We start from the raw sequence: 71,248 nt of genomic DNA, 5'->3' as shown, positions 1-71,248 counted from the left end.
CAGCAGTACTACTCATCCCCCCCCCCCGCCGTGGGTGGAGTCAGATGCCAGGCTGTGTTCCCCACACACTACCTGCTCCAGCACAAGGGCTCTCCCAGAGAGTGCAGGCACACACCGAGCCTGAAATATGGGACAACCTGTATCACTTACCCTTGTTTCCAGGCTTCCTTCATTCATTCAATGAATCCATACCTGTATCATTCAGCCAACATCCTTAGCATCATGGATATGCTTCCAGTGTACTCTTCTCTAGGTGAGACTGTGTGGGGTAGCGAGAGTGCATGCCTGCTAATATACCATCCTAATGTGCCAGTTTGCTGCTGGCACACGTAAAGAGGCAGAGCTGCTGGGCTCCAAGCCCCCCACCTCCCCCAAAGTACAAAAGTCTATGAAAAACGGAGAGAAGTCAGCTCCAATGTAGATTCATGGTCTTGGAGTTGAAGGGACCTTCGGTTTGCTCCATCTAACTCCCTTTCGGGAGCAGAAACTCTTTCCACACTAGCCTACTTTCTGGAGCACCTACTGTGTGCCTGGCCGCGGCCTGAGAGGTGGTCATACACCTGGTGTTCGGCTTCTTCTGGTGGCAGGGAGCACACTGGCCCCCATCAGAGCAGTTCTAGAGTGTCAGTCCTTTCTGGGCTGAGTCTGGTCTGTGCCCCTCAGCCTCGTCATTCTGTGGCTTTCTCTCTGGAGGGCGAATGGCTCACTAGCCCCGCCCCGCCTCCTCTCCTTGCAAAACACTCTGACCCCCAATCTGGTGTCTCTTCAGCTGGAACCATCTCCAGCCCCAGTGTCCCGATGTAGGCTGAGGTTCAGGGTGACCGTGTGGCCTCAAAAGGAATGGGGGGATTGGGGGGCTCCCAGAAAGGGAGCTGCTGCCACCTGTCCCCAGTGAAACAGGCTCCAATTTCCAGGCTGGTACCTCTGTTCTCTGTCACGTGTAGGCATCAAGGGACTCCTTACTGGAGGGGGCACGGCACACCTGCAGGGTGAGAGTGGCTGCCCTCAGGTCAGGCAGATGACCCTGAGGGGAAGTGACCCTAAGGGGAACAGCTGGAGGTCAAGGACACCCCACATCTGCTCTGGGTCCCTCTGCTTCCTCCTGACCTGCCTGTTTGCCACTGCAGCCCGCCACTTACCTCGCGTCAGCATTCTTCCTTCTCCATCTCTCTGCTTTCCCTCTCTCAGCCTTCTCCGCCCCTCTTCTTTTTTTTTTCTTTTTTTTGCTTTTTAGAGCCGCACCTGTGGCATATGGAAGTCCCACGCTAGGGGTCGAAGCAGAGCCGCAGTTGCCTGCCTACACCAACACCAGATTCTTAACCCACTGAGCAGGGCCAGGGGATCAAACCCATAACCACAGCCCCAGCAACGCCAGATTCTTAACCCCCCCGAGCGGGGCCAGGGGATCGAACCCACATCCTCATGGATACTAGTCAGGTTTGCCTCCCCTGAGCCACAATGGGAATGCCATGCCCTCTTCTTTAAGAGCAAAAATGCCCAGCCAGCTTCTGCCGGCCTCAGTTTTCTCATCTACCAGATGGGAATACTAATAATAATGTTTGCCTTACCCGAATGACTGTAATTAACAGGGGCCAGGCACGTGCATGACACGTGGTTTTTACTCGATAAAGTACTAGTTCCTTTCGCCTTTTCCCCAATGTCACTTCTCTCACATGTCCATCTTCTAGCACCTCCTTTCCGCTTTCACCATTTCTCCCAGTGTCTCTGTTCTGTCTTCCAGTTCCGTCTCCTCCCCGCCTCTGTTCTGTCTCCAGCCGCCTCTTACTCCCTCTTATTTCCACCCTCCTCCTTCCCCCAATTCCTGCCACAGGCTGGTGGCTGGGCCCAGGCTGGGCGGACAATAAGAGCAGAGCTGGGAGGGCGGGTGGCTGTCTTGGCTTCTCATTAGAGGCCCAAGAATGTGTGGAGTCATGAGGGACAATGAGAGGCAGCGGCAGGAAGAATGGGGCCTCTGTCAGGGCAGGAGTGGTTTTTCCCAAATCCTCAGCTCAGCTGAATGCAAGTACCTGGGGGCCAGGGGGGGACGGCCACCTCGAGGTGACAGTGGAGGAGCAGCCACAGGTGGCAGGCAAGGAGGGACTGGCGGGGCCAGTGGCATCGTTTGCATGAGAATTCTTAGCATCTGCTGGCATTTCTGAGGGGGCACTCAGACCTCAGACCTCAAAGGTGACCTCTTTTTTCTTGGAGTGGCCTGTCTTGGGGAGCGGGGCCAGGGAAGCCAGAGAGAGAGGACATCCCAGTGACTGGGGGATGGCTTGTGACTACTGCTCCTTAAGCTGCCTGGGCTGCACCCAGTCCTCACCCCCAGCAGAGCTGCAGAAGGTTTGGGGGCATCCACGGAGGACACAGGACTAGAGGGGGTTGCCCTAGCTTGAGGAGGGTGGACCTTTGGTGTTCTCAGCAAGTGGTGGCCTTTCACTAGAAAGCAGATTCTCAGGACTGGAGGAAGCAGAAAAGGAGGTGAGGCTTGGTGACCTCTTTCCCTTCCACATTCTGAGGAGGTGTGGGCAGGCCACTACCCTGAAACTTTTTTTTTTTTTCCTTTTTAGGGCTGTACCCTCGGCCTATGGAGGTTCCCAGGCTAGGGGTCTCATCGGAGCTATAGCTGCTGGCCTACACCACATCCACAGCAATGCGGGATCCGAGCCTCGTCTGTGACCTACACCACGGCTCACGGCAATGCCAGATCCTTAACCCACTGAGTGAAGCCGGGGATCAAACCTGCATCCTCATGGATCCAAGTCCAGTTCATTACCACTGAGCCACAAAGGGAACGCCATACCCTGAGACTCGATAGCTGTTCTTGCCGGTCACCCTCCAGTCCTTCTGGCCCCAGAAACACGGTGGAGAGAGACGGCCCCCTTTGGGAGCTTACTTGGGGCTTGTCCAGTGGGCTGGGGCTGGCCGGCAGTCCTGTGCTTAGGGCCAGGAAGCCAGGGTTGCATCCCACATGTGTCGGGGAATCTGAGCGAAGGACCAGGTGACGGTGGGCGGGCGAGAGGCCAGCCCTGAGGTGGTCTGAGGCTCTTCGAAGGACAGAGGATGAGGAGGGCCGCCAAATGGGGGGTGTGTGGGATGAGTCTAGAGAGGCGCTGGGGCTGCAGAGATGGGGAGGGGTGAGCAGGCAGGAGCGGGAGCCTCCAGGGAGCCGCCTCAGGTCTCCTGCCAAAAATTAAACCATAAAAAAGCTGGAGGGAGCAGCAGGGGAAGGAAGGAGAGAAAGGAGCTGGGGAGGGAGGGAGGAGACAAAACAGCCCCTCCGCACCAATAGCCCGGCAGGGGGATGTGAGTAATACATGGCTGGTTCAGAGGCAGGGAGATCAAAAGCGAGTAGATACAAGAGGTTTGTGCTTCACCGACCAGACAGCCGGAGGCTCAATGAGACCTTTGTTACCCAGACCCACGTCAGGGTTGAAGGAGTACCTGAAACCCCCCCATCCTCCCCGCCACATCCTCCCGAGGTGGGGGGAGGGGCGGTCCGGTCTCACTCGTGAGTCAAGTGGAGTTGGGCGCAGCTCAGACCCGGCCGGCGGTGGGCGGGAAGAGGGAGGGGCTGGGCCTGGAGCTTCTGGGGGTAAGTGGAGGAGTGAGTGGCTTGCCTGGAAGGCAGGAAGTGGCTCTGCAGGACCGTGAGGGAGGCAGCGAGGGAGAGGGGGGTCCTCGCTGGGCCCAGCAGGTGAGCAGCCCCTGGGACCCCAGCCCGCAACCCAGGGGCCCTGGGGAGGGGATTGGGGTCGTTCTGCTTGGAGCCCTCCGTGTTTGGGCAGGTCCTGAGTCTGGGACTGGGAGGCCCCTGGGAGAGGAAGGGAAGGAAAAGCAGAGGCTTCTGGGGTTGGGGCCCAGGACCCGAAGTTCAGGTGGGAAGTTTGGCCCTGAGGCTGGGCGTGACTGGGGTGCGCTGTGGGGTGTTATCAAGGGAGTATGAGGGGGTGCCCGTCGGAGGAGGCCGTTCTGGCCAAGGTCCTGCAGAGAGCCAGGGAGCCTGCCCCTGAGGTGGGGGTTGCAGCTGCTCCCTGGCAGAGACAGGGCCTGATCTCTTGAGGGTCCCTGAGAGAAGTCAAGGCCAGGCTCAGGGACCTGAAACCCGTGGGGCTTCTGTGAACCTGGAATTCTCTGAACTCCTCTCTTCCAAGGCTGAGGCATGCCCACCACTGACCCATCACGGGAGAGGGAGTAGAGAGAGCATACTGGTGTTGAGAGCACATCTTCAGGGTCCTGAGACCTGAATTCACCTCCACACAGCTTCTTCACCTAGTCCTAGAGATGCCCATGCCAACTGCTGTATCCTGCTAATGAGAGAGGCAGAGCACCACGGACCCCAGCCCCTAGGGGTCGCCCGGGAGGCTGGCTGCCCTCCCGCTGGTGGGGATTTCAAGGTCAGGGCCCTTTTCCTGCCTCCACTCAGGTCCGAAGACAGAGATTCCACTCCTCCCTTTCTTGTACCAAGGGATGCAGGTTGGACTGGTCCAGGAAGTGTGAGCCAGCCCCCAGCCTTGGGGGCGCTCAGGGAACGTGTTCAGCCCTCTCAAGAAAAGACAGGCCCTCCTCTGCCCTCTCTGCTTCCTGTGGCTGGACTGGAAAGGGTTAAGCTTTGCAAGGAGCAAGGGCTGGGGCTGGTCCTGGGCACTGGGCAACAGTAGCATTGAAAAGATCCGGCCTTATTCTCTAGAGGAGGAGGTGGTTAAGGACCCTGGGCAGGGGGCTGGAGGCTAATTAAAGGAATCCGAGGAGGTCCTTTATGGCCAGGAAGCCACCCCTCCTCATAGCCCTGAGTGCAGCCCATTGTGTGGGGCCTTTGTAGAGCAAGAACTGGAAACTCATTACTGGGATGGCTTTACTGCTTCTGGGGCCCCTGGGCAGGTGGTGGGGGATGGTGAGGGAATGTAACCTGGGGGGCCCAGGACTTCCAGGGAGGCAGAGTGATGTGCCGGTGGGGTTGGTGGGAAGGTGTGTGAGGGCTCCCCGGGTACCCCCAGCTCCCTGCCTTCTCTGAGATTCCTGCCGCTGGACCCCCTCAGCTCTGCTGTGGCCTATGGCTTTTCATTCCTATGTGATTACTGTTCCAAACTCATGTAGGGCTAAAAGCCATGGGCTACAGTGAGGGGCGTGCTCCTTCTCCTGCAGCAGCTGCATCTCTCCCCCGCCCCAGGACCAGGCTAGGAGGCAGCCACAAAGAGGGCACCAGAAGGGAGGGCTGGGCTCGGGGACTGGCAGGTGGGTGAATCTGGAAACCTAGGGTCTGAGGGCCAGGCCGTGGGACCTTGGCCAGGTCACTTCCCCTCTCTGGACCTGGTCTCTCACCCTGAAATGAAGAGGCTGGCTGAGTGAATCCAGAGGGAGAGTCCCTCTGAGGATGGAGGGGAACACCCCAGGAGGCTGGGGTCTCTGAGTCAGTTCCTTTCTCCTGGCCAAGTTACTGAGGCTTGACTTGTGCTCAGAGATGCGGGGGCTCTGGGCCACACAGTGCTCAGCCTTGGCACAGTGCCTCCAGGACAGCCTCTGCTTCTTGGCCTCGCTTCTCTGTGGTCAGCTCAGAATCCTCAGCCTTTTTCTGTGTTTGAGAGACCTGGGGACTGAAATGAGAGAGCTCAGGCAGGCCACTTGGGGAGAGGAGTTTCAACAGAGTGACACTAGGAAGCCAGCCGCTCCTCGTGGGCTGTAAGGTAGAGCCCAGCATCCCGCTGCAGGTTGGCTGCCTGATCCAGGCCTTTGCCTCCCTCCTTCTGGGTCTGTGAATGATACCTGCTCTCCCTCTTCCCTCCTGCCTGTCATTCATCTTGTCTAGCTCCCCACGCCTATTTCTACTCTCACATTTAAATCTGCTTAGGAGTTCCCATCGTGGCGCAGCAGAAACGAATCTGACTAGGAACCATGAGGTTGTGGGTTCGATCCCTGGCCTCACACAGTGGGTTAAGGATCTGGCCTTGCCGTGAGCTGTAGTGTAGGTTGCAGACGAGGCTCAGATCCTGCGTTGTTGTGGCTGTGGCTGTGGTGTAGGCCAGCAGCTGTAGCTCTGATTAGACCCCTCTCCTGGGAACCTCCACATGCCACGGGTACAGCCCTAGAAAAGACAAAAAAAAAAAAGAAGAAGAAGAGGGCGATTTACTTATAATGTCTCCAAGCCCTTCTTTTTCCCCACCAACATGGACTTGGTCCCTGCTGGGTACCAGGCATCATCCTATCCATTTTACCTATATAACGCATTTAACCCTACAAACGACCCTATGAAAAAGATATCATTATTATCCCATTTTGTGGATGAGACATCGGAGGCACACAGGTGCTCAGAAACTGGCCCCAAATTCATATGATTAGAAAGGGGCAGGGCTGGGATTCAAACCTGTGTTCTTACCACATCATGCTGGGTGTTGGGGGAGCCAACAAGCAAGTGCTTGGGAAAGTGTCGTCCTCACACCAGGGCTGCTTCTCACCCGGTGTCTATTGGATGTACGTCCACAAGGGGCCCCGTGGTCCAACTTTAATCGTCCTTTGTCCGTCACAGGTTTTCCTTTTCCAGCAGGAACAGAAGGGGGAAAATCAACACAATAGGAGGAGAAAAGAGAAAGCCTGAGCCCGCTGGGTTTTTGCTGGGGCTCATCCAAGCCACTTCCCCTCTCGGCCCGGCTTAGATGGTGCAAGAATAGGGATGAGAATTTGCCAGGGTTTCCCACTTTCCCTCTGGGCTCTGTTGCCCAGAGATCAGAGGTGGCTAGCGCCTTCCCCCAACCTCCCTCCTTATCCAGCTGCCTCCTGCTCAGAATGAGCCTCTCTAGTCCCTAGGTCTGAGGCTCATCCAGGCACCTGTCTTTCTTCCCGTAGCTCCCCCTCTCCTAACTGAAAAGTCAGGTTGGAGCAGCGCATCCTTTTCTGCCTCCAGCCGAGTCCCTCCCAAGAATCCTCTTACACCCTTTGCCAAGGAAAGCCCTGACCCTGGGCTGGGCCTGGGAAGAAGGGGACCGATGCCCTCTTCAATGATTATTGTGCCTCTGTATAAAGCTCCAGCAAGGCCAGGCTCTCCATAGGGGTTGCTGGGTAAATGTTTGTTGAATAAATGGTGAACTGGGAGAGCAGGGGGATGGGGTGACAAAGCAGTCAGTTGCCGCAGGCAGGTACCAAGAAGCCCACAACTCAGCAGCGACTCATTGAGATGGTCCCACCTTGCCTGGACCTGGGCCTGGGGTGCTTCAAGGGTTGCAAAGTTGCAGCTCCTTTCTCCTCTTTGTCTCTTGGCCGCTGCCAGCAGGGCAGGCCTGGAGGAGCTACGCAATCATATATTGCACACAATTGTTGAACGGAATTGAATAGGCAAGCTGGCCTCATGCCCTCTCCCCGAGGATTTACAGATCAGAGAGCCGTGTCTATCCTGTCCCCTGCCTGCAGACAGCTGAAACCTAAAATATTCTGAGCAATCGAAGTCTTTTTCACAGTCTTCAGAGATACCCAGCATCAGGCCTCCCTTGGGAGAGTGGCCCGTGTTTAACAACGCTGAGATCCAAGTGAGTCTCTCTGGCTCTGTTTGTCCCATTTTTAGTGGAAATGGAGTTGGGCTGCTAAAATGCTGCTTTTTAAAAAAAAAAATTTTAAAGGATTTTTAATTTTTCCATCACAGCTGGTTTACAGTGTTCTGTCAGTTTTCTACGGTACAGCAAGGTGACCCAGTCGCACATACATACATACAGTCTTTTTTCTCACATTATCATGCTCCATCACAAATGACTAGATAGAGTCCCCAGTGCTCTACAGCAGGATGTCATTGCTTATCCATTCCAAAGGCAATAGTTTGCATCTATTAACCCCGACTTCCCAGTCCATCCCACTGCCTCCCCCACCCCCTTGGCAACCACAAGTCGGTAAAATCTGCTTTTTAAATGCAAAGACGATCAGAAAAAAAAAAAAAAAAATCTCTGTCCCATCTTTAGAAGGGGATGGTGCTAAAGTCTGACTCTGAGGGGCCCTTCTGACACTGACAGTTGGGACCATCACATCACCATGTCAAGCTGATGACCCTTGGGGTGGGCCAGCCTCAGCCAAACAGGCCTGGAAGACACTGGAAGGCAGGGCATAAAGACATTTCAAGACTATTAGTGCTTTGGAGTTCCCGTTGTGGCACGGCGGAAACAAATCCGACTAGGAACCATGAGGTTGTGGGTTCGATCCCTGGCCTCATTCAGTGGGCTAATGATCCGATGTTGCCATGAGCTGTGGTGTAGGTCGCAGACGCGGCTCGGATCTAGCATGGCTGTGGCTGTAGCTCCGATGAGACTCCTAGCCTGGGAACCTCCACAGGACAGGTGCAGCCCTAAAAAGCAAAAAAAAAAAAAAAAAAAGACTATTAGTACTTCGACCCCTTGAGTGCCCATGACCCTTAAGTGCCTCAGAACCATTGGTAAATGCGAGGTGGCCCCTGTAGTTTTGAAAGGTGGGGGAGCCTCCCCTCTTTCTCCATTGATGGGCAAGCAGGATACCAGGGGGGCTGACTGTGCAAGCCCTCGAAGGCAGAGAGGACCTTGGCTCCAGATTCCAGGCACTTAGTAAGCCAGAGGGTGGAACTCAATCTCCTGCAGGCCAAGAAGGAGTTAATCTCCAAGGAGAACTGGGCTTCTTCCAGACTAGAGGCCTGTGCCCAGCTTTGCAGCTGCCAACTCCGGGAAGAAGGCCTGGGATCTGTAGTTTGTGTCACCACCCACCCTTGGCCCGCCTGTTTATCAACACAGTGCTGGAGACTACAGTTCCCAGAAACCTGCCGAGGCCAGGCTTGGGGAGAAGGGGTGGGGTGTGAGGCTCTAAGGCGGCTGCAGGGAGAGGGAGAGGGGAGGAGGTGGGGAGAGAAAACCCAATTCACTCCCTTTTTAATTCTTTCTCCTGGTGTGTCTGCTCCACCGCCCGAGCTAATCCCCCAAATCCGGTCTCCTAAGCCGCAGCTGCTTCCCTTCACCGTGATGAATGGCTCGGGGAGGGAAGGTGAATTCATATTTTAATTACTGAGGCGCGGTGCTAAGGGGAGCTGGGGAGGGGGTAGGGGGGCTAGCATTGTTCTCCAGGCTGAGGGCACCCCTCCTCTCTGGGTCATTTCTCTTTTGGCCCTTTACCTGAGGTGGGGGTGGGGCGGGGTGCAGATGGGAGTGCCTTGCTGGAAGCTACTCGGCTTTGGGAGGTGAGGGGACGGGATGGGTGGGGGGGGGCGGGGGGAGAAAGAACAGGGGAGGGGATATATCCTTTTTGTTTGTCAGAGAATTCCAGGCTTGTCTCAACACTTGCAAATATCTCCCTACCCTTCCCACCCCCACTGCCGCCCCACTTCGATGAAGGACACAGCCAGAATTTGAGACACCTAGGAGTTTGGGATCTGCAAGCCTGGAGCCCTGTCCCCATCTTTGCTTCTAGCCAGCTCTGCGTCCCTTCTTCCTCTTGGTTCTTCCACCATTCACACCGTCGCTGACCCGCTGCCCCATTTTTGCTGAAGATGCTAGATTGGAGGACCCTGGAGGGTGTCGGTGGGGTCCTCCAAGAGAGAAGTAGGTCAGCAGAGAGTTTGGGGCAGCTCCCTGTGACTGCGGATGCTGCTCTAAGGGTTGGTAGCGCTTCTGCACGGCCCTCACAAAGCTGAGGATCCTCTGCGGCCCCATTCCCCAGACCGTCTTGGACCTGAGCTGGGAAGAGGCCAGAGAGGAGGATGGGAGAGAAATCAGGGCCAACAGCTTGCAATTAGATGCAGCCAACCGTGGGAGAGCAGGCTTGGTCCCACGTCCCCCTCCTTTTCCTTCCTCTTCTGGGTTATGGGGGCCCTTTTTCAAATCCTTAGCGCCTCCTGGGCTACAGGCATGGCAACTGGGTTGAAGGGGAAAGCCACAGAGTGGGAGGTGAAGTCTCCATAGTGAGCACAGATGAGTGGGGAGCCCCCAGGTGCTGGTCTACTGGCTTCACTGAGTCCTCTGGACTCTGTCCATTTCAGCCATTCAGACCCCTTTCCCCTCGGGTAGAAACAGCCAGAGAAGGTTCATCAGATCAAGAACCTGGCTTCTCCAGGGAGCTCCCCAGCTCAGTGAGAAGAGATGGGAGATGAAGGCAGGTGTATGTGTGTGTATGCGTGCTCAGAGTAGAGACCACAGCCTGGGCAAAAGGGGTCCCCAAGTTCCTGCTGTCTGAACAGAGGGAATCTGCAGGGGAGGAGGGTGACCCACAGCGGGAGGGACAATGACACAGGACGGGACTCTCTGCCCCAGGTCTCTCCACTGGCCCAGGGACCTGTGTGCCATGGACAGAGCCCAGGCTGCCTCCAGGGCTTGGAGTCAGTCACCTTGCAGTAAAGACCCTGCTGGGCCCTGGCCGAGACAGGGAGGACACCCAGGCACTTTGCATCTTTAAAGACCCGAGCAGAATAGCCAGGCTCCGCTTGCTATACTCTCTGCCCTGAAAAACAAGGACCTGGCACTGCCTGCCAGTGAGGCAGTTGGCTTTCAGACACCTCTTGGGAGCCAGGCTGCAGCCCGTAACCCAGCTCTGAGTGCCTTAATTCAACCTTCCTTTCCTCCCCCAACCCCCTTACCGGGAGCACAAAAAGTCAGCATGTTCTCATCTTTCCCCGAAGACCCCAGGGAGACACAGTCACTTTAGGAGGTACTTTTTTGCTGGTTTTAACCGCAGGCAGGCATAGGAGAGGAAGGGAAGAGGATCTTTGCACCTTGGGACCTGAGACCTCAAGGGTGGGGGCAGGGGAGTGATGGTCAAAGCTACTTGCAGGGCTTGTTTTAGTCGTGAGTGCCTTCTCCAGATCAGATCGGTCGTGCCCGCCCGATTCCTCCCCGGATGCTTGATGCTTTGTCGGGAGACCCTTTGATAGAGCCCCACCTCCTGCAGCAAAGAAGTGTCTGCATTGCAATTACTGATTACAAGGAAACCCACCGGCTCTCCCTCCCTCCTTTCTTCCTAGTCAGGCCAGGCTTCAGAGTGCCCTTTCAGCCCTTTAGCTTTGAACTATAAGTGGTAAACTTTGATTTACTTCCTGGAACACTGAGATGAGGAAATGAAGGCCCAGAGAGGGACAGTCACTCGCCTAGGGCGACACAGCGGTGCCAGCGTCAGAGTCAGGAATAGAACCCAGGCCACCTAAGCCCCAGTTAAGATCCCTGTCTCTCTCTAGGTTCGTCACGGGAGGGATCCGGAGATAGCTGTGGTGGAGAGATCTAGAAATATAGTAGTTGTGTCTCAGCTCTGTCTATATATATATCCTGGAGATTGCTCTCTGCTCTCTATATATATTCCGGCAGAGCCGGTATGTGGATGGTGCTGGAAAGCGGGTGATTAAATAAGCAGTCTACCTACCCATGCTGACTCAAGCTGGGCTTCGTGCCCACCCAGCTGGCCATTGGAAATGCATTGCGCCTATTAATTACAGTCATTAGCCGTATTACCAGGACACTGAGAGGGAAGGGAGGGAAGAAATCCTGACAAGACCCACTCCACTGTAGGCACTGTGCTTGGTGAGGGCCTGCCCGCCAGCCGGGCTCTCTGCTCTGCCTGGGGGAACACGGAGGAAGTTTGTCCAAAGCTGGCCAGGAGTCACCACCTGGGCTCTGCCAGGTTCTCTCAACAACAATGGAAACCCTTTGCAGGGGTGCCTAACCCTGGGTGACCGGGCCATCCTGTGTGATCTCTTTTTCAAGAGGGGCTGGGGCATGGCTCGTGCTTGCCTCCCACAGACCCCTTCCTCTAGGTATCTGGGCTGCCCCCATGTCCTTCTCAGGGAGAGAAGTGCTTCCCGCCAGGCCCGGGATGCAAGCCTGACCTCCACACAAGGTGCTTGCTTTTGTCCCAGGCTGCTCTGCTGGAACTGATGGGAATGAACTGCCCCCTCCAGGGCAGGCCCAACCGCAGAGGAAGGGCAGAGGAGTGAGCTGGAGGCTGGGGAGACCTAACGGATGTTGGGAGAAAGGGAACCTGTCACAGACTGAGAGCTGATCATCTGACGCCCCCTCCCGTGCCCCAGCCTGACAGCCACAGATACCCCTCCTCCCTCCCCCACCCCCCCTTTTCCCTGGGCTGTGTCAGCTCAGCCACCAGCCTGGGGTAAATCCAGCCTCAGCCTCAACCTCAGACTGACTTGTGTGCCAGAGAAGAAAATATAGCCCTACCCATCCATGCTTACCTCCCAGCCCCTTTGCTCAGCATAGGTGCTCAATAAAATAGCTTATTGGCGAAAAGAACTCTCTGCTGTCTGTTCTCTCCTGAGGAGCATGGGGATTTGTGTTGCCCAGAGCGGTCCAAGGAAGTACTTTCTGTTCCCTATAGATCCCCCCCCCCCCGTCTTTTTGCCTGTTCTAGGGCTGCTCCTGCAGCATATAGAAGTTCCCAGGCTAGGGGTCGAATCAGAGCTGTAGCCGCCAGCCTCCACCAGAGCCACAGCAATGCCAGATCCGAGCTACATCTGCAACCTCCACCACAGCTCACGGTAACGCCAGATCCTTAAACCCACCGAGCGAGGCCAGGGCCTAGTCGGATTCATTAACCACTGCGCCATGACAGGAACTCCCTACAGATTTCTCTAAGGATTTCAGACAAATCGGGGCTGGGTAGGGAAGGGAGAGTCTGAGACTCAGTGCCAGGTATCTGGGGAGAGGCTCTGTTGGATGAGGGAGTTTCTCCAAGGTCCCCAAAGTCCTGCTCTTGGATCACCGGACTGTGTGAAGTCCAGAAGCCAGGGAAAACCTCCACCTCCAACCTGTGTAAGGTGGCACAAGCCAGAATTTATTTTGAGCTGACTTGCTGCCTGTTCCCCGCCACAGGTATGGTGACAGGTGAGGCCAAGGGGCGGGAGGGGAGCCACGGCGGCCATGGCTGGGGCCTTCTCTTCCCTAACCCTGGATTCACTCAGGCTCCCGCTTGAGGAATGATGTCAGCTCCACACAGACCAGGAAACAGTGAGGTTTCAAAGAGGCTGTTTGGCAGCGCACCCCCTGCCCCCAGCACAGGTCTGGCCCCGGGGGCAGCCTCGGGGAGTGGCAGGGACTCGCCAGACCTGGTGGGGGCTCCAGGATGTTAACCCAGCTTGCTTCTCTCTCCTGCCTTCCTCCTGCCCCCCTTCCTCCTCTGCCTCTCCCCGCAGATCTTCTCTGGTGAGCAGCCCCCCAGCCTGGCCTAGGGCATGCCCCAGTTCACTTTCGCTTGCTTCTGTGGCCTCCACGGTTTCTGCAAGATGAAGAGGAAGAAGGAGGAAGTTCACAGAGAGCGGGAAACGGCGGTGTGAGCAGAACCAGGGCCCCTCCTTCAGCACCCCCCAGCAGGTCCCAGGCCTGAGGCACCCACTTCCGGCTGAGGCTCCAGCAGGACGTCTCTGGCTGGCCCTGGCCAGGGCTCTTCTCAGGCCACCTGACCACCTGACTCCATCTAACCTGAGGGCATCAGCCCCCCCCCCCCCATGTGCCCCAGCCTCCCCCTGCCCCTGAGTTTCCAACCCCTACGACCTCCCTGGAGAGAGGCCCCCATCACACCAGGGGCAGCCCAGGACCTGCTGTGTGCCTTCCAGGGACGGAGGCGCCCTGGGGAGGCCCCGAAACAGCTTCTTCCTGCCCTGAGGGCCCCAGGGACTCTGCTCGGGGTAACCACTTCCTGGAGAGCTGTTGCTAAATAGGAAACTGACTGCTCTGCCAGACAAACTCCCAGCAGCCTGGACCCTGGGGAGCCCTCAGGCAGGTGGAGGTGTGAGCCACCTCCCTCCTTACCTCCCAGCACCCCCAGGATGGAGCCTCTCCAGGATCTGAGGCAGGAGGCTCCGCAGAGCTCAGGGCTTGAGCCAGGTCTACAGAGTGTGGCTGGGAGAGGCTTTACCCACCCACCCCCAGCCCCACCCATCCCCTCCCAGCATCCCCCTTGGGCCAGGCCTGAGGGAGGCCACCTGGTTGTGAGTAGTGTGGCCCTGAGTAGGGACCCTGAGAGGCCTCAACTCGCAGTAGGAAGCCAGCTCTGTGGCTCCTCCACACCCCAGAAGGCAGTCTTCCTTCCCTCCAGCCTGGCCTTTCTGCTCACTCACCTCCACCACGCCTCCTCTGACCCAGCAGCAGCACAGATGGGGTGGGGTGGGGTGGGGATGGGGGGCTCTTCGCCAGGCCTGACTCCCCTCCTCAGGGACTGTCTTGGGGAGCCAGGCTGAGGGACCCCTCTCCTGGACCAGCCCCAGCCCCCCTTTACTCTCCTGTTTCTTTGCTTCCCTCACCTGCCCCCCTTCTCAGAAGCCATAAGAGGGCATTGCTTGCATGTGGTGCCTTTGGGGGACACTGGGGGGAGGGGCCTTCTAAGACTCCCCTCGACTTTTCCCCTCATCTCACTCCCAGCCTATTTCCAGGAGGTAGGAAGCAAACGAAAAACCTTCTCCTTCCGCGCCTTCCTGCCTTCCTCCCCGCTTCCATTTAGGCATAACTCAGCCTTCTGTCACTGTGCCTGGACCTCTCAGGGGCTAGAGGGTCACACACACAGCAGTGCCAGCCGCAGAGACAAGAGGCAGCTTCTGGAGCTTTAGCATGTCTGCGCTCTACTTCATCCCGGGAACAAGTCAGGCCAGGAACAAAGTCAGATTCCCCTCTGGCCTCAGGGACAGGATAACCTTTTGGACCTGTAACAGCAAGTGATCTGGGTAGAGGAAGTCAGGGTCCCCGGAGAGGAGGGGCTGTGGACCCCTTTCCTTGGAACTCGGACCTCTCTTGACCTCCTCTGCTGGCTCATCCAGAAGCCAGGGTGTGTTCTTTATTTTTTATTTTATTTTTTTTGTCTTTTTAGGGCCACACCCGTAGCATGTGGAGGTTCCCAGGCTAGGGGTCGAATCAGAGCTGTAGCTGCCAGCCTACACCACAGCCATAGCAACACCAGATCCGAGCCGAGTGTGCGACCTACACCACAGCTCACGGTAACGCCAGACCCTTAACCCACTGAGCGAGGCCAGGTATTGAACCTGCAACCTCATGGTTCCTAGTCGGATTCGTTTCCGCTGTGCCACAACAGGAACTTCAGGTTGCGTTCTATATCCTAGCAGCCTCTGCCTGTCCCACTCATGGCCCACACTCAGGGGCATTTCCTGGGTTTCTGGCAGATTGGGTGGCATCCAGGGCCTCTTTGTGAAGCTAGAGCGCAGCGAAAGATTTTTCTCCTCCCATCCTGCTTTGCCTCCACGGCCCAGCCCCAGCCTTCCACAATCTGTTATTTCCCTTTATATCCAAAGAATTATAAACAGAAGTCCTTCCCCTAAGGAAGGAGCAATAAATAGGCCAACAGGGTCACAATGGACAGAGGAAAAACTCCCTGCTTCTTCAGCCTCTTGGACTGTAGAGGCCTGGGCAAAGAGATGGCGGAAAAGCTTTCAAGGGTCCCCACCTCTAGGGCAGGTGCATCCCTAGCAGTTGCCTGGGAGGCTGCAGCCCCAGCGAAGTTACTTCTGTGGTGGAATCGGAAATTGTACCCCTGGAGACAGAGGTGTTGCGTGTTCTGTCCTGACCACAGGGGCTCCCCACAGAGAAAAGGTCAGGAGGGTGGGAGACGTATGTAGGAGGGGATGGCAAACCAGATCTCCCCCACTGCGCTCTCCCGGGATCTCAGTTGCAGGGGGTTGGCCCTGAGCCGGTCCAGAGAGCTGCCCCACCTCGGGGGTGGGGGGGAGGACTCCATCAGCTTTGGAGGGATACTGGATATCTTGAGCCCCTGCTGTGGAAACGTGGAGAGGTCCCAAGGTCAAGGGCCCAGCCATCCCTGCAGACAACTGCCCTTAGCCTCCAAGCTGTGGCCCCCTTTTCATCTAGGGCTAAGGTTGAGGTCAACCCTGCAGCTAAGAAGGAGGCAGCAGCAGCTTCTTAGCCAGACTCACCCCACAAGCTACTGTCCCTCAGTTTCCTTCTCAGGAAAATGGGGACTTGGTTCCTCTCAGCAGCTCGAAAGTAAGCCCGGGGGTTTAATCCCCAAAGGCAGAAGGAACCGCAGCATCCCCAGACCATGTGCTCCAGGCTTCTGTTCCTTTCGGATGTGGTGTTGGGGGGGTGTGGCCGCCTTGCTTCCTGCCCTGAGTCTCGCTCCTTCCCAGAGCTCAGGTTGGACTCTTTGATCCTCGCTGTTTCTAACTCCCTCAACTCCAAAGTTCTCTTCCAGACACCGTCCTTGAGGTGGGGGCCAGGAGCTCCAGGGCTGAGGTGGGGGATGGGGAGGGGCTGCTGCGGGTCTTGCTGCAAGGCACTGAGTCATTACAGAGGGGTGAGAGGCCTCGGTTTTCCCATCTATAACAGGGAGAGCTCCCTAAGCCCATATCCCCTCCTGTGATGTGGGCTGCTGGGGGGCGGGTAAAGAGATATGAAGGGTGATTGAGGCTCTTGTGACTTGACTGTTACCTGGGACCCTGGCCCTAGGGACCCCCGAGGGGCTTCTGGTCTCAGGTTGAAGTCCTTTTAAAATTAGAATGTAGTTTTTTTCTCCAGTCTCAGAGAAGGGCTTTTTGAATGTAGCATATGGATCAATGGGAATATATAGGGAGATTGTTATTCTTTTTTTTTTTTTGTCTTTTTGCCTTTTCTAGGGCCACTTCCCTGGCATATGGAAGTTCCCAAGCTAGGGGTCTAATTGGAGATGTAGCCACCGGCCTATGCCAGAGCCACAGCAATTCGGGATCCGAGCCACGTCTGTGACCTACACCACAGCTCACAGCAACGCTGGATCCTTAACCCACTGAGGAAGGCCAGGGATCGAACCCGCAATCTCATGCTTTCTAGTCAGATTCATTAACCACTGTGCCACGACGGGAACTCCAGGGAGATTGTTATTCTTAGGGGGAGAAAAAAAAGCAATAATTCAACTAACCGAAACATGCATGAAGTAGCACAGCGGGATGCAAAGAGCACTGAGCCCAGAACCAGGTTTCCTGGGTTCTAGCCCTGCTTGGACACCAATGATGGTGCAACATATTAGGTTAATGATGTCCTATTTCTGGGATTCGTTTTCCTCAACTCTAAAAGAAGGGACTTGTGCTAACATCCTCTAAGTCCCCTCCAGGGTCCAGGGCTCCGAAGTTGAACATCAGTGGGGCTCAGGGCCATGGAACCAGAAGGTTGCAGGTTTCCTGTGGCCCAGCTGCTGTGCTTTTTTTTTTTTTTTTTGGTCTTTTTACGGCCATACCCGCGGTATATGGAGGTTCCCAGGCTAGGGGTGGAATCAGAGCTACAGCAGCTGGCCTACGGCACAGACACGGCAACGCCAGATCCTCAACCCACTGAGCAAGGCCAGGGATTGAACCTACAACCTCATGGCTCCTAGTCGGATTCGTTTCTACTGTGCCAAGATGGGAACTCCCCAGCTTCTGTGCTTTGTGCGTGCAGTAAGTGCATAGGGAGGGTGGAGAGGAGTGACACCATAGATCTACGAAAAGGTGGGAGGAGTGAGAGGGAAAGCCAAGACATAGAGCTTGCTTTCTCCCGCCAGCATCCTCCCCAGCACTCCCTGCCCCGGAGAGCCAGGACGCCCTGCAGTCCTGCCTCTTCTCCCTTCCTCCCTTCCAGGACTCCAACTCCCAGCCCTGACTGGGCCATGCACCACTTTTTGGGCACTCTCTCTCTGATCGCCATACACAGCTTGCAAGTGGATCTCAAGGACTCATCCCTGTCCCGCTTATGCAACTCTTTGCACAGCTGCTAATGAGTCCATCCCCAAGCTGACTGACCACCCCCCTCATTACCTTGCCTTCTGCAAGAGGAAGTGCCTCAGGCTGCAATCTGCTGTCTACAGACTGAATGCGCATTTCGCCCCATGGTTTGGGATGTGCCAGTGGCGGGATGGGCTGGTGACCGCCTTTGGATGAAGAGTTGCAGCCCTCAGTCTCCCTGCACTCTGCCCCTGCTGACTCCTGACCTCAGCAACTTGCTTCCTCTTTCCCAGCCTCTATATGAAGTGGCGGTGAGACCCATTTCCTCCCTACCTCACAGGAAGGCAAGCATTGCAAGAGTACATTGCATTGGATGTGTCTGAGTGTGGCTTGAATGTCTGGAGACACTTGGTTCACAATCACGAAGATGGGCTTTTGCCAGAGAAGGAAATCTCAGACCCCTGGGTTTGGTGGGCTCCTTGCAGGCTGGTCCAGAAACAGTGATGCCCACCCTGAAGTGGTGGCAGCTGTGTCCGGCAGGTGAGGAGGCTGACACCGCCACCCGAACTAAGAACCAGCATCTGATCCCAAAGAATGAATGTGTCATCCTTCAGACACAAAAGCAAGAGCTAGAGGCAGCTATCCTGCCATAACCCTGTTCCCAATGCAAACAGCTCCCTAAGGCCAAGTTGCTGAACAAGAGAGGAAGCGGGGGGCGGGGTCTCCCCAGATCAGTGCCCACTGTGGTGGGCTGCTGTGGCCAGTAGCCTGGGATCAGAACCGCAGACACTGAAGACGAAACAAGAAACCTTGGCTGTTCACAGGGGAACCCATCCACAGGAGGGTGAAGTATGGGGGCCACCCTGGACATCCCTGGATGAACATGAGGAAGAAATTCCAAAAGCGAGGAGCCCTCCAACAGGGCCACCCAGGCTCCAGCAGAAACCTCAGGCTTTGGGGTTCGAGGGTTTCCTAGTGGGCTACTGGTCTGTCTCCCGCCCCCATTGGGCAGGCTTCCCTTCTCCCTGAACTCATTCCCGTGTTCCATTCGAGAGGCGGGAGGAAGGCTGGAGGGGGAGATGGCAGGACCCAGAGATCCTCAGGACGCTCCCAGCCTTCGTTGCCATGGCAACACTGCTATTTTTATCCCAATTGTTCATGATGCTCAAAGCTCTGACTTTCTCTGTTCCAGAGAGGCCAAGGCTGGCTTCTGCCCTCATCCTTCAATTCAGTATCTTCTCCCAGAGGCCTGAAAGGGGACGAGAGTAACGGAGGAAAACAGGAACTCACTAGGTCACCCCTCAACCAGGGGAACTGTCTGACACTGGTTTGTCTCTGCCCGCCTGAGCCCTCGGTGTTCTAGCTGGCTTAGGCGCTCAGTTTTAGGTTTTCAAGAAGATCAAAACTCCCCATGGTCTCCCTGAGAGGCTGCTCCAGAGAAAAAAGGAAGAGCCACTACTTGCGATGTTTAACCCACACAGCTATGAGGCTGGGGCTGCTGCCCTTCTTGGGAAACTCAGACCTGGTTCTGAAGAAGGTCCCGTTGATCAAAGTCTACCTCCGACCTTTGGAAGAGGCTAGAGATCTAGCTAAGTTTGGTAAATGAGCCATCAGAAAGACTTCACATCGCTGGAGAGCCTAAACCAGCAAGCACCTCGCTTTTCTCTGCCCCTCCACCAGAGAACTGGGGCATTTGGGCTTCATGCCCTCATCCAGTCTTGATGCCCAAAGCTAGTTAGCATGTCGTCTCGAGGCGCAAAAGCAGCCTCCTGGGTTCCTCTCCTTCCCTCCGTGCTTCTCTCCAGAGGCATGAGGTCTTAAACTTTGGTGACATGCTTGAAGGCAGGGTTGGAGGGAAGGACATCTTAGTCCCTCCTCCCTGGCCCAGGTTCTGGTCCTCTCCCTGTGCCCCACCCACCCCCGTGTCAAGTCCCCTTGAGAGCCAATGGTGCTAACCTTCCCCACCTCTACGCTCTGATGGCCAGTGAGATTTGAGCCCAGCAGCTGGACTGGTTGGGTCTGGAGGACGTATTTCATGCACATCCTTCAGACCATGACCCTACAGACAGGTGCAGGCCTTAACCCTAGAAAGGCGAGATCACATTGTGTTGGGCTCTGGCCCTGAGGTTCTGCTGCAGATGAACTGACTCCTGGATGGCTAATTTTTCAAGGGTGGCTGGGACCTATTTACCAAGGCTCTAATTGGTTTCATTTTGGCTCAAGATGCATGGTTTCCCAAATCTATGCACCTGGAGTAAGCAAATGCTGCTCTGTTAATTGCTGTAATAAACAGACTTTATTATATCCCTTTGCAGTAAATGAATTATGTTGTCAGGGGAGATGGGGCATCCATGTTTATTTCACATGGTGATATACGCCGGCAGCAGAAGCTGAAACATTTATTCCCAGCAACTCTGCTGGGGCGAAGGGAGACTGGGAGGAAGAGGAAAAGGGACATAAAGCGAGGTGATGGGGCCTGGGAGGAGGCTTCGGGAGGCACACTGGGCGCCTGGGGCTGTGTGCTATCTAGAAACTGAAGGAACGCAGGTCTCTTGCTTCCTGGCATCTCAGAGAAACAGTGGGATCAAGCTGGCTAGAGGACGTGGGGCGAGGAGCAGGCAGGGTGGTTTGGGACTACAGTATGATCACATAGACATAAAGGTGCTTTTATTTTTTTATAGGAGAATAAATATCTTGAAACTTTCAGGACTCCTGACAGAACAAATAGGAATTTTCAGACTGACAAGGAAAGATACTAGAAGATGACATACCATTAGGAGCAAGAATGATTCTTTCAGGAGTTCCCACTGTGGCTCGGTAGGTTAAGAACCCAACTGGTACCCATGAGGATGTGGGTTCCATCCCTGGTCTCACTCAGTGGGTTAAGGACCCCTACATTGCTGCAAGCTGCAGCATAGGTCAAAGATGCAGCTCTGATCTGGCCTTGCTGTGACTGTGGTGTAGGCCGGTGGCTGCAGCTCTGATTTGACCCCTGGCCTGGGAACTTCCATAGGCTGCAGGTGCAGCCGTAAAAAGAAAAAAGGGAAATAAAATTTCAAAAATTTATGTTTAAATATAAAGAATGATTATATCATATGATATGAACATATCAGTACAACTATTTTTTTTTTTTTTGGTCTGTCTTTTTGCCATTTCTTGGGCCGCTCTTGTGGCATATGGGAGGTTCCCAGGCTAGAGGTCTAATCGGAGCTGTAGCCGCCAGCCTACGCCAGAGCCACAGCAACGCGGGATCCGAGCTGCGTCTGCGACCTACACCACAGCTCACGGCAACGCCGGATCGTTAACCCACTGAGCAAGGGCAGGGACCGAACCCGCAACCTCATGGTTCCTAGTGGGATTGGTTAACCACTGCGCCACGACGGGAACTCTCCCAGTACAACTATTTTTTAAAAGAATTATTATATCCTAACTGCACTTTGATTGCAGGGCTGGTGATTTCTAAATTATCACTGAAGCAAGAAGCCCTGAGGGGGCCAGAGAACTAGAGCCATCGGGTCTAACCCCAAAGCCAGCATCTTGTAAGGTATGATGTGGCTTGGGGCACAATGAGGCTGAAGTGTCACACGCTGCTCCATGGTTTAGTTCAGCAGGTTGACCATTCCGAAAAAGGGCTGCCCCTTCTCCTGGTGCAGCCACCACTGTGCCAGCTGGCACTAAAGCACTCAGCAGCGGTCGCTGAATGGTCTGGGACAACTCAGTACCCCCACACCTTTCAGGAGTCTTCAGGAGTTAGCTGGGGTGCCTGGCCCTTCTGCTCTCAGTCCGCTTCCCTAGTGGGGAAGAGCGTGCTGTGCTCTGCCGTCAATTCAATCCATCCCATCAATATCAATTCCTGACCATGCACAGCCCTCTGGGAGGAGCCGTAGGAGACACACAGGGAAATCAGACATTGCCCTGCCCCTCGAGTTACTCACAATTTTTAAAAAAAGCAGGGAGTTCCCGTCGTGGCGCAGTGGTTAACGAATCTGACTAGGAACCATGAGGTTGTGGGTTCGGTCCCTGCCCTTGCTCAGTGGGTTAACGATCCGGCGTTGCTGTGAGCTGTGGTGTAGGTTGCAGACGAGGCTCGGATCCTGTGTTGCTGTGGCCCTGGTGTAGGCCAGCGGCTTCAGCTCCAATTAGACCCCTAGCCTGGGAACTTCCATATGCTGCGGGAACAGCCCAAGAAATGGCAAAAAGACAGGAAAAAAAAAAAAGCAACATGCCGAGGCTTAAAGGATGCAAGATGCAAGATACAGAATACAAGCAAAGTGGCTTTGAGGCTTCGGAGGGCTGAGAGCATCACTGTTTGGAGTTTGGAGGGATCACAGGAGGCATCACAGTGGAGGTGGAATCGGAGCTGAGACTTTTTTTTTGGCTGCACCTTCGGCATGCAAAAGTATCTGGACCAGGGTTTTACCCTGTGCCACAGCAGTGACCGGAGCCATAGCAATGACAAGGCCAGATCCTTAATCCTCTGAGCCACCAGGAATTCCTGAGCTGAGACTCAAAGGATGGAAAGGAAAGTATGTTCACAGATCTCAGGACCCCTCTCTTTTCTTGGCCAACATCTACAGACATTGGCCCACATTTGCCTATATGCACATCCAGAGCCAGCAGTGACCTTGCAAGCAGTACAACTATCGGTACAACAGCAGTACAAATATCAGTACAACTATTTTTTAAAAGAATTATTGTATCCTAACTCCACTTTGATTGGAGGGCAGGTGATTTCTAAATTATCACTGAAGCAAGGAGCCCTGAGGGGGCCAGAGAACTAGAGCCATCAGGTCTAAGCCCAAAGCCAGCATCTTGTAAGGTATGATGTGGCTTGGGGCACGATGAGGCTGGGTGGGCCCTGTTGCTCCCAAATTCCTTTCCTCTCCAGGAGTCTGACACCTGACATTTCAGTAGCCCTTTTCCATCAGGCTTTGATTCCCTGGGGCTTGTCATCCAGGAGAGAGGTGAACGCAAGGAAGTTATCAGGTATTTGCCCCTCAGCATCAGTGAATACATCCGAGTCCCTCCTGGAGCAGGTTTCATTAGGAGCAGGTTTCATTCAGACGAGGGGAAAGCACAAGAGCATCAGTGAGCATTGGGCCCCCAGCCAGCAAGGATGCGATGAGTGTGGGCACCTGATAGGGGAAAGGGGGCAAAGGCAGGGGTAGCTGGGAGCCCTGACAATGAACTTCTCCTATCACACAGCTCTGCCCAGCCAGGTCTGCAGTCCATGCATTCTTAAGCTCCTGCCCTCTCTAGACCTCCTCCCTTCTTTTCCCTTTCTCTTCCTGCAGCTCTCCAAGTACTACCTCTTTCCAAAGGATGTCCCATCATGTCCCAGCCCTCTGCCTAGGTCCAGAAGACTGGGGAGAAAGGCATGGGCTGGCTGTCCCAAAGCTGCTGTTTTTTTTTTTTTTTTTTCCTTTTTAAGGTTGCACCTGCAGCATATGGAAGTTCCCAGGCTAGGAGTCGAATTGGAGCTACAGCTGCCGGCCTACGCCAGTCACAGCAATGCTGGGTCATGAATCCCACGGATCGAGGCCAGGGATCGAACCTGCATCCTCATGAACACTGATTCGGGTTCTTAATCCCTGAGCCACAATGGGAACTCCAACTGCTGCTGTGTTTTTGCCCTGACTCTGCACCAACTAAGAGGCTTGTTGATGGCCAGACAGACACCTGACTTTGTCTGGGCCCCAGTTTCCCTAATTACAGAATGGGTGGATCTCTGCCTCCACCTTCCCTCTTCTCAACTGGCTGGCACACGGGGGGGGGGGGGCACAAGACCTGGATTCTCGAGTTCCCTGGTGGCTCAGCGGGTTACAGTTCAGGCATTGTCACTGTTGTGGCTCTAGTTACACCACTGCTCTGGTGCCGGTTTGATCCCTAGTCTGGGAACGTCTGCATGTCCTGGGACTGACAAGAAAGAAAGAAAGCCAGATGGACAGACAGACAGCCTCTGCATTCTGATCTTGAGAACTCATTCTCCCCAAACCTCTGTTTTCCATATGTAAAATGCAGATAATAATGCCCACCCCATTACTTTTTAAAATTATTATTATTATTATTACTCGTCTTTCTGCCTTTTCTAAGGCCGCTCCCGTGGCATATGGAGGGTCCCAGGCTAGGGGTCAAATCAGAGCTGTAGCTGCCGGCCTACACCAGCGCCACAGCAACCCGGGATCCAAGCTGTGTCTGTGACCTACACCACAGCTCACGGCAACACCAGATCCTCAACCCACTGAGCAAGGGCAGGGACCGAACCGCAACCTCACGGTTCCTAGTCAGATTCGTTAACCACTGCGCCAGGACGGGAACTCAAAATTATTTTTATGGTCACACCTGGGGCACAGGGATCAAACCCCTGCCTCCTCAGCGACCAGTGACCCAAGCCACCCCAGTCAGATTCATAACACGATTGTGCCACAGCAGGTACTCCACCTCACACATGTTTTTGAGGATCAAATAAGATAGCATATACTATTGGACTTCCCGTGTGGCTCACAACAAGATAGCATATACTCAAGTGCTTACCCTCCTCCGTGCTTGGCACAGACCAGGAGTTCCACACAAGTTAATTGAATGGACTGGTTGAAAATTAAAAATGGCAGGAGATTTTGCACCGCTCACACATTGTACCGCCTCTGGCATGGTGCTGCGGTGTGCTGAAGGTCAGCTGGGGTTCCTGTAATTTCTGAGTCTCTCCACTCCCCACCCTCCTGCCCCCGAAACTCGCTGAGGCATCTCGCGCAAGTCACTTCCCTCCGCCGCATTTTGGGGAGCATCCTGCAGGCGGCGCTCTCCCATCATTTCAGCCTCAGCGGAGTTGGGGCTGGGGTAGGAAGCGAGGGGCGAGGGAAAGTGTGAAGGAAAAACAGCCCCACGCGTCGCTCACATATTTACATCTGAACTGTCAAAATAGTTATTTTTAAGTCGAGTTCCGTCTGCTGCGGGTTTCAAATCGAGCAGGGCGGGGGCGGGGGCGCCCTGCTGGGGAGCGGTGGGGCGGGGAGGGGGGGGCGCACCAGGCTTAACGCGCCTGCTCAGAGCTGCTCCGGCGCGGGGGCTCCCTGGCGATGCGTGTACTTGCGGCTCTGCGCGCGTGGGTGCAGCCTCTTCCTTTCGCCACTTTGCACACCCAGCTTTGGGAGCTACAGAAACCGTCGGTGATCTGCCATTCCTGGCTTTCCAGACCTAGTGGGAAGGCTTCCCCTGTCTCGAGAGAAACACGCATCTCATCCTAGCCAAGATGGGGATCCGTCCTGTTCTCCCCGTCCACTGAACAGGCGGTTCCATGGCTTTGTCCACCTTCCCCAGTCTGTAATAACTCTCAGCCTGGAAGTTCTTCTCCATGGCTGACCATCAGCCCTTCTAGCTACACAATAGGCCCGTTCCAACTCTAAAGTATAGACCTCATGGGCTCCAGATCCAGGTCTCTGTTTTGAGAACCAGCGCCCCCATCCCCACGTGGCCATCCACGCCACCGCCCTTCCCAGGAAGAAAGCGACTGAGACGTTCATCAGGAGCTGGTCGACATTTGGGTGGGCCAGAAGCTAAGCGCCCCCCGCCCCTTGGGTCTGCAGGCAGCGGTGAGAATGACTTAGCCTTAAATGTCAGGAATGGCAAGAATTCATTTTTCTCTGCAAAGTGAAAGGGCCTGCGGGTTTGACACTCGTGACGCTTCTTTCTGGCTCGCTCCCTCGCTCCCTCAGGGGCAGTGGGATTTGAGACAGACGCTGGCTGGCTCTGCTGCCATCAATATGTGTTCCAGCCCTGTCCGATGTCTGCTCGGTAATGAGTGGTGTTTGGGAATGTCACCTCTGTTAATGGGGAAGCGGCACCTGTGCACAGCCGGAGCCACCTCTCTGTCTTCATTAGGCAGTCCGCAGCCAGGCTGCCGCCACCCTCGCTGGGTGACAGATGACAGGGATGAGGAGTGAGAGCAAGCAGCCTCCTGCTGTCCAGGATTCATTCCCAGACGATGACCCCAAATGACCGTCCCTGCTGGCCCCCTCCCCCAATAGACAGCTGGAAAAAATACCCTTCTAGGGCAAGGTGCAGCAAGGACAGATAATGGCTAAAAATCAGACAAAAGAGAGCAGAAGAGTCATTTCCAGAAACAGACACCTGCCCTAACTGCTGTGGTCTCCTCTCTAGATTGCATTTTAAGATCTTCCCCTCCCCCACCCAGCTGTCTTCATAGGCCCCCTTTTATGTTCTTTCTAAGGCATCTGTGCACCAGGCAGAAGTCACAGGATGAGGGTATAACACTGTTCTAATTCCAGATTTCCCTCTAGCCAGGCCTGTGTATGGCCTCCCAGCAAAATCCTGCTCCCTTGAAAGCTCAGCCCTCATAGCTGCCTGCGACAAGGGGCATTGAGATGAGCCAAGTCCCCAAATGGCATGGGACACTGACATGGCTTCAGAGGGCCTCTGCTATCATGATCAAATCATCACCATGGTTACTCTGTTCCTCTGGGTGGGCTCAGTGTTCCCCTGCCCTGAGGCTGTGGGCATCTTTGTCTCCCCGACTGGCCAAGCAAGTTAAGCTGGACTCAGAAGTGTCCTGCCATACTGCCTGTGTGTTGGAGGTGGAAGTGGGCTGGCCCTGCTTTGGGCAGTCGGAAGTGGTAGTGATGACCACTTGGAATCGCCTGAGGAACTGTCTCATCCAAAAGTTGCATGGGGAGTTCCCTGGTTAAGGATCTGACGTTGTCACTGCTATAGCTCAGGTCACTGCTCTGGCTGGGATTTGATCCCTGGCTCGGGACCTTCTGCATGCTGTGGGTGCTGCCAGAAAAACAGAAGTTGCATGGATAGTTTGTTTCTGGACTGGGGCTAGTGGTAGGTGTGGCTTTGATTTGCCAGGCCCTCACTTTGAAAGGCTGGGAGTCTGGACTTTTCCCATTATTCCTCTTCCCTGACTCAGTGAAGGGTCCTTCTGTCCACTAGATACTCGAGCCAGAACACATCCAATTGAATTCAAGCCAGAAGTGATCCTGACACCCCCAGTCCCCACCCTATACTCAATCCGTCCTCATATCCTAGTGGCTCTCCCTCCTAAATCTTCCTCAGATCTACTTACCCTTATCTCCATGGCCGCCACCTTAATCCAAGCCATCATCTCTTCTCACGTTGCCATCTGATCCCATCTCTTCCACACCCTCAGCATGCTGCTCCTGCCACCCTGACTTTCTTGCTATTCCAGGTTCAAAGGCATGACCCTCCCTGACCACCTATTCTAAATAGTAGACCCCTCCTTCCCAGGTCCTTCTCCGTTACATCTGTCTCATTATCACACTCTGAATTTTCCTTGTTCACTTCATCTGTTTGTTTATCTGCTTTCCCCTCCAAGGGCACATCTGGAAGAGGACAAGAATCCCATCTGCTTTTTTTTTTTTTTTTTTGTCTTTTGCCATTTTCTTGGGCTGCATCCGCGGCATATGGAGGTTCCCAGGCTAGAGGTCTAGGCGGAGCTGCCGGCCTACGCTAGAGCCACAGCAACTTGGGATCTGAGCCGCATCTGCAACCTATACCACACTCACGGCAACGCCGGATCCTTAACCCACTGAGCAAGGGAAGGGACCGAACCGCAACCTCACGGTTCCTCATCGGATTTGTTAACCACTGCGCCACAACGGGAAGTCCCCCATCTGCTTTATTGACCCTTAAATGCACAGCACCCAGAACGGTGCAGGGCACATAGTGGGACTCAGGAAGTATTTGTTGAGGGAGAGAGTGAGTACATGAATAAATAGTTTGCTGCAATCTCATGGTCTCCTGTCCTTGCTCCATGCCTGTCATTCTCTCCATTGCATCCAGAGGCATCTTCCTCAAACAAAGATGTCATCATGTCACTTCCCTGCTCAAAGCCCTTTGGTGACAGGCGAAATGTTGGCAACTGTTGAAGCAGAGTGAAGGGTGATGGGGATGTCATTATACTTTCACTTGACTTGCTTGTAATTTACTTCTGTTTGAAACTGTTTAAAACAAATTGAGTTTGAAACCTGTGGAAGCAAAAAGCCATCATAAAACCTTCAGCGGCTCCCACTGTCCTCAGGGTGATGCTTTGGAGCTCCTTCTTCTCGTGCCTCTGAGGCCCTTCACCCACTGGCCCCTGCCAGTCTTCCAGCCTGACCCCTTGTGAGTCACCCCATTGCTTTGCACACCCAGAGGATCCTCGTGAAACGTCCACACTTCTTAGCACCAGCAACAGTTAAAATTCTCTGGAACAGCTGTTTTCATTTTCTGAGTCTCGAATTATAGATTTGTGTGTGTCTGGTTGCTGGAAAGCTGAGTCAACTTGGAGCGCCTCCTGCAAGTACAGTAAATGTATATTTCAGCCATTAGGGTTTGCAACTTAGCCTCCCTCTTGGCTCCATTTTATGCTCCTGCTTGTTCTTCTTTTGCTTCTACCTTGATTATCTTTCTGTGCTTGTCTTCAAGCCCTTGCTGGTACAGAGTCTTCTTTAAGCCATGTGGGAATGCACCTCTCCTGGGGTTTAAGAGCCGGGATGGATGTTCTACCATGCCCTCTCCATCTTGGCGTGTCTAGTCTTTTATTAAATCTGGCTGCTCTTTAGCGGGTTGTTCCTTATGCTGAACAGCACTTACTGCCATGTACGCGTGTTCCCTCCACTGTGTTCTCTTTCTCTCTCCAATGTCCCTTAGAGGAAAAGCGGATCCCTGACTGGTCATTATAGGAGGACAAGCTACTTTCAGTTTCCCCACGTTCCCAGGGAAAGGGGCGGGGGACTATGATACCAAATGAGGTCGAGAGATGCCCTCTCACACCCGTGTCCCCTTCCCACCAAGACCCCTGGGATAGGACCCTGGTATCCTGGCAGTGTTCACTCACACTTCTGAGCTCTTACCACGGGCACGACTGAAAAGAGTGTTTTAAACACAGGCGGTCCATTAACTCAGTCATTCCCCGAAGAATGGACTATTACTATATTTCCTTTTTACAGATGTGAAAGCCTGTAAATTGAGTTGACAGGTAACCGAGTTTATAGTAAGTGGCAGGTCCAGGATGCAAAGGGAGGGCGTCTGACCCCAGAGTCTGCTCCTGACCACTTTGCATTTGCTTCTAAGATCCTCTGGAGGGTCCCGAGTTCCTGGTTGCGACTCCCGCATTCCCTCCACTACTGTTCATTATCATTTATGGGAAGACTAGGACAAAGCCCCCTGCCCCAGCCCCCGCACATCTCCCTCCCAACTGGCATCTCTTCTCCTACGGGGCCTCCTGCCCTGTGCTGTCAGCTTAGTCTTTCTGACGAATCTATCAGTGAGCCACGCTATCATCACTGAGCACCTGTCAGAGGTCTCCAGATGTACCCCGTCATTGGCATCAGAGGGCCCCAGAATGGGAGGATCCTGCAGGAGAAGGGACCTGAGGTCCTACACCTTAGTAGGAAATCCTAGAGCTCTCTGGCTCAACCATGTCCATCCACTTACATAAAGCACCTCTGTGTAGCTTCTTTGGCTGAAGCTGGACTCTTCCGATCCCCATTCCTGCTCTAAGGCTTTGTTCATGCTGCATCCGTCCTTCCTAGAATGCCCATTCTCCTGCTTCCTGCCTCTCCTCTTACTTGTTAGATAGGTCCCTCTCTAAGTTCCACCTCCTCCAGGAAGTGCTCCCTGAACACTTCCCGCCCCTAACCAATGGTGATTTTTTTTCTTCTCCACTTCTGAACTTCTGCAGCATTTATGGGTACTATGTTGGTAACTGCTTATGAATTTGACTTCTTACCTTTTACGTGTTTTGGGTTTGTATCTCCATCTAGAGTGGAATCCCTTTGAAGACAAAAACCTCATGTTGTCTTTCTACTGTCCACAGTCTGTCCAGCATTTCTTGCACATGTATTATGCACAATAATACAGGACCTTCAGGGCACCAGGAAGGGAGCCCTCAAGGTAATAATTGGTCAGCATAGGAGGTTTGGTTTATCTTCACAACAGGACTAGACGATAGATCCACTTTGGTTTTAAGAAGCAGCACAGAGAAAGGGGCAGGTGGGTAGTTTCCTAACTTTTGAGTAGCAGTGAAATTCTGCCGTTAAAGGCAATTCTCATAGGAGCCCAGTATGTAAAGCTGGTGGGAGTTGAGCTGCTTTGGTTGCCCTGGAGTGGGGCTACTCTGTGCCCCCATCCCTCCATGGCAGCTCAGAGCAAATCTTGGGGCTGGAGTATTATAGCTGGGAAAGGGAGTTCCCTGGTGGCTTGGTGAGTTGAGGATCCTGCGTTGTCACTGCTGTGGCACGGGTTTGATCCCTGGCCCAGGGAATTTTTGCATGCCTTGGGCAAGGCCAAAAAACAACAACAACAACAAAAAACTGCTGGGAAGATCATGCGTTACTTCACATAAGCAGCATTTACTAATTTGGGTGTTGCTGAAAGAAGAAAGTATATGCACTCATCTTATTGAAAGCCTATTTGCTATTGTGTTTCTAAAATGGCAATTAAAAGACTTTCTTCTCTTTGTTTCACACAAATTTGGTTTGGGCTTTTTTTCATTACCCTTGTTCATGCCTTATTCTCCTGGGGAGAAGATTCTTCTGCCAGAGCCCTCACTGCATGTGATTAAACAATCCGTTCACTCCTCCGTTGTCCCCAGGAAACAGGTGGCTCCTTGAAAGCGCTCTGCTTTATACATCTGCTTATCTTCAGTCTGAGCAGGGCACCCAGTGTGTCGTGGGTGCTGAGTAACTGAACTCCCAAGGGAGCTGAGTCTTTGGTTACACGTTTGGGAGCCAGGCCCATCTCCTGGCCTCCATGCACGATCCACGCAAAATCTTAGTGTGGCTTGGTTTTCTCTGGCTGCTCAGCCTGAGTCTGAGCAGCTCCCCTCTCCTGCTCCCCTCCCCTGCTCCCACTTCCCTTGCCCAACTGTCATGGGATCTGAGAATATTAGTTAATTTTAATATTAGCCTAAGAAAAATTAATTAGGAAGGCAAATTTGCTCTTAAAAGTGTAATTAATTCCAAAGCCAAAGAGAAGAGAGCAAAGGATTATCTGCATTGCTGCTGCCTTCAACTAGTGTGGAGAATCCAGGGTTGACTAGATGGGTACAGAATAATTTTTTTTTTGACTTTTTGGCATTTCTTGGGCCACTCCCGTGGCATATGGAGGTTCCCAGGCTAGGGGTCAAATCGGAGCTATAGCCACTGGCCTACGCCAGAGCCACAGCAACGCGGGATCCAAGCCGAATCTGCAACCTACACCACAGCTCACAGCAACGCCGGATGGTTAACCCACTGAGCAAGGGCAGGGACCGAACCCGCAACCTCACGGTTCCTAGTCAGATTCGTTAACCACTGCGCCACAACGGGAACTCCCAGAATAATTTTTTAAGTGTTGGTGCTGCATAGACCAAACTCCAGATGTTTCCTGTGAAGCAAGCGCAAGGCTGAGACAAGAGATTTAGACTGAGGTGATGCCTAAACAAGTGAAACAAAGAGGAAAGATCTGGTCAGACACACTATCTGGGCTGGTCCAGCTCCTAAATCATTCACAAATCATGTGTCTTCCTCTCTAGTCCTCCCACAAACTGGCCTGGTCCAAGTCTGAGTTGACTCTATTTTTTATGGCCGCACTTGCTCCATATTGGAAGTTCCTGGACCAGGGATTGAATCCAAGATGCAGCTGCAGTCTACGACATAGCTTCAGCAACACTGGATCCTTTAACCCACTGCGCTGGGCTGGGGATGGAAGCCGAGCCTCTGTACCAACCCAAGCCACTGCCATCAGATTCTTAACCTATTGTGCCATAGTCGAAACTGAGTCAACTCTTTTCTGGACTGTTGTAACAGCTCCCCCAAATAGCCTCAGACCCTGCCCTGCTAACTCATTCTCCACTCAGAATCAAACCAACATTCTATCAAATACACAAATACACCCTCCTCCACCTAATGTCCAAACATAAATTTTGTCATGCCATGTGCCACTTACAAATGGCCACATGTGTCTAGGAATAAGCTCCTTAAGCATAGCCCACAGAATTCTTTCTAAGTTGGCCCCACTCATCCACCTGGCTCATTTCCTTCTCACTCACCCCATTCCTAGGATGGCTTTACCCAGCCCCCTTGTAATAGGGCAAACTATTGCTCATTCTAGAAATCTCAGCCCAAATAAAACTCCCAACCCTTAGAACCACCCCAAGCTGGGCTCCTATAACACACTGTGAACAGCTTATCTAATTTTCTTATAATTATTTGCTTTCTTTTAAGGGAATGAGCTCCTTCAAAGAAGGACTGTAGCTGAGTTCCCTGGTGGCTCAGCAGGTCAAGGATCTGGCATTGTCACTGCTATGGCCTGAGTTCAGTCCTTGGTGAACAAGTGTGGCCAAAAGAAGGAGGAGGAGAAGGAGAGGAAGAGGAAGAGGAAGGGGTGGGGGGAGGAGAAGAAGAAGGAGAAGGAAGGGGGAGGAGCGGGGGCAGGAGAGGGGCGGGGGAGAAGGACAGCTTTTGTTATCTCTCTCTCTCTTTTTTTAGCAACCCAAGCTGCTGCAGTGACAATGCCGGATCCTTAACCCACTGTGCCACAAGAGACCTCCTTAGCTCTTGTATCTTTGTATTTATTCTCTTCTCTCTCTCTTCCTAATTTAGGCCAAGCTTGGAGTCTGTCCCATAAGAAGAAATCAATAAATATTTGTTGAAAGAAATTGGTTAATGATTTCAACAATGATGTCAACCATATTAGCTCATCGAAACTCAAACTTCCTCCTTTCTCCCCCTGTCAGTAGTAGGTGCCGCTTGAAATATCTACGAAAATGCTTCAGTTCTCCCCTTGCTTGTACCTGCCTCGCTGAGGCTCTGAGCACGTGGCTTCAGAAGAAAGTTGTAGAAGAATGGCAAGTGATGCAGACCTTAGCCTGACAGCTGCTGATCGTTGCTTTAGTTGATTTCCCCCTTTGCAAATGTTATTGGCAATTGAAACCACAAATCTACTATCTGCTCCCCTATGTAAATTGCATTTACATTTAAATTGTGCATTCTTCCAAAGGATGGGGTTAGTAAATAACAGCAGATTAAACTTGAGCAGAGGAAATTGTGCCCCACGTCAAACCTGAGACTGAAGTGACATCTGGCTTTTACTATTTCCGTTATTTCAGTTTAATAACAGCATGTGGCATTAAGGGAAAAGAAATTGGATCTACATTTTAATGAAAGGAGGAAGCTCTCAGGGTTTAGATACCTTATCATGTTGAATACCTAGTCGATTGGCAATTAAAACTTGTTTCCCTGGAGAAATGGAATAAAATATCTTTGCAGCCATGGAGAGAATAAAAGAAAAAACAAGCTAATGACCAGGATCTCACAGATAAAACCAAGGGAATGGTTTCTGTAAACCTGAAAACCAAGTATTTCAGGATCAGGATACCGCAGAATACAGGAATTCGTCAACAGAATAACGTTAAGAATAGAATCATGAATGCGCTGGTGGGATCTTCAGAGAATAACTTCAGACAGAATGGTTTGCACATAATAGGGGGCTCAACCCGATCAGATCATCTGATTGAATCCTTTGTTAGCCCAGCTTGTCTTCAGCCCCAGAGGTCTGACCAAGAAAGTATTTTAGAAATGCCAGTTTCATCCTGATAGTCTGCTTAAATGGAAGCAGTTCCACCTGCTGGCTGCCTTTCTGTTGAAAGCAATTCTGGGAAATGTAAATAAAATGCTTGTGCATCCTAATAACCCAAGCCTATCATTTATTTGCTTTGACTGAAACAAATGTGTCAATTTTCAAATTCTTTGTTTGGTGAATCCAGTGTTTAGATGTTGGCAAATGTTTGCATTACGTGTTTATTTGGAAACTGATGCTCTATTCAGAAACTCTGGAGCCATGGCACTTGGAACCACAGCCTGGGATGACTCAGTGAGACTCCCTGACTTGCAAGCAAAGAGGCTCTGTCCTTTCTCAGAATCTGCAAAGTGTTGAAATGATAGCATCCCAGGGGTAAGTGTAAATAGGATAGAGCCTCCTGAGGAAGAGACGGAAGGTAGACTTGTTCTGAATGTAGAGTTCATGAAAAATTAGAATAGTGGACAACATTTATATAGTACTTAATGACGTGCCAAGCGCTTAATGTGTATTACAACTAAGTGAATCCACACCGAAGCCTTGTGTGGTAGTTCCCATTGTCATCCCTACTAGAGACCAAGAAAAGCAGACAGTGACAGTGATGTTGGTAACTTACCCCACCCAACGTCACCCAGCTGGTAAGAGATAGAGCTGGGATTTGACTTGAGGCAGGCTGGCCCCACGGTCCCCTTAACTCCTTCCAATGATCTTCTCACCCCCACACCTGGCATGTAATTAAGTCATTGTGTTTTCACAAAGTTACATTTCATCTGGCATAATTGTTTTTTGTTTTGTTCTTTTTTTTTTGTCTTTTTGCCTTTTTTAGGTCCACTCCTGCGGCATATGGAGGTTCCCAGGCTAGGGGTCGAATCGGAGCTGTAGCTGCCTGCCTGCACTAGAGCCACAGCAACGCCAGATCTAGCCGCGCCTGCGACCTACACCACAGCTCACGGCAGCGCCGGATCCTTAACCCACTGAGCAAGGGCAGGGATCAAACCCGCAACCTCGTGGTTCCTCGTTGGATTCGTTAACCACTGTGCCACAATGAGAACTCCATGGCATAATTGTTTTTAAAAGTCTCAGCAGCCTTTTTTGCAATACCCAAGCTTATGGTCCGAGGGATCTTAAACAAAATAAAGCAACAACAACTAGCCTTCTGCAATATGGTTAATAATGTATGTGCCAGAGGTCTTACAGGAACACTCAGAGGATGAAATGAGATGATATGAGAGTGCTGCGAAAAGGCCCAAACTGTCAACGTTCTGCAATGTATTATTATTTATCTGTACTCTGAACCGATTCGTATTCCTAAATGAGCAGTTCCTTAACAAGTTCATATATATGTTTCTTCCGCTTTCTCATTTTCCCTAGAATATACGGCCAAATTACCCATCTACCACTGTGAGTCTTTTGATGACAGCCTAGACACTTGAATCTGTTTGATTTCTCCTGTATCTTCCCAGTTTCTTGGCACCACTTAGTTTGGTAGCAGCTCCTTCGAACTGCCTGTGCGCAACGATAACGTCTCTGCATCTCTTGACAGGTTGTCCTGGCCATCTGCCTATGAAGTCGACCAGCGCCGCCTTCTGTTTGAACTCAGGTTAAATTAAACATCCGACTTTCACATCATTCTGTTGCCAGGGGGGTTTCTGATGTCACACTGTCAGCATTATGATTACCATAACACCTAACAGGCAAAAAGGGATTGGTTGCTAGTGGAAACCCTTGGGTGAAACTCAAGGGTTTAGTAACCAACCCAACTGCATAGACTTTAGACAACCATGTAAATGGGTAAGCGGATTAATCATTCAGTTGGATTCCTTTGGAGTGTATTTCTTCCACATGTGTGTTCCTTTAAGTAATTGTCTAGTGTCGCTTGAAATTGATGAGGGCTCTTTGGGAGGTTATTTTTGGGAAGGTGGTGAGACAACAGCTGCTCTCAGGAACAAGTGTCATATGATCTTCCTGAGTTAGAAAAAAAAAAAAATCCAGTTTAAAAAAAAATTCTGAGGCGCACTGTCCTTTTTCTTCATAGCATTATGTTGTTTGCTAGTGGCCAAAAAGTGTCAATTCAGCTTCCCAACCACATAGGAGAGAAGGAAACTTATAGTTACTAAGCACCTACTATGTGCCAGAGTGTGACTCTGGTCCAAATACAGCTTTAAGGTGGAGGACTGGTAAGCTAGGCTTTCTTGAACAACCCTGTTCTACATGACAATTTGCAGCTTTTTCTAGCCTGTATACAATATTCTTCCTAATTGGACATTGATTGATCACCAATAAAAGCAAAGTCATTACTTAAAATTGGTCCAGATCCTCCTATGCTGAGTAATTGCCTTGCAGTCATTTTCTTACTGCAATATTAAAAAGACTGGAAACATGATCGAAATGAGGTACAATAAATAAACTCCTAAATTAAAAATCTCTGTTAAAAGGTTTGACAAACGCGTCTGTCTTTCCAGGATTTTGTTAGGTAGGTGGAAGGGTCAGTTTGGGGGGATAAAGGGATGAACGGAATAAAACTGATTGAACCTGAAGCTGCGCAGATTTGGAAAGCCGTATCAAGACTTGTGTAAATCTATATAAATCAATTTGTGTGCCAGAGAATGAATAGCTGACTTTTTTCAAATGCCAATTCAGCAATTACAAAGTCTGCTGGCGGTTAATTAAAAACTACCGTCTCGTTATGTTCAGAGCTAAATTACAAGTGTGAAAAGACTACTGTTTGCCATAACTGAATGCGCCGTACTCTCTGTACTCTCATCAAAAGGAGGGCAGGGATAAATAACTTTTATTTAACTCACGGAAAAATCTCTCTCAGCTCTTTCATATTTAATTAACTTCTTATCTTTTCAGAGCTTGCTCTTACGCAGGGTTCCTAAGCAGTAATGGAAATATTTGTTCACTTTGTGCTGGAGCTTTTTCTTACATGAGTCGAGCAGAAAAGTTAGCAATGATTGAACCGCAAAGACACTGGGGAAAGTGACACCCATTCAGACCTTTGCATCAGGGCGACTAAACCCAGAAGGGACTTATGACAGAAAAACAGCCGAGAGGGGTAGATCTTTGCTTTACTGCCTGTGCACCCCAAAAATGGGGACTTGGGGTTGGCCACACGTTTGTGGACTGGCAAAGTTTGAGTTCTCTTAAGTCTGTCTGAATGAACTTCATGGTTTGCTCTTTCAAGGATTCCACTGTCAGAAAAGAGACCAGACTTTGATCGCCATGGTGGACGTGAGGTGTCTGAGTGATGAAGAATTGCAGAGTGAACTCGACAAGCTTGGCTTTTCACCTGGCCCAATCCTGCGTATGTATGCAGCAACTATTAAAGACTAGTTGATTCTTGCTTATAAGCTGTCTCCACAGGTGGAGAATTCTTTACAAGGGAAGGAACATAGGCAATGAAAACCATTAAAATAGAAATAGGAAAAATTCTTTTTAAAAAACAGAAAACCATAGAGGTGTTCCCATCATGGCTCAGCGGAAACGAATCTGACTATGATCCATGAGGAGGCAGGTTCGATCCCTGGCCTCGCTCAGTGGGGTAAGGATCTGGTGTTGCCATGAGCTGTGGTGTAGGTCGCAGATGTGGCTTGGATCGGGCATAGCTGTGGCGGTGGTGTAGGCCAGCGGCTGCAGCTCTGATTCAACCTCTAGCCTGGGAACCTCCATTATGCCGTGGGTGCGGCCCTTAAAAGAGAGAAAAAACAAACAAAAAATAAAAATAAAAATAAAAAAGAGAAAACCATAGAGGGAAGAGGCCATAAATAACTCACAGATTGGTAAATATGGTGCCAGGGAGAAAGGATTGGTTTTTTTCCAACAGTGAGAACCTGTGACTTCTTGATTATATCACCCTGGGTTGTTTGGGCTTTTTTTTTGTTTTGTTGCATTTCTGTTTTGTTTTCTTGGCTGTGGCAGGCAGTGGCTTGATGTAGGATCTCAGTTGAACCTGAGCTGCTGCCGTGAAAGCACTGAATCCTAACCACTAGACCGCCAGGGAACTCCCTTCCTTTTGCATTTCTCGTATGTGCACTGTGCTATTTATGCATTTACTGTCCATATTTCCCATATAGGATGTACAAGTTTGTCTTCTGACGTATCCAATGCCTGACCCCATGGCTAATTCATAGAGGCCTCCCCTTAAGTGTTTGCGGAAGGAAAGGGGTACGTCGAGTAGTCATGGGGTCCACCTCATTGTAAAAGCCATAATTAGCCAACCGTGAAATACAGATGAATACAGATCTGAGTTGGGAAATATTTGAAATCCAGTGAGATCACATACATAATCAGAGCAACTAAACGACTCTCCACATTCCTCCTCAGCTTCCACCAGAAAAGTGTATGAAAAGAAGTTAATGCAATTGTTGGTCTCCACTCCCTGTGCATCGCCTGTGGTGAACGGACCCAGAGAACTGGACAGAGCTCAGGACTATGATGACAGTGAAGGTATCATCAGAAGTTGTTCTGGAGTTCCTGTCGTGGCTCAGTGGTTAACGAATCCGACTAGGAACCATGAGGTTTCAGGTTCGATCCCTGGTCTGGCTCAGTGGGTTAAGGATCCGGCGTTGCCGTGAGCTGTGGTGTAGGTTGCAGAGGTGGCTTGGACCCTGCGTTGCTGTAGCTCTGGCGTAGGCTGGCAGCTGTAGCTCTGGTTAGACCCCTAGCCTGGGAACCTCCATATGCCATGGGAGCAGCCCCAGAAAAGGCAAAAAGACACACACAAAAAAAAGCTGTTTTGCTAGGTAGCTGCTGCGCTCTTACTCAGACCATGGCCAGCATGATGTATGCAGGTTTAAATGGTAGGCAGGGTAACCTGTGAAATATCCATGTGGCCTGTTTGCACACAGAGCCTGAAAAACAGGGTCCTGGGTTGCAAAAGGAATCTGTGACTCCATGTCTGTCTTCCTGCCAGGGACTCAATGGGGGAACAGTCTGGGGAAGGACTGGTCAATTTGCACATTCTCTTACTAACCAGAGCTGCTTCTGTGTTTGATTTCTAAAACCAGAAGTTCCTACAGGTCATTTCCAGGTCTCCTTTGAGGTCTCCACCTCTGCTTTGCCTCAGTCAATACATTGGACAATCATTTCCTTTGGATAAAGGGATGGCACATCCATTAAGAAAGATGAACCAGATTATAACTCACTCAACATCTCCTATGCCTACTGCCTTCCTGACTTAATGGGAGCTGACCACAGCTGGGGAGCAGTGGCCTCTGGAGTCACTTTCAGTGCCCCCCACCCACCCCAGGGACACTATTCTCCTGCAGGGGTCTCTAGTTTGGGCTCCCACAATGCATTCCAAGGCTCTTTCATTCAATACATATTTATCAGGAGTCCTATGTGAGCTACAGTAAAATAACAGAAACTAACATTTATTGGAAGTCACCGATGCAGGAGTTCCCGTCGTGGCTCAGTGGTTAATGAATCCGACTAGGAACCATGAGGTTGTGGCTTCAATCCCTGGCCTTGCTCAGTGGGTTAAGGATCTGGCGTTGCTGTGAGCTGTGGTGTAGGTTGCAGACGTGGCTCGGATCCCGTGTTGCTGTGATTCTGGCTCAGGCTGGTGGCTACAGCTCCATTCGACCCCTAGCCTGGGAACCTCCATATGCCATGGAAGCGGCCCAGGAAAAGGCAAAAAGACAAAAAAAAAAAAGTCACCAATGCATTTCGTGCCTAATATACATCATCTCATTTACCCTAAGAGGTAAGCATCCAGTAGAATGTACCATGAAGAGGAAGACTCGTCTGTCTTTGTTACCACCCTGTGTCCAGGTCCCAGAATAGCACTAGGCACATAGCAGGAATTCATATATGTTGCATATACTGTGACAAAAAAGTGACAGAACTAAGATTTGAACCTGGGTATGGCTGTCCTAACTGTGTTCTCTCTATCACATACCCTACACTTCTCCATAATTTCTACTATGAGGATGAGTACATGATATTTTTGACCATATCTGCTCTACTTAAAAAAAGGCAATTTCATACAGTACAAACAAATAGTTCAACAAACAACATAAGTGCCTGGGGCCTTCTGAAAAATCCCCTGGAATGCCTGGTACTGGATGTGGGGCAAGTGCTGAGAGCTTTACCCCAAGGGTCTGGCATGGCTGGACTCTTCTAGAAAGGGCAGCAGGGTTTGGAGACAGACCCCACTGGCCCCTGAGCTGACCAGTTAGCATGGGGGTACCTCAGGACAAAGGGCTACCCCAGGCAATGTCTACATCTGGGAGGTGTTCAGAATCTTGACCCAGACCTGGGGCTGCTCTGTTCCCTGCCGGAGACAGGAGCTAAAGGGTCTAGACCAGCCCTCTGCAGTGTCAGACTAGAAGATTCCGGAGAGGAAGGCTTACAGCTGCCTAGGACTGCAGGTCAGCGCTGCACAAGCAAGCTGTTGTGGTCATAAGCCAGGCCATCCTTGTTCTCAGCATGCAGCCTCCCACAGCAGTGCATTTGAGCTAGGGCTAGCAGACAACTGGTCCTTTGATTTGCAAGCTTTGCTATTGCTTGAGACAGTCCACTGATGCTAGCCAACTGCAGGCAATCAGGTCAGAGGCGGAAGCTCTGGTTCAGTCCTACTCTTTTTTTTTTTTTTTTGATCTTCTTGCCTTTTTCTAGGGCCACTCCTGCGGCATATGGAGGTTCCCAGGCTAAGAGTCTAATTGGAGCTTGTAGCCACCGGCCTATGCCAGAGCCACAGCAACGCAGGATCCGAGCCTGCGAACTACACCACAACCACAGCCACACGGGATCCTTAACCCCCTGAGCGAGGCCAGGGATCAAACCTGCAACCTCCTCATGATTCCTAGTCAGATTCGTTAACCACTGTGCCAAGAAGGGAACTCCAAGTTCAGTCCTACTCTTGTAAAGCAATTCTGCAAGGTCAATGGCCAGTGGTTAGTCCAAGTAGAAAACCTGCTTCTCAAGGTCAGGTCTGCATTGGACATTTGAATTTGCTCCTTGGAGGAGCCTCATAGACCTGGTGCCATAGGAGTGGAGGGGTCTCGTGGACTTTCAGACTTGGGCATTTAATAGAAACAGCTAGTCCTGAGGTGGGGTTGTGGTGGAGGGGGCAGGGAGGTTCCAGACCTGAGGCTGAGCATTATGTCCTCCAAACAATGGATGCATTTGATTTTTCTCACTTTCATTCATTGTTTTGGCCCTAGGCGGACATAGCTTTAATGATCTAACTTCTTTTCAAACCTCCCCAATATATTTGACTTGGGGACCTCATTTAAAACACCCTCCAGGAGTTCCTGTCGTGGCTCAGCGGTAACAAATCTGACTAGTATCCATGAGGATGTGGGTTCCATCCATTCGATCAGCGGATTAAGGATCCAGCATTGCCTTGAGCTGTGGTGCAGGTCACAGACATGGCTCGGATCTGGCATTGCTGTGGCTGTGGTGTAGGCTGGCAGCTACAGCTCTGAATTGACCCCTAGCCTGGGAATTTCCGTAGGCCACAAGTATGGCCCTATAAATAAATAAACAAAACCCCTTCGACTAAAACCTCTGCTGAATGTGCAACAACACACGATTGCTCCAAGTTTATCAGAATACTTCTCCAATGGCTGAAGCCAAGAGTTGGTTAATGACAACCTTTCCTTCTCTTGGCTGTTGCCCCGATTTTAAAGGCTTTCAGCCTAGATTTGGCCTTCCCTCCCCTGGATGCTTCTCTGAATACAGAGAAATCCCCTCTGCCCTATCTTGACAATTAGGGATGCATGAGACTCAGAGCTGATTTGAAGGGGTGATGAATGACTAGACTAAAAACAGGCAGCCAGGAATCCCTGTGTGGTGCAGCGGAAAGGAACCTGACTAGTATCTATGAGGATGCGGGTTTGGTCCCTGGCCTTGCTCAGTGGGTCAAGGATCTGGCATTGCTGTAGTTGTGGCATAGGCTGGCAGCTGCTGCTCTGATTTGACCCCTAGCCTGGGAACTTCCATATGCCGTGGGTGCAGCCCTAAAAAGCAAACCCCATGTGGCACAGTGGAAATGAATCCGACTAGGAACCATGAGGTTTTAGGTTCAATCCCTGGCCTCACTCGGTGAGTTAAGGATCCAGTGTTGCTGTGAGCTGTGGTGTAGGTCAAAGACGCCATTCCGATCTGGCGTTGCTATGGCTGTGGTGTAGACCAGCAGCTATAGCTCTGATCTGACCCCTAGCCTGGGAACCTCCATATGCCACAGGTGTGGCCCTAAAAAGCAAATAAAAATAAAAATAAAATAAAACAAAAACAAAAACAGGCAGCCAGCTCAGGCTCCACAATGTACAGAAAGGTGCCCTCCCCATTTTCCTGGGGGAAGGCCTGTGTGTTCCACAAAGACCACTGCAGAAATGCTTTTTTCCCTTAGAAGGGCCAAGTGAATTTTCTTCCCCTTCCAAAAATCTTTTGCCCTATGACTGAGAGAATTCATTCCTACAATTGGTGTGTGCTCCCTGTGCTAGCTCGTATGTTCTCATGGCCTATTTTCCTTTTGTTTTCCCATGATCCAGAGCTTAATGCCACTATCATTTTGAAAGGAAATATCATACTCTCACCAGAAAAAAACAAGGGACCCAAAAAAGTAGGTACAATTCTACTGCATGAATACTTTTACCCATATATTAAATATAGGAAATAGAACTTTTCATCTGTATTAAGAAAGGTAAAATCCTAGTTTAAAAAAGCTGATTTGGGAGTTCCCGTCGTGGTGCAGCAGAAACGAATCTGACTAGGAACCATGAGGTTGTGGGTTCGATCCCTGGCCTCACTCAGTGGGTTAAGGATCCAGCGTGGCTGTGGCTGTGGTGTAGGCCTGCAGCTATACCTCCGATGAGACCCCTAGCCTGGGAACCTCCATATGCCATGGGTGCGGCCCTAAAAGGACAAAAAAAAAAAAAGTTCATTTTAACGCAGGTCTCTTGTTTCCTGAAACCATTTCTACGTCCTAGCTCAGGACCCAGAGTCATCAAGTAACAGAGGAGCTGTGTCCTCCTGCCTGTCCCTAAAAGAGCAGCCACCCTCTCTCTCCTCCAGCTGTCATCCTCTCTCCTTTTGCCACCCATGGTTGCATATAAACCTATGGTGAGGGTGGAAAAAATGGGAGTTCCTATTCCCTTTCTCTCTCTCTCTCTCCCATAAACACACACACACACCCTGAAGTCTGGTCTCCACCCACATCGCCTTTGCAGCACCCAGCCTGCTGTGTAAGAGTAACAAGTTTGGGGTGAGGCCCAGCTGACTAAGTGCCCCCACCCTTCCCCTTGCTAGTTGTGCGACTTTAACAGATCTAAGCTTCCCTTCGTGTGGTTTCACAGTGGCGCCTGCACAGGGCGGCTGGGAAGAGAGAGGCAGGTAAAGGTCTCAGCCTAGGAACAGGTGCATCACTAGCTCCCATAATGAACTCCAAGTCCCCAGCTCTAGAGACCCCTTCGAGGTCTGTGGACCACTGTCCCTCCTTATGTAGAGACACCTGCCACCTTGGACTATGGCAACTCCGTGCTCTCTCCATTCTTGGTTCTGCCCCTCCGCCTGTTCGGAGCTGGCTCTGTCTTTGGGCCCCTAAATGAACTGGGGCCTGAGGTCTGTCTTCAGCCCCTTCCCTTCCTGCTCTGCATCGTTTCCCTTGCTTCCTGCCTCTCTGTCATGATTCCGCCTCGAATCTCTGTACAGGCTTCCTCTCCGAGGCTTAAGCCTGGGTATCCAACTGCCTCCAGCTGGCTCCTTCCTTCTCCCCTTCCCTTCCTTCCTTCCCCTCTTCCCCTTCCTTCTTTCCCTCCTTCCTGCATTCACCCAACAAACACTTACAAAGATGGGGTTAGTCAAATGTATTTATATTTCTCCCTGCACACTCAGGGGATCCAGGACTAAGCTCATTTTCCCTCACCCCCAAACTGCATTTGTGGCTCCTGTTCAATCCTGCTTCTTACACCACCTTCCACTGTCCAGGGTCAGAGCCTCAAGCGTTATCCTGAAATGCCCACTCCCCACAGTTGCTCACATATAAACAGGTGCCAAGTCCTGTGGTTTAGGATTATGCATTTTAAAAAACTACCCTTCCTTCTCTTCCCACCACTGCTGTCCTAGCTTGCATCCGTATACTTTAAAAAAAAAAAAAAATTTGAACAGTTGCAAAATCTCCCTAACTGGCCTCTGCCTCCAAGTTTTCCCAATTCAGGTTCAGATCTACTAGCAGAGATCAAATCACATTATTAAATCGCCTGGAGTCTTTATTTATTTATTTTTATTTTTATTTTTTTGTCTTTTCAGGGCCACACCCTGGACCTTGCCAGGCTAGGGGTTGAATTGGAGTTGCAGCTGCCGGCCTACGCCACAGCCACAGCAATGTGGCATCCAAGCCAAGTCTGGGACCTACACCACAGCTCGTGGCAACGCTGGATCTTTAACCCACTGAGCGAGGCCAGGGATCGAACCCGCCTCCTCTTGGATCCTAGTCAGGTTCAATACCACTGAGCCACGATGGGAAGTCCTGACTGGAGACTTTAGAACAAGATCCTTACAATGTGAGGCGACGCCAGTGTCTCCTGTCACTTTACCTCCCTTGTCATCTGGCCCAAAAGATACTTATTTGTTTCTGTCCCTCTCACACTTTAACTTCCCGCGTGCCTTTGCCTCAACTGTTCTTTATTTTTTATTTATTACTTTTTTTGCATTTTCTAGGGCTGCACCCGAGGCACATGAAGGTTCCCAGGCTAGTGGTCTAATCTGAGCTGTAGTCTCGGCCTATGCCAGAGCCACAGCAACACAGGATCCGAGCCGCATCTGCGACCTACACCACAGCTCACGGCAACACCGAATCCTTAACCCACTGAGCAAGGCCAGGGATCGAACCCGAAACCTCATGGTTCCTAGTCGGATCCGTTAACCACTGAGCCAGCGCGGGAACTCTCTCAACTGTTCTTTATGCCTGGAATTCCTTTCACTTTCCCATCCTCCTCCCCATTTTTCCTGCTGTTAAAGTCCTGGGATCACGTAAGGAACATCTCAAAGGCCAATCCTGTGCATCCCTTACAATTGCCTTTTATCCCCTTCAGTGGCTGTCACAGGCTTTGGCACATAGTAGGGGCTCAAAACGCACCTCATCACATCTACCAAACAGCTCTAATGACAAAGAGGTAAGTTTACAATTATGATCTCGATTTAAACTATTGGGTTTAAATACCAAATGAAAAGAAACCCCCGAATAAACATTCTTGCCGTACACGGCAGCCCTAGCTTCCCATTTAAACATAATTCAAATTTGATGAAGGAATTCTGATATCAAATTTTCTGAAAAGATTTTTTCAATCTTCCCAATGGCTCATTAAAGGATTCCTTGCCATCCACCACACCTCTGTAATTCCTGCAAAGACACTGACGGGGAGAATCAGCAGCCTGAGTGTTTAAAATGCATCAGGTGGGACCAGTGCCCTTCAGCCTTTGCTTTACGTGAACTCCCAGTAAAACCACATCAATATTTTGAATTGGCCATAGAATTAAATAGAAAGTTTGTGATGGCATAAAATGTTTTGATCTGAAGGATATATATATAAGCCATTTTGCTTCTCAGAGGAGCCCCAAGACATCTGTTCCATTTTAAATCTGAACGTAAATGTAAATAAGCACTTACATTTCCATGTAAAAGGTGGTAGAAAATGTGTTTATTGAAACGTTTGTCTAAGACCATAGACTTTAATTATGTAAGAGCACTGGTCTGTACCTAACAGTCCTATATAAGAATCTGCAAAGGTAGAATTGGCATTTCTTTGAAACAACAATGAACACACATTTTCCCCTCAATTTAGTAGGGTTCTAGTGGAATACAAACCAGTTTGAGATTGGATTATGTTGATTTGGGGGCACTATTTAATACTGTGATGTGTGTGTTTCATCACCTCACATACGCAGCCCATTTGATTTGGTGATTATGACCACCGAGAAAGCCACGTCAATGTTTTGTTCATTAGAGAGACTCTGGACACAGTTTATGCTTCCACTGATGAAGGATGGAGTTGAGCCAATGTATTTAACTTAGGTTGTAAGACCCCTTCTGCTAAAGAGGGAAAAATGGGATTGGTGGGCAGTATGGAAGCAAAATAATCTACAGTCTCAAGGATGCAGTTCCTGTTCGTGGCTCAGGGGGTTAAGAACCCAACTAGTATCCATGAGGTTGCAGGTTCGATCCCTGGCCTCGCTCAGTGGATTAAGAATCCGGCATTGCCATGAGCTGTGGTGTAGATCACAGATGTGGCTGGGATCTGGCGTTGCTGTGGCTGTGGTGTAGGCTGGCTGCTGCAGCTTCAATTCGACCTCTAACCTGGGAACTTCCATATGCTGAGGGTACAGCCCTAAAAAGGCCAGGGGGGGGGGGAACACAAAAAACCTTTGTTGAAATCCCCTGTGTTTAAACTCAATGCCAGGGATAAGGGAGGTGGGGATGGATTACTCAGTCCCGTTGTCTGAATGGAAAGGAGGTTTTGTTCTACACTGATGCTGATGATCTTGTGTTCTGACTTCCTAGTCTGATCCATCTCCTGGACAGACCTTAATGCCTTCTCTTGAGAGATGATGCTTAGATCCTAGTGAATTAATGACCATCCTGGGAATGGTTGCAACAGAGCTTCCATCCCTGGGTCTTAGACTGTGAGTTAACAACTGTTTATCACGGTACCAAGTTTCTGTCTTGTAGAAACCTAAACAGAGCTCTGGAAACAAAGAACATGTGCATCAAAAATAAGCTCTAGGCATTCCCATCGTGGCTCAGCAGTTAGTGAACCTAACTAGCATCCATGAGGATGCAGGTTCGATCCCTGACCTTGCTCAGTGGGTTAAGGATCTGGCATTGCCATGAGCTGTGGTGTAGGTCACAGACATGGCTCAGATCCTGCGTTGCTGTGGCTGTGGGGTAGGCCGGCAGCTAGAGCTCTGATTCGACCCCTAGCCTGGGAACCTCTATGTACCGCGAGTATGGTGCTAAAAAGACCAAAAAAAAAAAAAAAGTCTCTAGAGTCAGACTGCCTGGGTTCAAATCCCAGTTCTTCCAAGAACTTAAGACCCTTGCCATCTCTGTGTCCTAGTTTTCTCATCTATAAATAAGGATAGTAATAGTCTCAACTACATAGAGTCTTGTGAGGATTAAGTTGAAGTATGTAAAATAGAGTAAGAGTTACCTAAGCACAAATAAGAACTATTCTTACCATTACTATTATTATATAAAAAGCACCGATAAAACAATATTCTTAGTGAAAAACAGTATAATGAGAACTGAGTATTTAGTATTGGGCTCCTAGGTGCTATAGAATATGACGCATAGGTGCCTACAGATATGTTTATATTATTAAATATACAGATGTATTTAAAGATTCTTCTCTACAAGAGCTGTGTGTTGAATGAGGCAGACAAACCTTTTTTTAAAAAAGTCAGGCATTCTCTAGAGGCCTCGCAGTTAAGGATTTGGCAGTGTCACTGCTGTGGCTTGGATTCAATCCCTGGTCTGGGAATTTTCATATGCCACGGGCACAGCCAAAAAAGGTCATATATGCCCTCCCAGTATATAGGGTTCCATCTTCTCAACATTATGTTTAAATCCATCCCCTGCCTCTTTAAAAATTGTTTGAAAAATCTGGAGTTCCCGTCGTGGCGCAGTGGTTAACGAATTCGACTAGGAACCATGAGGTTGCGGGTTCGGTCCCTGCCCTTGCTCAGTGGGTTAAGGATCTGGCGTTGCCGTGAGCTGTGGTGTAGGTTGCAGACGCGGCTCGGATCCCGCGTTGCTGTGGCTCTGGTGTAGGCCAGTGGCTGCAGCTCCGATTCGACCCCTAGCCTGGGAACCTCCATATGCCACGGGAGCGGCCCAAAGAAATAGCAAAAAGACAAAAAAAAAATTGTTTGAAAAATCTATTTGTTAATTTCAAACTTAGGGAAAGTTGTAAGAGTAGTACATAGAATTCCCACATCCCAGATAACCCAATGATTACTTTTTGCCACGCATTTTTAAATTGAAATATAGTTGATTTACAATGTTGCGTCAGTTTCAGGTGCACAGCATAGCCTTTCAGTTATATAGATATATATATGTGATTTTTTTTCAGATTCTTTATTCTTTATTCTTATAAGTTAATACAAAATACTGACGTATAGTTCCCTGTGCTCTACAGTAGGGTCTTGTTGTGTATGCGTGTGTGTGTGTGTGTGTGTGTGTGTGAGAGTTACCTAAGTACAAATAAAAACTATTCTTATCATTACCATTATTATGTAAACAGCATGATATTCTGTCATACAAAACAATATACTTAGTGAAAAATAGTATAATGAGAACTGAATATTTAGTATTGGACTCCTAGGTGCTATAGAATGTGACTCAGAGATGCTTTTATATTGTTAAACATACAGATGTAATGAAAGCTTCTTCTCTGTAAGAGCTGTGTGTTGAATGAGCACACATACCCTACCCTACCATCATGTCTTTCTGAACCACAAAGAGCAAACCATAGACATGCAGCCCCTCAGCTCTCCAGCATGTATTCTGCCTACCCCCAAAGGAGACCTCCCCACGTAACCACTGTGAAACACTCCAAGTTAGGAAATGCACATTGATTCAATGCTACCCTCCAATAGTCCGCCTCCATTCAGATTTCACCAACTGGTCCAATACTGTCTTTTGCATTCTGGTCCACGGCCAGTCCAGGAACACCTGTCACCTTTAGTCATCGGGTCTCTTCCGCCTCCTTCAATCTGGAGCAACAGTGCCTCAGTCTTTTCCTGTCAAATGCCCTTGTTCATTTTAAAGAGTACAAGCCTTTCATTCTGCAGAACGAGTTTTCTTTTGACTCTCAGAGAGGCCGTGCATCTGGCAGGAGTACCTCAGAAAGGATGCCATGCTCTTCCGCGTCACATCAGGGAACAAGGTCCTTCTGTTCCGCAGCTGGTAAAGCTCGCCTTCATCACCCGGAAAAGTTGCTGTCTCTCCGTGTTCTCCCCCAAACCCATCCTGTTTTCCCCTTTGGAGCTGAACAGTGCTTTGTGGAGAAATATTATGAAATGACACCAACATAGCGGGCCCCATCACACCTCATCCATTAGCCTCACACCCACAAGTGGTAGCCCATCCATCCACTTTCTTCCGTTATCAGATGGCCCATTGAGATGGACTACTGCTATTATTTCTTCTTAATTTATCAGTTAGTATTCTGCTGTAAGGAAGACTTTCCCTTCTCCCTCATTTATTTATTTATTTATTGGTCGGTTGCTTCATTCCTTTCATCATGCACCCATAGGCATATGAAGCCACTGCCTCTTCAGTGATTGTATCTGTTGATAGTATTTGTTTTAATGCGCAAGTTGTCCCAGATTGGGTCAGTGGGACCCCTTCGAGTTAGAGATGCTGTCCTTTGGACACGTCCTCCTTATTCCTTGAACATGTCCTCAGTTTCTGGCACAAGATGTTTCAGACCCATCTTGTACTTTTCCTGCCCCCTAGAGTGCTGGTTCCTTTTACTGTAGCATGATATTCAGAAACCAAGATCTAGGGCATCCCCTTGGGGGTCTAGTGGTTAGGACTTGGTGCATCCATCTCTGTGGCCCCAGAGTTCAATCCCTGGTCTGGGCACTGAGATTCTACACAAATTGCTGCACAGGTTGCCAAAAAAACAAAAACAAAAACAAAAACAAACAAAAACAACCCAAGACGAAGGCTTTCAATAAGCTCATTGCAACTGGAGAGTCATTGCTTCCAGGCCCTCTAGTGGACAGAGCCAGAAAATAAATGTGTGTATGAGCACATATGCATCTATCACTATTTTTCTCTCTCCCTATGTATACCTTTTTGGGGGCCACATCTGAGTCATGAGGAAGTTCCCAGGCCAGAGATCGAACCCGTGCCATTGCAGTGACCTGAGCCACAGCAGTGACAATGCCAGGTCCTTAACCCATCAGGCCACCAGGGAACTCCCTGTACACATTGTAAAACCATCAGTCCTTATTGACCTCCAATGGCAAACCAACACTGCAGTGTTCTTTCTAACTTGTACACCTTTCTGTAAGGTGTAAGTCACTTCTCTGACAATGAGAAACTTGACTTCCATTATCTTCAGTATATTTACATTTCGCTCAATTTTCTAATTTTCTCGGTGTAACCATTCTCTCAGTCATGATAGCCAGCCCCTTGTCTGCATAACCCCCAATCATCATTTCTTTGGCCACTGGACATGCCACCATCTCCATGTGGCCCTCCTCTCAACTGTCTCTCTTCCTTGGACACAAGGTACAATAAAGCCTCCATGCTGTTCCCTCCCCTACTGGTCCTGTCCTTCAACCACCAGGCACCCCCAATGCCCCCTCCATATACAGAGTCCCCACTCCATTACACTGGCCTCCAGGCATGCTGACCATATCCCCTCTGCTCCACACTGCAGGACACACTGCCTATCCAGGAAAGGAAAACAAAGGCAAGAAAGTTTCACGTCTCTTTTTTGTTTCCAATTCTGAGGTCTGTTTCAATGTCTTTGTTCCAGGACTTTAATAGGATTTTTACTCTTTGTGTCTCAATTGCTATTGTTGCTGATATTTTGTAGGCCTGTATCATTGGCATGTGCAGGGCCTACCAAGTGCTGCAATCGGAAAGTCCAGTGTACCAAGGAGATATACAGTAAAGGACCACCATTAAGTGTGTGGTTTCAGTAGCATGTAAAGATTTTTAGGAGACCCAGTATTAAATAGCTCTACAGTAGTTTCTTCTTCTTCTTCTTCTTCTTTTTTTTTTTTTTGTCTTTTTAGGGCTACACCTGCAGCATATGGAGGTTCCCAGGGGAGGGGTTGAATTGGAACTGTAGCAGCAGGCCTACACCACAGCCACAGCAATGCCAGATCAGAGCCACGTCTGCCACCTACACCACAGCTCACAACAACGCCAGATCCTTAACCCACTGAGCGAGGCCAGGGATGGAAGCTGCGTCCTCATGGATGCTGGTTAGATTCGTTTCTGCTGAGCCACAACAGGAGCTCCCTATAGTTTCGTAATTAATTGAAAAACATCCTTATTCCCAGCAGTACTTTTATATTCCAGTTGGGTCAAAGTGAAGAGTAAATTACGTATTCTATAACTACTTAATAAGCCCTTTGTTCTTACCTATGACATTTGCTAATGGGAGCTAAATGCCATCCTTACAAAGAATGTAATTTAACCTTCTTCTTGTAAAAATACTGACCTCCTGCTAGATATACTTAAATATGCTTAATGATCAGTGTATCTTTATCTGATTGATTGCATGCTGCTTCTTCCTGTGTAATAGAATCCAGTTTTTTTAAAATACGAAAGCAGCAGGAAGAGATAGTGAAACCAAACTCTGATTACAATGATTCTAAGATGATAATAAAGGCAAATTGATTTCTTTTCACAAAAGTGAATTATGAGCAATGGTGGTCTTTCTGTAGGAAAAATATGAATTTGTTTAGGAAACCCAGCTTTCCTTTCCCTTTCAGCTAGGACTAGAACCATACCGCCTTTAGCTAATTGATAATTTGCATTCTGAGTATAGATATATGTATTTATTTGGGGAGAGGAGTCTCCTGTTTTACCTCTTGGGACCCCAGAGTTATTTTAATCCCCTGGGACTTGTTTCATGTGCACCAAGCGCTATCATCACAATTCATGAGTCCAGGCGTGATTTACTCTAGGTAATTATTGATTGTGGAATTTCCTATCCAAGAGGCTTCTTGGAAGAGGCTATATGGTTCACCTTACAGATGAGGAAACAAGCAGAGAGGGGATAGACCACACAGAGTTAGAAGAAAAACTAGCATAGAATGCCATCTCCCAATTTTTATATTCCGTTGCCCTTTCCATGATATCAAGTTACCAAAGGGGATGAAAAACAACCAGGGATCTGAGCAGTGAAACAGCTCCCCCCAGTGTCTTTTTTTTTTTTTTCTTCTGGTATTGCCAAAGGACTCTAGAAACTTTGTTCACTACGGAATCAAAGGCTTCTTTTTTTTTTTGTCTTTTTGCCTTTTCTAGGGCCACTCCCGTGGCATATGGAGGTTCCCAGGCTAAGGGTCTAATCGGAGCTGTAGCCACTGGCCTATGCCAGAGCCACAGCAACACGGGATCCGAGCCAAGTCTGCAACCTACACCACAGCTCATGGCAATGCTGGATCCTCAACCCACTGAGCAAGGCCAGGGATTGAACCCACAACCTCATGGTTCCTAGTCAGATTCGTTAACCACTGAGCCACAACGGGAACTCCGGAAGCAAAGACTTCTGATGACTGCTTTGTAATGAGAGTCCCTGGTAGGCACTTGTTGGTGACCTTTTCATTCACACATTAAACCTGCTGATTTCCTATGCTACAGAAATCAGCAGAGTTAGAATGGGTTAGAATGGGCTTGCATTTATAGCATAAGGGTACCTGGAATTTTCCCAAGTGGGCAAAAGAAAAATTCAAACCTGAAAAAAAATTTTTTTGAGATTTTATTATAACATGCATCATAAAAGGTATAAAAAATCACATAATGAGCAATTAATTCCCCCTCCAGAGATTTAAAATATCATTGCTAATTCAGTTGAAGACCCCATTGCTTCCCTCCCTGATTATATTCTCTTCTTTCCTTTCCCCCAAAGTAACCACCAAGCTGAATGTTCACTGTACCTGCAGCATATGGAAGTTCCCTGGCCAGGGTCTGAATCCAAGCCACAGCTGCAACCACTGCCACCAGGTCCTTAACCCTGTGTGTCACTGCGTGAACTCCTGAATTTTCTACTTTCCATTGTTTTCATTTTCTTTACAGTATCCACAAACTTTGGTTTCGTTTCTCATGATTATGGATTTTATTTGAATTATATAATATAAGTATTCTTCTGTAACTTCCCTTTGTCATTCAGTATTATGTTGTGAGCTTCATCCAATATTTGTAGCTTTAATTCATTCGTTTTTACTGCTATGTAGTTATTACAAAAATATATCCATTTCTTTATTGGACATTTGGATTGTTTCAAAGTTTTTCTAATACAGGCAATGCTGCCACAAACATTGTGTTCATGTACAAGAATTATTTTTCTGATTGGATGAATATACCTAGGAGTAGATCTGCTCCGCTAGTAGCAGAATCAAAGGATGGGTCTCTCTTCAACCAGGGAGAGCATGTTAAATGGCTCTGCAAAGTAGCTGTACCATTTTCTGTCCCTACCAGCAATATCTTAAGAGCACCATTGTTCTAAATCATCTTCAAAATGTAGTATTGCCAGATTTAATTTTTGTCAATGTAGTGGGGAAAAGATGGTATTTCACTATGATGTTATTTCACTGTGATGGTATTTTTCTTATTACTAATAAGTTGAGCATCTTTCCCCATGTTTGTTAGTCATTTGTGTTTTCTCATATGTGAAATGCCTGTTCATGTCTCTTGCCCATTTTTCTGTTAGATTGTTTACTTTTTTCTTGTTAATTTATAAGAGCTCTTTATATATTTTGGATACTAATCCTTTGTCAGTCGTAAGTGTAGAACATATCTTCCAGTAGTTTGGAATTATCTTTTTTTGAGACAATTTTTTTGCAATAGTTTAAGATTCACAGAGAAATTAAGAGGGAGGTTCAGAGATTTCCTGCATAACCCTTGCTTCCACATATGATAGCCTCTCTCATTACTAACATTCTCCACCAGCAGGCTTGTCTTTTCACTCTTTTCTTGGTGTCTTTTTTAAAGTGTAATTTTTTTTTTTTTTTTGGTCTCTTTAGGGCCACACCCACAGCACTTGGAAGTTTCCAGGCTAGGGGTTGAATGCTATAGCTGCCAGCCTATACCATGCCAGATCCGAGCTTTGTTTTCAATCTATACCACAGTTCACAGCAACACCAGACCCTTAACCCACTGAGTGAGGCCAGGGATTGAACCTGCTTCCTCACAGATACTAGTGAGGTTCATTCCCCCTGAGCCATGATGGGAACTCCTAAAATGTAATTTTAAAGAAGAATTTCAAACTTACAAAAAGTTTCCAACAAAGAATTCTTCCATGGCCTTCACCTAGATTTACCAAGTCTTCATGTTTTATCACAATTTTCTTATAATTTTATCTATTTTTTTCTCAAACTAAATTATAGACATCATCCATCACTCCCTCCCCAAAACTTCAGTGTGTATTTCCTTAGACTAAAAACATAAGGACATTCACAGTACAATGATAGGAATCAGACTTTTCTTTCAAATTGAGGTTAATTCACGTAACGTAAAATTTACTCTTTTAAAATGAACAATTCAGTGGCATTTAGGACATTCATAATGTTTTGAAACCATTCCCTCTATTTAGTTTCCAAACATTTTCATCTCCCCAAAATAAACTCAGTGCCCATCAAGCAGCTATTCCTCAAACCCCCTCCTGGCAAATACGAATCTGCTTTCTGTGTCAATGAATTTACTTCTAGATATAAGTGGAATCATTCAGTATATGCTATTTTGTGATTGGCTTCTTTCACTTAGCATAAAGTTTTCAAGGTTCATCCAAGATGTATTGTATCTTTTTTTATAACTGAATAGTATTCCACTATATGGATATACCACAATTTGTTTATTCATTCATGCATTGATGCACAATTGGATTCTTTCAACCTCTTGGATACTGAGAATGAATATTCATGTATAAGAATTTGAGTACCTGCGTTCAGTTCTTTAGGATACATACCTAGGAGTGGAATTGCTGAGTCATACAGCAATTCCGTATTTAACTTTTTAAGTAATGGCTAGCGTTTTCCACAGTGGCTGCAGCATTTTACATTCCTATTACCTATTTGTGAGGGTTCCAACTTTATATCCTTGCCAACCCTTCTCATCCCACCCCAACTTTTTTATAATAACCATCTTGGTGGGTGTAAAGTAGTGTCTATCTCATTGTGGGTTTGATTTGCTTTTCCTTAATGACCAATGATTTGAGCATCTTTTCATGTGCTTATTGCCCATTTATACATCTTCTTTGGAGAAATGTCTATTCAAGACATTTGCCTTTATTTTAACCAGATATTTTGTCTTTTTGTTGTTGAGTTATAAAAGTTCTCTATATATTCTGAATACTAGACTCTTATCAAGTATATGACTTGCCAGTATTTTTCCCATTCTGTGGGCTGCCTTTTCACTTTCTTGATGATGTCCTTTGATACACAAAAGTTTTCAGAAATTTGATTATGATGTGTCTTGGCATAGATTTCTTTGGGTTTATCCTATTTGGAATTCATTCAGTTTCTTGAATATGTAGATTTGTGCCTTTTGCCAAATTTGGGATATTTTCAGACATTATTTCTTCAAATAACTTTTGTAGCTTGACCTCATCCTCCGCTGCTTTAGGGATTCTGATGACAACAAATGTCATCAACACATGTTATATCCTCTATCCTAATCCAATAAGGCCTTGAGACTCTGGTTGTTGGTTGGTTGGTTGGTTGGTCTGTTTTCTCTCTATTATTTGTGTTGGATGATTTATATACTTCTGTCTCCAAGTACATTGATTGTTTTCTCCATCTTCTCCATTCTGCCATCAAGCCCATCTACATCAGTTTTTTATTTTGGTTGTTGAATTTCTTCAATTCTAAAATTTACCCTTTGTTTTTCTTGATATATTGTGCTATCTGCAGAGAATTAATATTTTTTCACTTGTTTCAAACATGTCTCATATTGTTTCTTGAAACATTTTGTGATGGCTGCTCTAAAATCTCATCAGATAATTTCAATGTTTGTGTTCGCTCAGTGTTAGCATCTGTTACTATTTTTTCTCACTTGATTTACAAGACTCCAGATCTTATTTAAATCTTTTGTTTTATCAGAAAATAATACAGTGGGGCCTCTATTCTGATCAATTTGTCTAGCCTGAGCCTAGAGCAGGATGTCTTAATTCCCATGGCAAGCCCTTCCCCCACCTGTTTTTTGTTTTTAAATGGTGACTTTTTTTTACTTGTCCCTTTGTTCTTCCATATAAACTTTAGAATAAATTTGTCAAGTTCCACGAAAAATTCAGATTGGAATTTTGATTGAAATGTTATGGACTTTATAACTTAATTTGGAAAGAACTAGATCTTCACTCTATTGAGTTGTCCTGTTCATATTCTTTACATGTATTAAAATTTTCCTTAATGTCCCTCAGTGAAATTTTATTATTTTCTCAGTGAGGGTCAGACTTGTCTTTTGTGAGCTTTATTCGGTAGCTTCATTAGGTAGGTTGCTATTGGGAATAGTATCTTTTTAAAATTATATTCTAAATGGTTTGTTGTTGGTAGATAGAAACGCAGTTGACTTTTGTATATGGATTTTCTAACAGTAAATTCTTTGTAAGGATCATAATTTTTATTAGATTCTTTTTAGTCCAGTTTGACTACCTTTAATTTTTTATTTTATGGCTAAGAACCTCTTTATTACAGTATTAATCAGAGGGATAATCGTAGGAATTCTTTCCTTGGTTCTGATTCTAAAGAAAATGCTTTTAACATTTTCCCTATGAGTATATTTTTGGTGTAGGTGGTAGAAGTCATCTTTCATCAAATTAAGGAAGTTCTCATTCTATTCCTGGTTTTCTAGAGAATTAAAAAAAAAAAAAGGAATGGAGATGATCACAAGGTTTTTAACCTTACTTTTTTTGGCCTTGACTGGGCAATGTGGAAGTTCCCAGGTAGGGGTCGAATGCAAGTCACAGCAGCGACAATGCTGGATCCTTAACCCACTAGGCCACCAGGGAACTCCCTAACCTTTATTTTGTTAATGTGATGCAGATTATTTTTAAAGGCTTTAAATTAATTCAAAACCATTACTTAGGTTAAAAGAACACAATGTTGGAGTTCCCGTCGTGGCGCAGTGGTTAACGAATCCGACTAGGAACCATGAGGTTGCAGGTTCGATCCCTGCCCTTGCTCAGTGGGTTAATGATCCGGCGTTGCCGTGAGCTGTGGTGTAGGTCGCAGATGCGGCTCGGATCCCGCGTTGCTGTGGCTCTGGCGCAGGCTGGTGGCTGCAGCTCCGATTCGACCCCTAGCCTGGGAATCTCCACATGCCTCGGGAGCAGCCCAAGAAATGGCAAAAAGACAAAAAAAAAAAAAGAACACAATGTTTTAGGCAAAAGCTTTATTAAATCAGAGTTGAGATTAAAAATGATGAAGTAAGAGTCTGAAATTATTGTAAAATCTTTTATTAACTTGATCATTTTAGTCAATAAAAGTATTTGGGCTAATTCAATTTTAAATAGCTCTAAATCAAAAGGTTTTTTCTTCCTGTAAGCAGGGTTGCAATGGCCAGTTTGCCAAGTCATTGGTAAAAATGTCTGGTTCTACATATAGACATTTTCCAAAAAATTGCATTCGTGAATTAGAGTGATTGTAAAATTTAGCACATTTTAGTTGGGAGAGAATTTCATCCCCACCTCCAGGCGTTTCACTGACTTCCGACTCTCCTGAGTCCAACAGTAAGAGGTCATGGAAGGGGTGTTCCCTTTTGGCTCAGCAGGTTAAAGACCTGACATTGTCTCTGTGAGGATGCCAGTTCGATCCCTGGCCCTGTTCAGTGCATTAAGGATCCAGCATTGCCATGACCTGTGGTGTAGGTCACAGAGGTGGCTCAGATCCTGCGTTGCTGTGGCTGTGGCATAGGCTGGCAGCTGAAGCTCTGATTCATCCCCTAGCCTGGGAAATTCCATATGCCATGGGTACAGCCGTGGGGGGGGGGGGAGTCATGGAAGAATAAGAAAAAAGGAAGGGTGAGAAACCCAGCATGCAGCACCCCTTCTTTGCCTGTAATTGTAGGTATCAGCCTATGACTTTTCTTGCTAGGTTTGGGGCTACACTGCAAAATATACTTCTTGTGGAAATGCAAACAAACTTGTATTTTTTATAGGTAGATATGAATGGCTTTAGTCAAGGTAGATCATTTTCCAAAAACCAAATGCACTTTTGGATGAGTAGTGATTTTTTTTTTGTCTTTTTGCCATTTCTTAGGCCGCTCCCACGGCATATAGAGGTTTCCAGGCTAGGGGTCGAATCAGAGCTGTAGCCGCCAGCCTACACCAGAGCCACAGCCATGTGGAATCCGAGCTGCATCTGCCACCTACACCACAGCTCAGGGCAACGCAGGATCCTTAACCCACCGAGCAAGGCCAGGGACTGAACCCGCAACCTCATGGTTCCTAGTCAGATTCATTAACCACTGAGCCCCGACGGGAACTCCCTGGATGAGTAATGATTTAATGAGAATACAAAATGATTATCATCCTTTCCGGCTCTGGATGTTAGCCTAGTGTTTTGTAGTTAACCATAATACAGTAAGACATAATAGCTCATACATAATCCACTTTCAGATTCAATATGATATGCATAAGTAGGCCGGAATCAGCACAAAATAGTACACCTGGAAGAATCTTATTCAAAAGCCAACTCATCTGAAATATTTAAGAAGAGACTTGATGGCTACAGGTGTTACTTCCACAGGAAATTAATTGATAATTGGATAATTTATCAAATAATGAAAACAGTTTTCAGAAATGTGTTTTCTGGTTTTGTTTTGTTTTGTTTTGTTTCTTTTTCTGCCATACCTGCGGCATATGGAAGTTCCCAGACCAGGGATGGAATCTGAGGCCTACCTGTGGTAACGCCAGATCCCACAACCCACCACTGCAGGGCCAGGGACAAGCCATGCCACAGAGATGAGCCAGATCAGTAACCCACTGCACCACAGAGGGTACTCCTAAAGATATGTTTTGATATATTTGTGATTTTTTTTTGGTGGGGGGGCGCCACAAGGCATATGGAGTTTCTGGGCTAGGGATCAGATCTGAGCTGCAGTTCCAGATCCTTAATCCACTGTGTCTGACTGGGGATCAAACCGGAATCCTGGCGCTGCAGAGATGCCACTGATCCCATTGTGCCACAGCAGGAACTCCTGTTTTGATATATTTGTAATGGTGAGTTTCTCCAAGAGAAAATTTCCAAAACAAAACCCAAAACACATAGACATTGAAACCAGAAGGTCTGGATTTAAATTACAGGTATTCCTTTCACTAATTGTGTAATCTGGGGCAAATAATTTAGCTCCATAAATCTCTCTTTCCTCATCCATAAAGTGGTGACCATGTTTATCTCAGCATCATTAGAAGATTAAATGCATAGAGGCAAGTTCAATGCCCAAGAAATTAAACATTCAGACATGGTATTTCTAATTCCCTTCTAGTAAAGCAGCAGCATCTTTAAGCGGTACAGCATGGTAAGGAGGAGTGACTCTAATACTCCTGCCTGGGCTGATTCCTGGCTCCACTGTCTCTCCAGCTCTGTGACCATGGGCATGCTGCTTAAACTCTCCAGGCCTCAATTTTCTCATTGGCAGAATGGGGATTATAAAAGCATCTTCCTCGCTCAGTGGGTTAAGGATCTGGCATTGCCATGAGCTGTGGTGTTGGTCACAGACACGGCTCGGATCCGGCCTTGCTGAGGCTCTGGTGTAGGCCAGCAGGTTCAGCTCCGATTGGACCCCTAGCCTGGAAACCTCCATATGCCACAGGTGCGGCCCTAAAAAGTAAAGTAAGTAAATATATAAAAATTAAAAATTAAAAAATGAAAGCGGAGTTCCCGACGTGGCTCAGTGGTTAATGAATCCGACTAAGTACCATGAGGTTGAGGGTTCGATCCCTGGCCTCGCTCAGTGGGTAAAGGTTCCGGCGTTGCTGTGAGCTGTGGTGTAGGTTGCAGATGTGGCTCAGATCCCGAGTTGCTGTGGCTCTGGCGTAGGCCAGTGGCTGCAGCTCCGATTCGACCCCTAGCCTGGGAACCTCCATATGCTGCAGGTGCGGCCCTAAAAAGGACAGAAAGACAAAAAATAAAAAATAAAAGCATCTTTCTTAACAGGTGGTAAGACTCAATGAATTTATGGAAAGTGCTTAGAGCAGGGCCTAACATACAGGAAATGCTATGTAAGTTAGCTAGTGTTACGATGAAACCCTCATTGCGTGTTGCTATACCTCAGAACTGTTGCACTTAGAACTACAACTGATCAGTAATATGTGGATGGGTGTGATTTTCTGATTTGAATGCCAGGAAAGCAGAGCAAAGTGGAGGAGGCCACGCATTCCCTGGCTCTCAGTGGTGAATGCTTTGCAAAAACAGCTGTCTTGGCAGATTCTAGCTCTGGGCATAGGGAGAAAGGAGCAGAGAAATTCCATTTCCCCATGGGTGCCGTTTCCCCTCACTAAACCATTGCTTTAATGAACAGCAATATTTTTCAGTTCCATTGTAACTGGTGTTTATAGTGAAAATCATATTACCGCAGCATTAAAGGGATTTTTTAAAGATGAGAAGTAAATCAAATACGAACATGCCACCTGAAGCCAAAACGGATTTCAAATTTCAATTTCCTTCAAGGTTTTGTTTATGTGCAAATGCAGCCTGCGTTTATAGTTGCAATCACCGTGTACGCACACTTTTATACTGTTTACTGTGTTAACCGATGGCCCTTTTCCCTATTATACAGCCTTGGTGATTATTATTTTTACTGATGGCTGATAGGCAGATCGATAGGCCGTAATTACTCCTTTTTTGAAAATCAAAATGTCCACCTTTATATACGGTAGGAGAACTCTGTGAAGGCAATAAGTTATAGATGAAAAGAAAATCAAATCCTTAAACCTCCTCGTGGCAGGAGGAATGAGAAGGGAGGGAGGATTTGATTGCCTACGAGCTGTGAAATCCTATAATTTGATTTGGCAACAGACTTCCACCCCAGTGCTTTACTTAACGTATCTATTTTTAAATTTAAGGAGAATTAAAAAGAAGTTGCATGTGATGGGTACATGGAGGTTCTTTATACTATTGTCTACTTTTGTGCATATTTGAAACTTTCCGTAATTAAAAAGTTTTAAGGAAAAGAATGTGCTTATAAAAGAGGTTCCTAACACCCTTGGAAATAGTTTGAAGTGTCTCTTGGTGAACAGACCCCCCAGGGCCAAGCATGGGGGGGCCCCCCTGGAGAGAATTTTCAAAGTCCCTCTTTCTCAGGAGCCTTTGCATCCTTCTCCCAGGACAGTGATGTAGTATATATACCGCAGCGTCCACACTAGAAACGGTGCTCCCACCATCTGCTGTCTACAGACCCCGCCCAGGTATCACTAAATCACTGTTGAGAACATCTTCTTTAGGAAGTTGGTGGGGGGGAGGTGCAGAGGAGTTCCTGCTGTGGTGCAGTGAGATCGGCAGCATCTCTGGAGCACTAGGACACAGGTTCAATCCCTGGCTCCAGGTCACAAGGGCAGCTTGGATCTGATTTGTGACCTGGGAACTCCACAGAAAGGAAGGAAGAGGGAGGGGGAGGAAGGAAGGAAGAAAGGGAGGGAGGGGAGTTCCCATTTTGGCTCAGCGGAAACGAATCTGACTAGCATCCATGAGGATGCAGGTTCGATCCCTGGCCTCGATCAGTGGGTTAAGGATCCTGCGTTGCCGTGAGCTGTGGTGTAGGTTGCAGACACGGCTCAGATCCCATGTTGCTGTGGCTGTGGTGTAGGCCAGCAGGAGGAATGAGAAGGGAGGGAGAATTTGATTGCCTAAGAAAAAGAAAGAGAGAGAGAGAGATGAAGGAAGGAAGAAAGAAATTGAAGGGTAGAGAGGAGTCTAGTGTCAGTGGTTCCAGCATGGAGTTCCATTGATAATACTGTGTGACCTTAGATTAGTTACCTAAACTTTCTGTGCCTCAAACTTATCATCTCCAAAATGAAACAAAGATAGTGCCTACTAGATGAAGGCAAGGGAGTCTAGTAGGCCTCCGTGAGTCCATGGGAAGTGGGACCAGGAACTTGATAAATGGCAGTTGGTACTATCATCTGACTCCATATTTTCACGTTTCACGTTCCTAGGTCCCCCGCCTGGACTTTGCAGATATTTGAGGATATTAAGGTCTGAATCTTTTTTTTTTTTGTCTTTTTGCCTTTTTCTAGGGCCGCTTCCCACGGCATGTGGAGGTTCCCAGGCCAAGCAAGGGTCTAATCGGAGCTGTAGCCGCTGGCCTACACCAGAGCCACAGCAACGCAGGATCCGAGCCACGTCTGCGACCCACACCACAGCTCACGGCAACGCCAGATCCTTAACCCACTGAACAAGGCCAGGGATAGAACCTGCAACCTCATGGTTCCTAGTTAGATTCGTTAACCACTGCACCATGACAGGAACACCTTAAGGCCTGAATCTTAAATATGAATAGATAATTATGGAGAACCAGACATATGAGGAGTACCAGACATATGAAGAGAAACAGCAACATGAAATTAATAATTACCGTGACACCCCCTGGTGGCTTAGCAGGTTAAGGATCTGGCATTGTCACCTCTGTGGCTCTGGTCACTGCTGTGGTACAGGTTCCACCCCCAGCCTGGGAAATTCTTCATGCACAGGTGCAGCCAAAATTTAAAAATTAAAAGAAAAGTATCGTTATCACAACCATTATGTCTAATGTTTATTGAATGCTTACCATGTGCCAGGAAATGTCATCACTTAGCATGTATTAAATCACTTAATCTTTACAATTCTATTTCACAGGGAGGCAACAAAGGCCTAAAGAGACATGCCTTTTCACTTTATTGAAAAAAAAATACCAGCATGAAAGAAATTTGAGGGAAAGAAAAAAAGAGAAAAAAGCCCTGCAATTGTCTCTCCTTCTATCCCTCTTTCAGGACCTTTTCATTTTCCTAAATTATTTTCCAGTCGTTGTTCATCACCCACTTGCTTTTTAAACTAACTTTGTTCTTTGTCTAAAGATGACACGGGCTCATAAAAAAAAAGCTCCCAAGCAAAAAAAAAAAAAAAAAAAGTGCAAATACGAGAGTGCAAGAAAGAGTCTTAAGAACAGAATGCTGCTGGCCTCATGGGACCCTTGTTACTGGTGTGTCTATTGTGTGTGTGTGAGTCACTGACGTACATAGTCCTCCTCTGAACGTGGATGTTTTTGCTAATTATAAAGTCAAACTTAAAGTTTGTGTTATGAAGTACTAATCTACTTGATTTACCAAAATGTACCAGTCCTCAGGTCTTATGACACTTTCTAGAGTGAAAAATAAGGTTCTGGGAGTTTCCATCGCGGCTCAGCGGAAATGAATCTCTTCTAGTATCCATGAGGATGCAGGTTCGATCCCTGGCCTCGCTCAGTGGGTTAAAGATCTGGCATTGCCATGAGCTGCAGTGTAGATTGCAGACGCAGCTCGAATCCAGTGTTGCCGTGGCTGCGGTGTAAGCCAGTGGCTGCAGCGCCAATTTGACCCCTAGCCTGGGAGCTCCATATGCTGCAGGTGCGGCCCTAAAAATACAATAATAATAATAATAATAATAAGGTTCTGAAGTTCCTTTGTGGCCTAGTGGTGAAGGATCCAGTGCTGCCACTGCTGTGGCTCAGGTTGCTGCTGTGGCTTGGGCTGGATCCCTGGCTCGGGAACTCTTGTATGCTGTGGGCACAGCCAAGAAAAGGGGGTGGGGTTTCTTTGTACAAAACATTAGAAAGAGTAAATTCTTGATATATTTTTTTCTCTTCACTAGAGACCCGAGGCTTCCACCGGTAAACCAAAAGCCCTAGATATCTCCTGCCTTGATTGTAAGCATCCCGAGGGAAGAAGGTAATGCCTTTCTTAGCATATGAGGAGATATTGTTTTAGATAATTCCTGGGGAAAAAAACGTTTATTATTCAGATTTCCGTGAAGGATTTGAGTCTGAAAAGAATGTGTTGAGAAAGAAGAAAGATTGGCGTAGCTCACAATTTCAAAGCCGGAGGGGCTTTATATGCTCTATTTCACTGCTCCTGTTTAGAGATAAGGAAACAGGGGAGTTCTCATTGTGGCGCAGTGGAAATGAATCCGACTAGGAGCCATGAGGTTGGGGGTTCAATCCCTGGCTTCACTCAGCAGTTTAAGGATCTGGCATTGCCGTGAGCTGTGGTGTAGGTTGCAGATGCGGCTCGGATCTGGTGTTGCTGTGGCCGAGGTATAGACTGGCAGCTGTATCTCTGATTGGTCTGTAGCCTGGGAACCTCCATATGCAGCTAGTGCAGCCCTAAAAAGACAAAAAAAAAAAAAGTAGTTCCCATCTCCACCCTGAAAGGCAGTGCTTTTATTTGTGAAGAGAGAAAGGAGAAAGTTCACGTACTGATGCCCCTATCGACTTACATGCATCCCCAATGGAGACCTGAGGGTCTGTAAGTCCCTGAAGTGGCCTTGAACCAACACTGAAAGGTGTTACACAAGTAGGTCATGAATAAATACTCTGTGGGATTTTAGCAATCGCCCATCCTGGTGGTACTTTTTTTTTTTTTTTTTGGCTTTTAAGGTCCGCACCTGTGGCCCAGGCTAGAGGTCCAATCAGAGCTATGGCCACTGGCCTACATCACAGCCACAGCAACATCATATCCTAGCCATGTCTGCGACCTACACCACAGCCACGGCAACGCCGGATCCTTAACCCACTGAGTGAGGCCAGGGATCGAACCCTCAATCTCATCGTTCCTAGTCAGATTCGTTTCCGCTGGGCCTCGACAGGAACTCCCTGGTGGTACCTTGTTAATATTACTCGACAAAATTAGCGTAGGTTTTAAATGAGTAGAGGCCCGCTCCCTGAAGCCCCACTGTGATCGCTCCCTTGGCCCCAAAGTCCCACACATTTTAAGGGAGTGCTCAGGTAGCAGTTACACACAACCCTAAGAGCCACTGCTGTTTTCACAGGTATGCTGCAAGACCATCAAGCATCAGACTCAAAGCATGCAGCAACATCAGAGAGAGAGCCCTCTGCATGATCAACAGGAGAGCTGGGAACAAGAACCTGGAAACATTTCCAGTGGGCCTGAAACTGGCTGTGTTTGGCATCTTCATCATTGTGATATTCGTCTACATAACTGTGGAAAGGAAGCCACTCTTTGGTTAAGTGCCTTGGAAGCAGCGATGAGTGCTGCCCCCTGCTCTCCTGCTTCAGGACAGAAAAGAGGCGGCGCCTAAGGGGGAGGCCCAGCCGCTTGGCCCGGCATCCGCCCTTGTGCTGCGCTGCTCAAAAGGATCTGGGCTCAGCTGGGTGGAAGGACTGAGGGAGAGAACCCAGCACTTGGGTCAAAGAGCTTGAGAGTAGAAAATTCCCTGAGTGGCCAGCATTAAAGGTAGTTTCACGTTTGTGCAGTCCTCTAAAAAAGGAAACTGGCCTGGTGTTTTTCTTTTTAACTGTGGTGATAAGCCATGAGTCGTCCCCCCCCCCCTTTTTTTTTTTGGTCTTTCTGCCTTTTCTAAGGCCACACACGCGGCATTTGGAGGTTCCCAGGCTAGGGGTCGAATCGGAGCTGTAGCCACCGGCCTACGCCACAGCCACAGCAACGTGGGATCTGAGCCGAGTCTTCAACCTACACCGCAGCCCACGGCAACGCTAGATCCTTAATCCACTGAGCGAGGCCAGGGACCGAACCTACAACCTCATGGTTCCTAGTTGGATTCATTAACCACTGCGCCGCAACGGGAACTTCCACATTTTATTCACTCTTCAAATTATGTAGTCAGCCAAGGGAAAGGCCACAAGAGGTAACTAACAAAAAAGGAGTCACTTGTGATAGAGGATAATTTGAGAAAAAGAATGTATATCTATATGTGACTGGGTCACTTGGCTGTACAGTAGAAATTGACAGAACACTAAACCAACTATAATGGAAAAAATAAAAATCATTAATAAAAAAATTACTAAAAAAACAAGCAACAAAAACGAAAAAGGGGAGTTCCCGTCGTGGTGCAGCAGAAACGAATCCAACAAGGATCCATGAGGTTGCGGGTTTGATCCCTGGCCTTGCTCAGTGGGTTAAGGATCCGGCATTACCGTGAGCTGTAGTGTAGGTTGCAGACATGGCTTGGATATGGTGTTGCTGTGGCTGCAGTGTAGGCCGTCAGCTATAGCTCCTATTTGATCCCTAACCTGGGAACTTCCATATGCCGCAGGTGCGGCCCTAAAAAGAAAAAAACAAAAAAACAAAAACAAAAAAGGGAATATGTCTGGTTTGGAAAACACAAAGAACTAGCCAAAGGAAATGAAAGGAAAACCATGTGCAGATGTTCCCCAGGCCAAGGACTAAACCCACGCTACAGCACTGACCTGAGCCACAGCAGTGATAATGCTGGATCCTTAACTGCTAGTCCACCAGGGAACTCCAGGAAAACCACTTAGAACAAGATGGCATTTTTATCATTGAAACTTAGCAAGGTTTGAAAAAATGAAGGCCTGGTGAGGGAGTGTAATGACCATGGCCCCTGGGAGTGGGCAGAGCGGGGCAGGCACCTGAGCTCCTCTGTTTATTAGCTTTGGGACCTTGAAGGAGTTCATTGCTTTCTCTGAGCTTCAGTTCGACTTCTGAAAATAAGGATAAAATAGACCTCTTGGGGTGATGAAGAATTTGAAGAAATGATGCAAATAAAATACTAAGTGGGGTCCACACCTGAGTGGTAGTAAGCCCCCCATCATGCTTAAGCAATGCTACACTCAGGCATGGTATTTCTGCTTCTGGCAGGAGCTAATTCTAGATACAGAGAAGTCTTAGGTACCAAGAGGTTGACTGTAGCAATTTTCATGGCAGCCAAAATATAGAAGCAGCTCAAATATACCACAATAGGGGAACAGTTTAACAAGTTGAAGTATAGTCTGTTGGCTGAGGACTATGCAAGAATTTAAAATGTTAAAGAATTTATTAGGAGTTACCGTCGTGGCTTAGTGGTTAACAAATCCGACTATTACACATGAGGATGCGGGTTCGATCCCTGGCTTATATAGTTTTAATTATAGTTTGGCTGCATAAAACATAAAACTCCAGTCAATCTGGCTTAAACAAATAGGGATCTATTTTTATCTCATGAAAAGAAATTTGGAGCTTAAGGAGTATAATATTGTTAAAAATAACCGAATGTAATATGATTCAGATTCAAATAAAGCAACTTTAGAAAATTTATGATCAAGAAAATCTAAAGTTGAGAAACACTGCTATGGACCTATGGTCAAGAAAATCTGCCATGGTCAAGAAAATCTAAAATCTTAAACTGGAGTGGCTCAGGGGTTAACGAAGCTGACTAGAAACCATGAGGTTGCGGGTTCGATCCCTGCTTGCTCAGTGAGTTAAGGATCTGGTGTTGCTGTGGCTGTGGTGTAGGCCAGCGGCTACAGCTCTGATTCAGCCCCTAGCCTGGGAACCTCCATATGCCTTGGGTGCAGCCCTAGAAAAGACAAAAGAGAAAAAAGAAAAGAAAAAAAAGAAAAAGATAATCTAACACTTACTAGATATTTGGCGATATTAAGAGATGCTTGATCTTATTGAGCAGCTCTTCTGTGACCACGAGTTAAACAGCACAAGAGAAAGGCTAAGCGAATCACAAAGTCAATGGCCTCCTATCTTCATTTATTTGTTTTTTTGTTTTTTTTTTTTGTTGGTTTTGGCTGCATCTGCAACATCCAGAAGTTCCTAGGCCAGGGATTGAACTTGTGCTGTAGCAGTAGCCAGAGCCAGGGCAGTGACAGTACCTTCGTCCTTAACCCACTAAGCCAACAGGGGACTCTGGGGCTTGCTATCTTTGAATTGCAGAAATTAGTTCTGTAGCTCAGTCCATCGTATTAGCATTTAAGGCAGAACTTAAGGAGGAATCACATCTCATCACCAGCTCTGTGTTACACTGTTACATCTTTCATTGAAAACAGTAAAGGAGGCTGGGAGAGTGAAACATTAGACCTTTAGCAGCTTCTTCTTCTTCTTTTTTTTTTTTTTTTGTCTTTTTGCCATTTCTTGGGCCGCTCCCGCAACATATGGAGGTTCCCAGGCTAGGGGTCGAATCCGAGCTGTAGCCACCGGCCTACGCCAGAGCCACAGCAACGCGTTATCCGAGCCACGTTTGCAACCTACACTACAGGTCACGGCAACGCCGGATCGTCAACCCACTGAGCAAGGGCAGAGACCGAACCCGCAACCTCATGGTTCCTAGTCGGATTCATTAACCACTGTGCCACGACGGGAACTCCCTTTAGCAGCTTGTATATTAGGCAGACAAGGGAGAAAAGGATTGGATATATGAGGAGGAAGCAACCTGGAGGGACAGCCACATTTTCACTTGTTAATAAGATTAAGCAGTATGAAAAAAATCAATAAACCTCTCCTAGAATGTCTTCTTCAGTACTTTGCATTTTTGCCAATTACTTCTTATAAATCAGAATCCTGGAATCAGTTTAAAGAGACTACACAAGACTTCTAGTTAGTGTTTTGCCACTGAGCCAGCAGCATCTGCCTCTCAGGCCCTTCCCCAACCTACCACGCTAGAATCTCCGTTTTAACAGGATCTCAGGATTCCTATACAAATTAAAGCTGAGAAGTGCTACTATGGTCCGTGGGCATCAGATGCTTATGTGAGAGGAATCCTAGCTCCAACCTAAGACAGGCTGACCCTAATAGTCAGGCCAAAGAACCAGTGAGGTCGGTCCATCAGGAGCTTATGCACACTGGGGACCGGTTCCCTCTTTGAGAAAAATGTGTCTTAAGGGAAGAGATTCAGGCAAACAAAAACGTTTCACTCTTCATTTATCTGACAATTTAGTCCTTCCCAAATACTTTCAGTAAAATAGCGAATAAAATCCATGTAAGATATAGTCTCTATTCTCAAGGAACGGGTAGAGGAGATGGAGATGCCAACAGGCATTGCAGTGTTAAGTGATCTCCTTTTTTTTTTTTTTTTTCTTTGTCTTTGCCATTTCTTGGGCCGCTTCCACAGTATATGGAGGTTCCCAGGCTAGGGGTCCAATCGGAGCTATAGCCACCAGCCTACGGCACAGCCACAGCAACTTGGGATCTGAGCCACTTCTGCAACCTATGCCACAGCTCACGGCAACGCCAGATCCTTAACCCACTAAGCAAGGCCAGGGATCGAACCCAAAACCTCATGGTTCCTAGTCGGATTCGTTAACCACTGTGCCACTACGGGAACTCCATAAGCGATCTCCTTTTGATGGTAGGACAGGGGACCCTGGGAGCATACAAGAGGGACACTTTCTCAGATGTTGGGAGTAGGCATGGGTAGCTTCCTAGAGCAAGTGTCACCATAGCTGCACCCAGCAGGATGAATAGGATTTGGTCAACCGAAAGGGGAGGAAAGTGGGTGAGGCTAAAGGTGAAGGGACCGTCTCCTGACGGAGGACACAGTGTTTACAGAGACTGTTATGGGAGAGAGCAGGTGAGTTTGGAACCACTAAGGAAAATGAAGGGGGTGGTGAGGGCTGGGGCTGGAAAAGAAGGCAAGGTTCAAATCATAGCGGATCTTAAGGACCATATTAACACATCTGAACTTTCATCCTGAAGCTAACACAGAAGAGGAACTTTTCTGAGAACTAACACTCTCCCTGCCTCCCTGGTTGTCTTCCATGTCAGTTGCCATGGCTTCCACGGCTTCCCCTGAGAGCTGGGGAGGGCAAGCTTCTAAAGAGGCATCGAGCCAAAGGAGCCATTTGTCCACTCCATTGAGGGACAGTGGGCATGCAGGGCAGTTCTCCGGGTGCCGGGCCCTGGCAGCAGCAGGGGGCGGGTAGCCCAGCGTTGGTGGGAGGCAGCACACTTCAGGGGGTGTGCCCTTGACAAGGGCGATAAAAGTAGCGATGCTACAGAGCAAGGGTGATGGTGGGAGATGCTCCCCAGTGTGGATGCATAGGCATGGGTAACCTTCACAGGACTCCCGGGTGGAGAAGGAAAGAATTGCATCCATGGGTTAAAGGATCTGTAGAGAACGCTGAAACTGCACTGCCATATTTTGTGAATTTTCGTGATGTGATCAAAGTCTTTCATGCCCCTCTCTTTCAGGCTCGCCTTTCCCTGGTAATCTGGGGAAAGTGTCAATGGGGAGTGGGGTTGCTGTCCTCCCAGGACCATGGCCACTCTTCCTGTTGTTGCCCTGTCCCCTCATTGTCTACAATGCAGAAGCACAAGCAGTGTGTGTAACAGGCTCTTTTGTCTAGACATAATGAAGAAACTGAAATGTGGGGAGGAAAGAACTGGGCCTACTTTTTTTTGTTTTTTGGGGTTCTTTTTTTTTTGGCCGCCTGGCGGCATACGGAGTTCCCGGGCAGGATCAGATCCAAGCCACAGTTGTGACCTATGCCACACCTGCAACAACGCCAGATCCTATAACCCACTGTGCAGGGTTGGGGGTCGAACCTGCATCTTGGTGCTACAGAGACACCTCTGATCCTGCGGCACCAGAGCGGAAACTCTGAGCTGGGCCTCCTTTGGTGCCCTTCCCAACATAGATCATCTACCCTTCACACCGCTCCTCCAGCTTCCCTCCGATGCATCAGAAGTCATGACACTGAGATTTTCTTGACCTTGGGCCAAATCAAACTCCCTGGCAGGGCTCCCTTCCCGGCTAGTCTCAGTACCAGGAAGGGAATCGGTACAGAGATTTATTCTCTTGTCACGGGCAAACTCACAGCCATCCCAGGGTGTTTTATTTTTCTAGTTCTAACGACTCGTCTGCCTCTGCTACAAATCTTGGCACTCCTGGGGTTGAGGAACTGTATCTTAATCGGCTGGCTCTGGATCTCTCCTCCAAGTGAAGTCTTGACTCCACCCAGAACGAGCCCACTTCCTTTTCAAGCCGTTTCCAACCCAAATAGACATTGGAAACCACAAAACCAATACCCTAGGTTTCACTGCCTACATATCCCTGCGAGGAGGAAGTTCCTCAAATGAGCAAACCCCATCAACCTCATTATGCATGTTTATCCCTTAACAGTCTGTCCTTTCCGGGCTTGGATAGTGCTCCTGCTGGTAAATGTCACTATTTACCCTGGGGTAAGACCTGCCACCCGGAAAGAGTGTCCTCTCTCTGATTGCCTGGCAGTTAACGTCCCACAGGGGCACGGGATTTCGCTGGCGTGTGTTCTGCTCATGGGACAACAAGACCTATTCTCTCATGTGTGTGCTGTTGAAATCTCTACCCAGCCAACATGCAGGCTGGCAGATGGAAGACATTCTTAAAAGCTCTATTTCTGGTTTCCAGCATTCAAAGAAACACTGGGCTACCACCTCTTAAAAATAATTGGTTAAGCACCAAGTTATATTCACGGCCACAGTCATAAATAAAAGACGTGCTAGACCACATTATTCACATCTAGAGTAGCTGATAAGAATCCTTACAGGCGAGAAGAAGAAGGACTGATGTTTGGGAGGTGGTCTGTTTTTGCTTTCTCCCCCTTCCCTTCTGTACTCAAACCCCACTCCTACCCCCCAGCCCAGAAAATTCTCATTGATGAGCGTAAGGGGAAGAGGCTGATCTTTGAAGTCAAATGAAGTTTTACTCTTTCCCAAATCAAGACATTATCTCAAGACTAAAACAAGACAGTGCCAAACCAACGTAGCATTTGATTCCGAGGGAGATTTCCCCCTAGAAACTTGGATGGCAGAAAATGAAAGGGAAGCCAATGAGCTGGTGGGAAGCCAAGCTCACTTGTAACAGGCTTACTCAAGAAGAAATGAACCTGTGAAGACGTTTCTTCGGGAAGGCAGCAAGCAGGACTGCCATCCAGGGCTTCCTCGCCGCCCATGCTCGGCTCCCTGCCTGTTCCTGCTGGCAAAGCAGGTGAGAGAAGAGCAGGGGAAAAAAAAAAAAAAAACATGCGGGGGTGTTGCAACCGCACACTAACCAGCACTGCTTCCACGGGGCTTCCCGTCGTTGCAGGACAACGTGCACTGAAAAAATGATGACTCCTGCGAATGTTCTCATGTGTGGGTGTAACCTAAACACAACCCTGCCTAATGAATCACTCTCTGGAGAGCCAGAAGGGGGCTATTCTAGGTACACTGCCAACGTGAATGAGGACGCCTCTCCAGGTTTCCTGACAACCAGAGGATGCTGTGACAACTCCTGTTCCTAGAGAGCCATTGTTAAGATCCTCTTTGGAATTAATGGATGAGCTAAAAATATGGGGAAGGGACCGGATGAGTTTGCATTGTTGCAATGAGTGTTTTTTGGCCATTGGGAGAAAAATGAGCTTTTAATGTCCACTGTTGTTCTGATCGAGGGCAGTTG

The 71,248-nt window shown here is 48.6% G+C and overlaps 1 protein-coding gene across 1 annotated transcript; it reads left to right on the top strand.

Annotated features, from left to right (window-relative positions):
- The first annotated feature begins 36,433 nt into the window (after positions 1–36,433).
- Positions 36,434–64,094, top strand: LEMD1 (LEM domain containing 1). The gene is made up of 5 exons (XM_047754316.1): positions 36,434–36,515; positions 37,535–37,657; positions 41,710–41,780; positions 62,720–62,796; positions 63,896–64,094. The coding sequence occupies exons 1-5, from the start codon at positions 36,434–36,436 to the stop codon at positions 64,092–64,094; spliced, it is 552 nt and encodes a 183-aa protein (XP_047610272.1).
- The last annotated feature ends 7,154 nt before the right edge of the window (positions 64,095–71,248 follow it).

The sequence above is a fragment of the Phacochoerus africanus genome, chromosome 11 (assembly GCF_016906955.1).
Source record: "Phacochoerus africanus isolate WHEZ1 chromosome 11, ROS_Pafr_v1, whole genome shotgun sequence".
In the NCBI taxonomy this organism is placed as follows: domain Eukaryota; kingdom Metazoa; phylum Chordata; class Mammalia; order Artiodactyla; family Suidae; genus Phacochoerus; species Phacochoerus africanus.
Note: the sequence above shows the minus strand (reverse complement) of the source record. Positions and strands in the feature narration are given on the sequence as shown.

Bases quoted from the DNA above. Each gene is read 5' to 3' on its own strand.
- LEMD1 (XM_047754316.1), top strand. From the start codon at position 36,434: ATGGTGGACGTGAGGTGTCTGAGTGATGAAGAATTGCAGAGTGAACTC. The intron at 36,516-37,534 runs GTATGTATGCAG...ATTCCTCCTCAG, and splicing joins TTCACCTGGCCCAATCCTGC to CTTCCACCAGAAAAGTGTAT. The intron at 37,658-41,709 runs GTATCATCAGAA...CCCATGATCCAG, and splicing joins GGACTATGATGACAGTGAAG to AGCTTAATGCCACTATCATT.